The sequence below is a fragment of the Quercus robur genome, chromosome 1, assembly GCF_932294415.1.
Source record: "Quercus robur chromosome 1, dhQueRobu3.1, whole genome shotgun sequence".
In the NCBI taxonomy this organism is placed as follows: Eukaryota; Viridiplantae; Streptophyta; class Magnoliopsida; order Fagales; family Fagaceae; genus Quercus; species Quercus robur.
Window position 1 is genome coordinate 34,683,041 of NC_065534.1, and position 72,089 is coordinate 34,755,129.

General features: G+C 35.2%; 6 protein-coding genes across 8 annotated transcripts; 3 read left to right on the forward strand and 3 right to left on the reverse strand.

The window, feature by feature from the left end:
- The first annotated feature begins 4,768 nt into the window (after positions 1–4,768).
- LOC126703635 (uncharacterized) lies at positions 4,769–7,046 on the forward strand. The gene is made up of 3 exons (XM_050402700.1): positions 4,769–5,665; positions 5,896–6,438; positions 6,945–7,046. Exons 1-3 carry the CDS (start codon positions 4,769–4,771, stop codon positions 7,044–7,046), a joined length of 1,542 nt encoding a protein of 513 aa, XP_050258657.1.
- A 6,309-nt stretch (positions 7,047–13,355) lies between these two features.
- On the reverse strand, positions 13,356–18,578 carry LOC126732876 (probable serine/threonine-protein kinase PBL5). Its single transcript, XM_050435928.1, has 5 exons — positions 18,268–18,578; positions 17,271–17,539; positions 16,719–16,908; positions 16,173–16,564; positions 13,356–13,944 (listed from the first exon to the last, which is right to left on the reverse strand). The coding sequence occupies exons 1-5, from the start codon at positions 18,371–18,373 to the stop codon at positions 13,618–13,620; spliced, it is 1,284 nt and encodes a 427-aa protein (XP_050291885.1). The 5' UTR covers positions 18,374–18,578; the 3' UTR covers positions 13,356–13,617.
- Positions 18,579–25,095: 6,517 nt separating this feature from the next.
- Positions 25,096–25,826, forward strand: LOC126714129 (uncharacterized). Its single transcript, XM_050414136.1, has 2 exons — positions 25,096–25,352; positions 25,456–25,826. Exons 1-2 carry the CDS (start codon positions 25,203–25,205, stop codon positions 25,786–25,788), a joined length of 483 nt encoding a protein of 160 aa, XP_050270093.1. The 5' UTR covers positions 25,096–25,202; the 3' UTR covers positions 25,789–25,826.
- Positions 25,827–27,821: 1,995 nt separating this feature from the next.
- Positions 27,822–28,581, reverse strand: LOC126714138 (uncharacterized). Its single transcript, XM_050414148.1, has 2 exons — positions 28,202–28,581; positions 27,822–28,059 (listed from the first exon to the last, which is right to left on the reverse strand). The coding sequence occupies exons 1-2, from the start codon at positions 28,553–28,555 to the stop codon at positions 27,862–27,864; spliced, it is 552 nt and encodes a 183-aa protein (XP_050270105.1). The 5' UTR covers positions 28,556–28,581; the 3' UTR covers positions 27,822–27,861.
- Positions 28,582–46,134: 17,553 nt separating this feature from the next.
- Positions 46,135–54,835, reverse strand: LOC126732886 (two-component response regulator-like PRR37). 3 transcript variants are annotated; one of them, XM_050435948.1, is made up of 11 exons: positions 54,667–54,835; positions 53,034–53,492; positions 52,708–52,869; positions 52,444–52,577; positions 51,936–52,097; positions 49,000–49,183; positions 48,470–48,848; positions 48,350–48,377; positions 47,253–48,029; positions 46,688–46,761; positions 46,135–46,570 (listed from the first exon to the last, which is right to left on the reverse strand). In XM_050435948.1, the coding sequence occupies exons 2-11, from the start codon at positions 53,371–53,373 to the stop codon at positions 46,492–46,494; spliced, it is 2,319 nt and encodes a 772-aa protein (XP_050291905.1). In that variant the 5' UTR covers positions 53,374–53,492; positions 54,667–54,835; the 3' UTR covers positions 46,135–46,491. The 3 variants fall into 3 exon arrangements, with proteins under 3 accessions (XP_050291905.1, XP_050291896.1, XP_050291913.1); XM_050435939.1 differs by having other exon boundaries at positions 48,470–48,878; XM_050435956.1 differs by lacking the exon at positions 46,688–46,761 and having other exon boundaries at positions 48,470–48,878.
- Positions 54,836–66,348: 11,513 nt separating this feature from the next.
- On the forward strand, positions 66,349–67,572 carry LOC126703776 (uncharacterized). The gene is made up of 2 exons (XM_050402866.1): positions 66,349–67,198; positions 67,283–67,572. The coding sequence occupies exons 1-2, from the start codon at positions 66,349–66,351 to the stop codon at positions 67,570–67,572; spliced, it is 1,140 nt and encodes a 379-aa protein (XP_050258823.1).
- Positions 67,573–72,089: the final 4,517 nt, after the last annotated feature.

The window sequence follows — 72,089 nt, forward strand, 5'->3', positions numbered from 1 at the left end:
TGTTTAACCATTGCATCCATTTTATGACTGTGGACATGCACGCAGTATTGATTTATGTTTTCCATGGTAATACTAATGTTCATTACTTTGGAATTAAAAAATTCTCTCAATTGAAGCATATACCTCGGTGTGATCTCATTCTTAAGAAATCCTGCAACTTAATTTAATCATGCTAACCAATATATAAAAACAAATAGAATGATTTTGTACGGTCCAACATGAATTAAATCATATTACCTTAGTTAGCACAATTAAACTTATTTGATTCTCAAAAAAAAAAAAAAAACTTATCTAACTCTTGAGAGGAAAAAAAAACCTTAAACTTATTTCTTATATCTTATTCTGAGTTCAATTTGGCTATGATATGTTGCGCTTCAATTCATCATACTCCTTAATTATACATAAATATGATAGAAATAATATTTAGATAAATACAACAGGAAATCAACTAGGAATTTTTTTTTTTTGTACTTAAGAAAAAAATTATTAAATGCATACTAAAAATTCCACTATTATAATAATTCTTAAATAATATGTACTTAAATATTCACTGTTAGCTCTTTTAGATACGTAACCAATTTTTTTTCCCCTAAAGTGGGTATAATTTTCCTCTTAAATTATTCCTAAGAGGCCTATTTTTTTTTTAGTAACTAAAAAAGTCTTTTTTTTTAGGGGAGGGGGGTGGAAGTAACCTAAAAGGCAAGAGTTAAAACAATTAATTTCTACGTACAATTTCCCTTCTGGTATAATTGGGAGAAAAAGTCGTTCCCTACCTATATATTTCTTCTATCTAATTAAAAAAAAAAAAAAAAATTCTCGTTTATGAAGGAAAGTCTCAAATTTTTCATAAAATTATATGGTAGCCCAAAAGTCCCTTATTCAGACTTATTATTATGTTACCACATTGGATTTGATGAGCTTTTTTTATAAGAACATATATATATATATATATATATATATATATCATCATCATCATCATATTAACTATGCAATTTACCAGTTATAAATACATTTTTCAATTACCAAAACATACAAAGTCCCTTCCTCTTCCCTAATTTTCCCCTCTCTAAACACTTATGTATTGTATACATATTTTCCCCTACATAACTTTTATATTTATATATGTTCTCTTTTAATCTCTCTTAAAACCAATAAGCATAGTATTTGTGATGGAAATTTTTTTAATTATCACTACATGTTTGTTTTTGATATCTACTATCAAAGGTACCTCTCTCTCTCTCTCTCTCTCTCTCTCATATTTTGATTTCTCTATAATCTTGATCTTCTATTTGTTAAAATTTAGAAAATTTAGAAATTGTGTTTGACTTCATCTTGCTAGGTTCTTTTTCATGATCATTGGTTTATTTGTTGTGAGTTGGCCTAAAGCTAAAGACTTGGGAGATATCGAACAAGATACAGTTGCTACATGAAAATTATAGAAATTAAGAGTATTAATATATACAAAAACAAATATGGACATATATAAAAAATTATACCATGAATACGTTTGCTTTCCCCTACCCCTTTTATGTTATTTATTTATTGACTAAGGTCAACTACACATTTAACTTCCTTAGTTTTCACATTTTTCAAATTGTATGGAAATGAAAAATAGAAATCAGCATATGCTTTAGGGAGAAATTTTTTTGTAATAGCTGATTCTCATATATAAGTTTAGTGATTATGAAAACATAAATTGTTATAACTTTGTTTAATAGTTCTTATGTGATAAAGTGGAAACAAAGTTTGAATAAATTTCTCATTAACTTCTCAAAAAATGCAAAATAATGTTAGCTTTCATATGAAACATTCAAAATTCATTTTTATGTTCTAATAAAAATTATATATTTTCCATTTTTTAATTGTGTTATGTTTTGATGCATATCTCACTATATTATAATGCATTACAAATATTGTCATATATAATAATTGAAAGTAAAATGCAACATGTTTCCTTGCCAAAAAAAATATATTTATACAAAAAATCAAGATATAGACTTCATTACTTGCATAAAATTATTATATATATTACAATTTAATCACATTATTGTGTGATGAGTTTGGGACTATTACTTATAATTCTCAACTACTATTCTCATTCTTTACTTGGCAAAAAAGAATATAACGTCAAATTTTCCTGCGCATTGCACTGGTTTGCTACTAGTTTTTTTAATTTTTGAAACAAGTGAATTATTGGATACAAAAACCAAAAAGTCTAAAATCCGATTAAATTTTAAATCATATATGTAAGTACTCACAAATTAAAGGCCCAAACTCACTTAGATCAGTAGTACCTTGTCCTTCAAACCAAGCCCAAACAATAGAATTTGTGAAGAGAGTGAGAAAATAATTCAAGTGCAATTCTAAGCTAAGTTCAAGTCTAAGGCCGAAGGGCCCAGAGTAACAGATAGGCGTAAAGTAAATAACAATTGAGGATAATATCCTCCTCGGGTAGGTCTGAGGATCAATCTCTTGTATATATTTGGTTCAAGTTTGACACAAGATAATACCTTATTCTATTCCCTTTTTTATTGTTTCTTAGAGAAAATGTTCATCCCCTTTCTCAAATGGATCCCCTTCCTTTTATAGCCTTTTTCCATGCATCTTAACCCTCCACTTGGACATCTCCAAGCATTTCTCAGGATACTTGTTCCATCAAGACTTTGATGAAGGTGGTAGAAGGAGATGCTAACTGTGAAATTACTGTTCAAGAGTCATTTCCACATTAATGCAACTGATAAGGTTGGTGGGGGCATTAAATGCGAAGGTGGGTAGTATATCCTCCAGGAAGCTTCCTCCCATCATCCTTATTCAGGTTGCCATACCCTCTCCTCTCCTCAGGTCTTTAAGGGATATCAGTTGTCCTAATTCCCTTTCTCTCCTCGGGTAGGTGGAACTTTCGGAGCTTGCTAACCCCTCATTAACCTGGATTGTGAAGATTGTTCCTTTGTTGAGACTCCTCGGACCCAAATAACATATATATATATATATATATATATGTTGAGAAACTATTAAATATTTTAGAAATGTATGGTTTTAAAAATATGTAAGCTAATACCATGTATAATTTGAAAATCTTCTCAAAAAAATTTATAAATTGAACCATGTAATTGTGATTATTTTTAATTGTATCCGTGCATATGCACATGATTACACACTAGTCTATAGGTCTATTTGGATACCGCTTATTGTTGAAAATTGAAAATACTGTAGCAAAATATTTTTTAAATGTGTGAATAGTGCCGAGGGACCTAGTTTTAAAGAAAAATTTGCTGAAATCCGTATTTACGAGTCTCGTGAATAGTGCACGGGACCTACACAAAAAACGCAACCCATTCACAAATGTAAACGCGTTTTGTATCCAAACTAACACTATTTATATATATATATATATATATATATATTAATAGCCAAAACTCAGAGAAAATCCAATTAGAATTTAATTGGATTCTCAATTTTGCGCCACGTGACCCTTTTAATTTTTAATTTTGTGCCAAGTGAATTATTTAGTGTAAAAATTAAAGAGTTTAAATCCAATTAGATTTTAAGTTGAATTTCAATTGAAGTCCAATTTTGCGCCATGTGTCCATTTATTTATTTTTTTTAATTTTTGTGGCAAGTGAATTATTAGGTAAAAAACCGAAGAGTTCAAATTCAATTAAATTCTAAATTTTATATATATAATGAGAAGCAATTACATATTTTACAAATGTAAGCTAATATATATAACGTATAATTTAAACATCTTCTAAAAAAAATGTATAATTCAAATCGTGTAATAGTGATTGCTTTTAATTGTACTAATGTATATGCATAGAGTTACACACTAGTTAAACTAACGGTAATGTTCGTATCACATTACAAATCATATCTGTAATGCTTTGACCAAAAATACTAATATAGTGTTTGACTAGTTAAAAATCTAATGCTCAAGGTTAATTGTTTAAATAAAAAATTCAAGGATTACATTTGGATTTGACTGTCGCTGCATCTACATCTCAGACAAATGCACACAAGACATGAGCATCTCACACGACACACACATAAAGACGGAGTGACATCAAATAAGACACATGGTTAGCAAAAAGAATTGATTTTGAGACAGAGCAAGCAAAGAACACAAAATGAAAGAGAACTTGGATGATTGAAAACATCTTCATAAAGATTCACTACTTCTGTTAGAAAGAAATAAAATTATTGACCAGTGTTCAAAGCACCCCAACTTAAAACCCAAATCAAAAAAAGAAAGAAGAAAATGCTTGAACAAGATGTCTATTAACAAACGCAAAAATAAAAAACAATCAAAATATTTGTCAAAAAATATAAATTGGGTAGAGGGTTTAACGTTAAGCCCTTAACAAAAGGGAGAAAGTTATATATATCCGGTTATATAGCCCATAAATAGGCAAATTAACAAACAACAAATCTACATTTTCTATCCTATATTTGTATAATAATAAAAACTGCAAGGAATGTGTTGTACAAAATCATATTCCAAATAGCAACCAATTCAATGGTTCATAACTTCATATGAATGCAAAAAACTAATGGCCTCAGATTAATCGCAATCACAGTTCACAAATCACAAGGCTTCCACAGTTCCACCTAAGATGCAAACTTCAACCATGTCTTTATGTTATCCGCATTCAAACTTTTGTTCCATTCCTTAACATACTTTAAATACCATGCCCCTCTCACCATCTCTTAGATCCGAACAATTCTCAACCCAACCTTTCTCCTCTCCTTGGCCACACCTTGAACTGAAAACATGGGAAGCAAGGACATCAAAGTTGAAGACACTGACAAAAAGTTTCCACATTGGTACCAAATGAGACCACAAATAGGCTTGAGAAACACCCTCATTTGGTTCTTCCTCATCGTCTCCATGCTCTACGTTATCTACTCCACTAATTTCATCCTCACCAGTGAACAACATAAATGTCCCACCTCTTTAGGTTCCTCCATAGGACAACATCTTCAAACGATCACCAACGCATCTTCCACCAATGAAAAAGACTTAAAAGATGAAGTCGTGCAACCTCTACTTCCACAAAAATCCCAAAGATATGACACTGAACTCAAACACATTGTTTTTGGGATAGCAGCCTCATCAAATTTATGGGAAAAGAGAAAGGAATACATAAAAGTATGGTGGAAGCCTAAGGTAACTAGAGGGGTGGTTTGGTTAGATAAAAAAGTGACTACTAGAATAAATGAAGGGCTACCGGAGATTCAGATCTCTGGGGATACTTCAAAATATAAGTACACAAACCGGCAGGGACAGAGATCAGCATTGAGAATTTCAAGAGTGGTTTCTGAGACATTGAGGCTTGGGTTTAAAGATGTTAGATGGTTTGTGATGGGTGATGATGACACGGTTTTTATGGTGGATAATGTTGTGAGGATACTTTCCAAGTATGATCATAGGCAGTTCTATTATGTTGGGAGCTCATCAGAGAGTCATCTTCAGAATATATATTTCTCATATGCCATGGCCTATGGTGGGGGTGGATTTGCTATAAGCTATCCTCTGGCCAAGGAGTTGGCAAAGATGCAGGATCATTGCATTCAGCAGTACCCAGCTTTATATGGCAGTGATGACAGAATTCAGGCTTGCATGTCGGAGCTAGGAGTACCACTTACCAGGGAACCTGGCTTTCATCAGGTAATTAAGTCTCTTTTGAGTTTTGACAAAAGCAGTGACTTCAAAATAATAGCTTCATTCTTTAAGCATTTAAAAGAGAACAAGGGGATTTCAGATCCACTTTCCTAATAGGAAAATGTGCTAAAATAACAATGAATCATTGTTGCTTCAATTCATCAGTATATCGTTAAAAAAATGTCTAGTTTCTTTATTCTAGATTGTTTAACATTTGTATTTTTGTAATTATGCAGTATGATGTCTATGGAAACTTATTAGGCCTTTTAGGAGCCCATCCTGTCACTCCATTGGTGTCATTACACCACCTTGATGTGGTGGAACCAATATTTCCACGCATGACCCAACTCAAAGCCCTCCAACATCTCACACAATCCATCCAGCTTGATTCAGCTAGTATAATGCAACAATCAATCTGCTATGACAAAAAGCGATATTGGTCCATCTCCATCTCATGGGGTTATGCGGTTCAAATCTTAAGGGGAGTGATTTCTCCCAGAGAACTAGAGATGCCTACAAGAACCTTTCTCAATTGGTACAGAAAAGCTGATTATACAGCATATGCATTCAACACTAGGCCTGTGAGCAGGCATCCTTGTCAGAAGCCCTTCATTTATTACATGAGCACCTCTCGATATGATCGATCCAGGAAGCAAATAATTGGGATTTACTATCGTGATAAATCCCGGCCTCCTTACTGTCGGTGGAAAATGGAGTCACCAGAAAAAATTGATTCCATTGTAGTCATCAAAAGACCAGATCCTCTACGCTGGCAGAAGGTATTAGTGATTTCTTTTGCGTTCATTATCTAATGAAGCTTTTCAGTCTAACCTGTAGGATCTGTTAATTAATTCTGTTTGATGTTGATCTATCATGTTTTCAAAATATATATTATACATTAAAATTACATCAGAGGAAACAAGGAGCCACGGAAATACTTGGGTTTCCCATTTAGACAGTTACATGACACGAGAAATATGAAATTCTTTTCCATCAAATCCACCCATTGTAAGAATTTATTATAATAGGACATTTTCAAAGGGAGGGGGGGGGGGGCGGGGAAGATTCCTTCAGTAAGGCCAAGATAAGGGACAACATTTCAACGTTCCTTATTAGATGTGATTTTGATAATCTCTAAATTCTTCACTAGAATGAATTCTTGTCACATTTTATTCACAATTTTCTGATACATGTCAAATACATCATCCAAACAATATCTGAGTTTCTGAGTCCCTCTATTTTAAGTTGATGCTATTACTAACTGGATCACAAATGTCTTATGCAGTCACCAAGAAGAGATTGTTGTAGAGTTATGCCATCACAAAAGAGCTCAACAATGTACTTATGGGTAGACAATTGCCGTGAAGGCGAGATTAGTCAGTTTTAATAGCATCAAGGAACCTAAACTTGATCTCTCAGTGTTCTTATCTTCTTATTTGAAGATTTCTCAAAGGCAGATAAGCAATGGAATCAACGCTATGGGTGTTAATCGGATCAGAGCTCAGCAGAGATTGATTTGCAAGCTCAAATCCCACCATTAAATCCACATATGAAAAGAACTTTTAAATCAACATCATTGAACATGAAATGAGTTAGCTACAATTAGCCATTTCTTGTTTTTTTTTTTTTTCTTTTTCTTTTTCTTTTTCTCTTTTTATTTGTGTAATCTCGATACAGGAAAGTCAATGAGCAATGTTATATCCATATAATCCAGTCACAGAAAGCCTCTCCTAGTGAGAGAGGAAAACCATGCTGTGAAAATTTTCTTGTAATACTTCTTAACTCTTAGCTCAAGCAAACATAATGCTGAAAGCAGCATCTCCCAGAATGGTTCTTAGGTCAGTTGTGCTCACCAGATGTGCTTCCGTCTCATTATTGCTTGTCAAATTCAGAGGAACTGAGGTGATTGGTGATGTAGCCACTGCCAGGATGGTGACATCAATATGAGTATCATTCAGAGGCACTGGTGTCTCAATTTGATGTGTAGCTGTAATTAAGCCATCCACTTTCACCAACTTTACTGCTTCCAAGCAAAGAAAAAGAATGAAGTCTAATTAGGGATAACAATATGATATCTATTCTTGAAATCTTTATCGTAATGCTCCCAATGGATGCAGAGAACAGCAGAAAGAGGAAAGCTTTGATTTCCACAAAAATCAAAGCAAATTACTCAATTTTCCTCTCAAGAAAGCTTTAGAGAGCCATCTACCTCAAGCAAGAAACACATCTTAAAAAAAAAATCTACAATAAACTATCATTTCCACAATACAAAATTCACAAAGTGACTTAATGATATATGATAAAGAAAAAGAAAATGGCAATAAAGAATCAACCCCATGTACCCAAAACAATAAACAAATCTAAAAACATCCCTAAACAAGAAAAAGCAAAGAAACAAATCCAAATGAAAATTGGGTTCTTGAAATTTTTTTTGTTTTATATATATTCGTTTTTTAAACCTTACCATGATAGGAGAACCACCAGAGCAGAAAGAAGCAAAGCAGAACAATAACTGGAATGGCATGGAGGACCCACTTGCTCGCAGACCAGGGCAGAAAAATCTTCTTCTTCTTCTTGGTATCGAGATGAAGATCAGCCATGTCATCCATCTTTTTTGGTGGACACTGCTTCACTTGTACTGGCTGCTGCTGGCTCACGTTGATGACGCAGTGCTCATCACTTCCATGTGCTCTAGATGAGAATGAAGACGATCTCTGCTGCATTTGAGAGAGAGAGAGAGAGATAGAGAGAGGCAGAGCGATTGAGGTTTGAGAGGGTTGGCGTGGGATTGTGAATTTGAAGCTGAAGGGTCTCTGATTTTGTGAGCTTACTATGGCTTGGGTTTAGACGTTTTGTTAGTTATACTTTCTTAACGCATTTTGGGCGGGAAAGTTCTTGCACGTGACAAAGAAAGATCGTTCAAGCAGACTTATATATATATATATATATATATAGGGGTGCACTTAATTAGAAAAAGAATATTTTTAATATACTATTTTAGAAAAGTTTTTATATTACTTTTATGAGAAATATAAAAAATTATATATATATATATATAGAGAGAGAGAGAGAGGGCCAGTTAACGTGTGCACTTAACTAGAAAATTCTTTTTTAAAAAAAAGAATATTTTTAATAGACTATTTTAGAAAAGTTTTTATACTACTTTTATGAGAAATATAAAAAAAAAACTGTTAAAAAAATCTTTTATTGAGAAAAATAAAGAAGTGAGTTGCTTTTTTCTTTCCTATAAAAAGTTTTTAAAAATATTTTCTAAACTAATCCTTTCAATAATTAGTTATAATTAGAGGGTATGTATGGTTCGAGTTGGAGGGTTTTTTCAACCCAACCCATTATGGGAATTTTAAAAAGTTCAATTCAATCCAGTGACGGCTCCAGAAAATTATTTTAATTAGAGGGGGGTCAATTTTAACAACTTATTGGTCTTTGTAATTTTCTAATTATTGAAGTTTTTTAATATAGCATTAACTATTAAAAATAAATTTTTTTGGGCGGTGCCCGCGAGGCCAAGGGGGGGGGGGGGGGGGTGGTTCTATAGCAATAGACTATTAAGGATTCAACTCAATAATTCAATCAAAAATAATACGCCTTCACTCCTTACTGTATCATACCCCATTGTCATTTTCCTTGTATCAAAAAAAGAAAAAGAAAAAAGATTTGTGTACCTTTCTCAAAATATAAATATCACTGATTATATCTTTATTATTAAGCTATTATTTGCAAATTAAATTAATGAACTTAATGTAATTTTTTAAATAAAATTCATAATAATATAAAATAATTAAATTGGTTATTCAAAAAAAAAAAATCAAATCTGATATTTTCTGTAAATAAAAAAACATGTAGGGATATTTGTTAGTTATGAAACTTCAAGCTTCCTTTAAACCATATACTCCACTCCTTATTAAAAAAAAAAAAAAAGCTCTACTCCCACCACCTACCCAAATAATATCACATTTATTACTACTATTTTTTATTTCTAAATCTCATAAGTTATCTCACTTTTCAGTTTCCCTTCTCAAAGTTTCAAGTGTAGACGATGAAAAATAAAATTTCAGACTTAAGCTTCCTCTAGGGATTGTGAATTTTTGTTATCTTCTACTTCCTCTTCTTGTTTTTCTCCTCTTATGGTGTAGCTATGCATCTTTTAATTTATTGTTTGATCTTCCCATCCTTTTTTTATCAGTTTTTAGTCTTAAGGTGGTCAAAATTTTATTTTAGGGGTTTCAAAAAATATTTTTTTTAAAGATATTATATTTTTTTTTTTTTTTTCATTTTCTTCAGGTCAGGGGGTTCATTTGAACCCCTTGCCTTTAACGTGGCGCCGCCACTAATTCAATCCAACCCATCACAAGGGTCCAACCTAACCCATAAGGATCCGGTTGGAACCACGGGCCATTGGACATTTTTTTAATAATAATAATAATTATTATTATTATTATTAAATTGAGTATTAGTATCAATGTAACTCCATAAAGGCAAACATCACTAATGACTAAATAGCAATAGAGAAAGTGAAGGCTAGACGAGGACAAACCTACAAAGCAAAAAGAAAGAGAGAAAGTGACACAGCAAGTTTAGGAAGATGGACAAAAAAGTAAATAACAAAATTGTATAATATATTTTTAAATATATATTAAATATAGTTGGGTCGGGTCAGGTTTGGCGGATTTGTGAATTTTATAACCCGAACCCAACCAAATTACTATAAAAAAAATTCAAAACTCAACCCAACCCTTAGGTTGGATCAGGTCGGTTTTGGCGGGGTTGGTTGCACACCCCAAGTTACAGTAGGAGATGGTGGATTTGAACATTGGAAATCCACATTAGAACCCCAAGAGATGAAAATTGAGTTACAAAACCCTTGGTTCAGTCCAAGCGTGCTATGGGTAATAATCAATCTCTTCAAAATTAGAATGAGACAAATTACAAAAGGCCTGCTTAGTCATAATATTCATAAGATCTTATGTTCGAAATCTTTAGCCATCGTCAAGAGATTCCCCTCTGTAATTATTTATTGTATATGGGACAAGAGGCCCCTCTGTAATTATTTATTTTATATGGGACAAGGGGCTACAATAGTCAGGCTCTTGACCCTACATAAGCCAAGCATTATACACCGCCCAATCTTGAAATTCCGATTTTGATCTTGGTGTTGAGTCTCTGATGAGACCATCAGTTTTAAACTTTAAAGTGTAGCACAATGAAGATGTATAGGTCAAACCGTCAAAGTAGTTGCTGGGTAATGGTACATTACATGACATTGCAATGAGTCAAATATACCGAAAAATAAAAATAAAAAGACTTGGTGATATACTTCCATGGAATATATTGGAATTATCCTCATACTTCATCACCATCATATATGGATTTAAGTTGCAAATCCGTCTATGGAAGTTTTGTAACGAATATCCCACCAGACCTAACCCTATTTCTAAGAAGTAACATTCTTGGATCCGAGCAATTTGTTCTGCCTTGGATAAAACTGGGCTTGAGGTTAGTTCAGAAGCCCATAAGGTCAAAAAGGTTCCAATTTAACAAGCGAAATTACTTCTTGGACTGGTTTCGGATAAATATTATTGCCAGGCCATTGTCTGTCAATGAACAGTTAAACATCAACCTTTTTTTTTTTTTTTTTGGGCAAAAATACTATTTTGGTCCCTACATTTTAAGGTCACAATCAATTTAATCCCTACATTTTTGTAGCAGTCAATTTGATTTTTGTTATTTTCAACTTGTAGTCAATTTAGTCATTACCATTATCTCAGTAACGGAATATGCCTACATGGCAAATAGATTGTACACTTGGCACACTTAAGCTTACATGGCAAATAAACTAATATTAAACAAATTTATATCACATTTAAATAATGTCATGTCAGCATTTAACTTAGAAAAATAATCAAAAATTAATTTCTTAATTTTAAAGGAGAAAAGAAAAGAAAATTTGAACAAAAAAGAAAAATCATATTCCATAAAAAAAAATAAAAAATAAATCATAAACCCAAAAAAATAAAGAACAAAAGAACCTAAACCCAAAAGAAAAACATGAACCCAAAAAAATTAATTTCTTAAATTAAAATTAAAATTAGAATTGAAGATTTAAGGTTAGAAAGTATCAATTTTATTTGGTTTGCTGGTAACTCATAGATTTTTAGATTGACTTTGCAAATTGTTGTGATTCAAAAAATAAGAAGGAAAAAAGCAAAATTATCCGAAGAGGAAATTCGAAGAAACGGTAAAAATCAAAGAGAGCACAAATCAAATCGCTCAAGTGGGTCCACAAATGAAATGGTTGATAATTCAAAAAAAAAAATATATATATATATATATATATATTTATATATTTATATGCAATCCATGAAAGAAGTGAGATTTCAAGTAAAACCAAAGCAAGAATACCCAAATCAGAACAAAATACCCACCACATGTAGCAGAGTGATGCATCTTTGGCATAACTGAGTTTATTAATTTGCTTAACTTTGTGAACCTGTGCTTTCCCATCTCATAAATTAACAACAACAACAAAGGTAAGGTTTGACCAATCTGATGGACGAATTCAAAACATTGCATCAAATGGTTTTCTTCTTCATAGTTTATGGTTCAATTTGGCGAGCTAGCTTCCAAGGCAAAGGTTTTGTTTTGCTCTAAGTGGGTATGGGTGAATCAAAAGAGAGAGAGAGAGAGAAAGGAATAACACAGAACATGTTTCTTACAAAGATGATGTTGCGCTTGGATTGCTAGGTTATTTTTGTGTTTAGGAGAGTTGGTGATTGGTAAATATGATTTTTGTGTTTTGATGTTGGTATATTTGGTTGCTACAAAAATGCCAAAAAAGTTGTGAACATTTTTTCAAAAAATATTTCTTTCTTTAAAATTGAAAAATTAATTAATTATAATTATTTTTAAAATTTAAATGCTGATGTGGCTTTATGTAAATGTCAAATAAATTTGTTTAATATTATTTTACTTGCCACGTAAGCTTAAGTGTGCCAAGAGTAAAATCCGTTTGCCATGTAAGCAGATTCCATTAGTAAGGTAACAGAAAGAACTAAATTAATGGTAAGTTGAAAATAATAGGAACCAAATTAACTGCTACAAAAATATAGGAACTAAATTGATCGTGACCCTAACATTTGAGGACCAAAATAGTATTTTCGCCTTTTTTTTTTTTTTTTGAAACAATTTCACATCAACCTGCCCAAACTTGATTAAAAAAATGGTAAGGGTGAGCACACTTATCAAATTTAACACTGCAGAGTGCCAAATATAAGATGCACTTTGTTTTTTTGCTGAATCAAAAAAACTGTTTGCATTAACTAGAACAAAATACATTACACCAGTCCTCTCCCACTGCAACCTGAATCAAATATAAGATAAACTCGAATGCAGCCCTTGTCCACAATGTTATTGTATGACTGGAATCGAAAACTAGGGTAATTAACAAAAGTAGAGTTTGCAACCTTCGGTTCAAGTTACACATTCCATATGTTTTGGACAAACTAATACTCTTTGCAATCTTCTCAAGAATATGAAGCTAATTGCACTCTGTATGGTGAAGCATTCCTATATAACCACCTAGGCGTCTGTACATTACTTTTTAACATCACCAAGCATATAATGCTTAACAAGTAGTTAAATGTATGCACGAATAATTAGAACATAGCTGGAGAGAGAATCACAGCAAAGAGAAATCATTATTAATGAATTCTTCGGCTAAACTATAAAAATTGAAAGACAGTTCCTACAAAGAGACATCTTACGTACAAGAACTGAGCTCACATGTACATTGAAGAAGCAATGAAAGAAGGCAGAAATTCCCTGTATGTAAAGTTTTAAGGTTCAAGGAAGCGGCTGTTATCTTCTATGATGCAAAAATGGATAACTAGGCACAGTATATATGAACACTGCAAAAAGATATGAATCACTTTATTCTTAATTTAGTCCTCCACCTCAGTCTCTTTCTGTCCATTTACTGCAATCTGTCTTTTATCATCATCCCTTGATTCCCGTCTGACATGAGATGATGATGATGGGTTCCTCCGCGAGTTTTGTACTGGATGGATTTGGGGATCGTATTTCTGGGAGGCAAGGTAATTTAAAGCTGAAACCACATCGGCTATGACAGGTCGCATATTAGGCTGCTCCTGAACGCACATTGCAGAAATAGCAAGTGCTTGGTACAAACCTCTCATAGGATATTGACCTTGGAGCAGTGGATCAACCATTTGTGGGAAATATTTCCGGTCTTTGAATAAGGGCCGTGCCTAAAACAAATCCAATACACTGTATAAGCCTGATGAAGACAACATTTTGAATGACAGTTATCTTTATGCTCCAAAAAATAAGAAGTTTGGAAATTTAATACGATCTTGTTTTGACTCAAGAATACATACTTGGACTTGATAACATAGACATTTGAAGAGATCAATTTAAAATATTGGTAAGTATCCTCCATAATTGCAGTATTGCAACTAATGCAAGAGAAAGGTGGGTCACAGTTTGAGTTAAAGATTCATTTACTCATTCCTGTTTTGTTCACAGTTGATGTAATAGAAGCCAAAAATCAGTTGGCTGTGAGGTTTTAAAAAAAATAATTAATTTGGGGGTTTCCTCAAGATATTCTAGCATGATTCTTAAAATGAAAGTCAAACCTCCAAGGAGATATTACATCTTCAAAGTCTGAAAAAAAGAAAGAAAATAGGAGGTTAAAACAGAAAATTTGATCAGCTAGTTTCTACAAAATAAACAGGCCAACCGCAATTAAAACTTTTTAGAAAGCACTTTGGGACCAGCAGCAATAACATCACAATGCAAGTGAGCTGCTCAACAGAAGATCTAAAAAGCACAGACACGGACACAAGTATGGGTACAACATGGCGACACGACAATTTTTAAAAAATTAGGACACAACACAGCAGGTATACGCATATTAATTAATTATTAAATATTTTTTTATATTTTTAATTAGAGAAATACTATGTCCACAATATTTTCACAACAAATCCTAAGTAACAGGTAGTTACTAATTGTTATACTAGTTGTTATTAACTGGCAAAAAAGTAATTTTAGGGATGAGTTCAAATTTGAACCGCTTATCACCTAAAATTTGCAGTGAAAATGTTGTGGATATAACACTTCTCTTTTAAATATTGTTAAGCATTTATTTTTCATATAATGTTTTATATATATATATATATATATCAATTTAAGAGCAATAATGGATAATAAAATGAATTCATGACTAATAAATGCTGCTTAGAAATTAGAACACAAACCAAGAATAAGATCTGAAAGAGTAAATAAAGATGAGAAAAGTTAACGGATGCCCTAAGAGCATTGGTTTAGGAAATTTTTTTAAAAATTTTTATGGAAAAGAAAAAAGTAATTTATTATTTTGACATCCTTTTATATTTTCCATAAATGTGATATCAAATTTTTCCTAAAATTGTTCATTAGCAAATGCCCTAAGGGCCCCTATTAACCAAACCCATAAAAGATAGATAATTAGATAAGTGTTCAAGATTGAAACTAAAACGAAATAAGAGATAGGTGTCCCTCGTATATCCCAACTGTGTCCTGAAATTTTTCAAAAAAAAAAAAAAAACAAAGACAGTTGGGACATGCATGCAGCAGAAGTGTCCCGTGTCTGACACGGGTATGCACCCAAAATGAAGCGTTTGTGCTTCCTAGTGAAGATGTCTCTAATAATAGCTAAAGTTACAAACCAATAAAAAAAAATAAATAAATAATTATACTTTACTACCCTAAACTATACCCAATTATACTCTACACTCTAAAATTTTCAAATGCACATTTTACACCCTAAAATATGATCCCCAGCCTAAACTATGATATTTGTTACACCATAAACTTTGAATTTTCGTCCAAGTTAACAACAAATTTAAGGTCAGGGTGCAAAATGTAACAATGGTCATAGTTTAGGGTGCAAAACGTGCATTCAAAAAGTTTAGGGAGCAAAGGATAATATGGGGTATAGTTTAGGATGGTAACCCAAAAAAAAGTCAAAGGCTGCATTTAGCATTGGCTTAAAAAACCAGATTTTTTACTATTTAGCTTATTTTTGTTACTATTCAACTTATTTTGCTACTATTCATGAGTCTCATTTCACTTTTTGGTACCATTCATAGGTCCCATTGTACTATTTTAACTACCTTTTAACTTTATTTAATTTTCAGTTTCAGCTAAATAAATTGTTCCCAAATAGACTCTTAAGTGGTAAAACCCTCCCTATACTTCTATACCTCAAGTGCTGGCTCTTGGGAAGCCAACATGCAATAACTAAACATTCAAGAAAGATATATAGACACAGCAATGCCCCCTAAATCAGCAGTTCAAATTGACAGACTGATGCTCTACCTGAGAACTAATATTGCTTAGCAGAGTAAATCAACATGGGCAACAATCACAATAAAGCAATTTATCCAAATAATTAATATCAACAGGAAATAGTGGAGCAACAAAGTTATCTTACCCATGCAACCAGATTTTGCTCTTTAGAACTTTTGGTGTTATCGATTGCTTTCCTGCCCGTGATGATCTCCAAAAGAACAACCCCAAAGCTGTAAATATCTGATTTGAATGTCAGCTGGCCCGTCATTGCATAATCTGGTGCACAATACCCATACGTGCCCATAACCCTTGTGGAAACATGGGTCTTATCCCCACTGGGACCTACTTTGGCCAATCCAAAATCAGATAACTTCGGATGATACCCCTCACCAAGCAAAATGTTTGAGCACTTTAGATCACGATATATAACAGGGGGTTTCATTTTGTCATGCAAATACTCCAAGCCCCTTGCTGCACCAGCTGCTATTTTCATTCTTGTATTCCAATCAATTACTTTTCTGCCAGGTGGAAGATCTGCCAAGGAAAAGCCAAGGGTTAAAAAAAAAAAAAAATTTAAAAAAAACTCACACAGTCTTTGTGGAAATGAAACCAAAAGTTGGAATGTTAAAATGTTGTTGCCATAACGGAGATGGGAAGAGAAAGAGATCATGTTGAGAAAATACAGTACCATGCAAATGATTTTCCAAAGATCCTAATGGCATGTATTCGTAAACCAACAGCCTCTGATCTCCCTCAGCACAAAACCCAATCAATTTGACAAGATTAGTGTGGTCAGCAAGACTAAGAGTCAATACTTCAACAACAAATTCCCTAATTCCTTGATGTCCATTGCGGTCAAGTTGCTTGATAGCTACATCCTACACCAAAAAAAGTAACAAAATTCAGGTCTTACCATTAGCCTACAACATAGAATAAAACCACAATAATCACTAAATTCAAACTATGGGATCAGAACATACAAAACAGTATATTAAAGTTTAAGGAAACAGTAGAACAAAGCATCTAGCTGTCCAGAGCAGAGAAAATATATTTAACAGTATTTCTGACTTATTGCAAACATGTATTAAAGTTTATATGAAATTCTAGAACCTTGTTCAGTTGACTATATGAGCTAAATTATTATACTTTTTCTTAGTTGGGTTTCAGACTAGTTGACCATCAGAGTTTTGTTTATTTTGCGAAAAAGAACTAATAAGATCAGATTAATCCCCAAACCAACCTGATTGATTTTCTCCAAACGCCCTTTGTAAACTTTTCCAAAACCACCTTCACCCAGAAAGCAATCTGACCGGAAATTGCCAGTTGCAATTGCTAGTTCATCAAACGTAAATGTTTGCGCCCTCTTACCATTGGTTTGACCATCCTTTGAAACCTCCTCGTTCATATTCAAGCCCTTTACATCCAAAGCTAATTGGTCATGCTTAGAAACTACCTCCTTTTTCACCTCAGATTCCTTCACATTTACATCTGGATTGACTTTCACTGCATCTAAGACACATATACACACACAACATGAGCATCACACACAAACACAGAAAGACAGTGACATCAAATAAGACACACGTTCGGCAAAAGCCAAGAATTGATTTTGAGATATTCGGGAAAAACCACAGTCATCAAATTGAAAGATCAAAAAAAGCACACAAAATGACAAAACCCAACACTGAAGGAAAATTTTGGATTATGGGTTGTACTTTTCCAATCATGCAAGCAAACAAACGAAAAAAAAAAGTATTTGCATAATAACTACAAAAAGTTACATGAACCCAGAATCAAAACTTAGCCCCTAAAATTATACAATTTGAAAAGGCAGCTTAACTTCAAACCACAAAAAATTTAAAAATTCAAAAAAAAAAAAAAAAAAACACACACACACACACTAAATGCTAGAACAAGATGTCTATTAACAAACTCAATATTTAAAAAAAAAAAATCGAAATATTTATCAAATATATAAATTGGGAAAGCCCATTAAATTACACACAAAAAAATTATGGTAAAAAATTCGCATGGAAGATTATACAAAACAAATTTGGGCAAAGATTATCGATTTTGATTGATTTACAACAATACCCATATCCCAAAAATTAAAAATTTAGTAACACAAAAATGTAATTTTATTTTTCTTTCTTAAACAGACATCACCATAAACAAATAAAAAATGGGTCTTATCACAATGTTTTGGGAAATTTGATCAAAAGGGTGAGCAGAATTACCTGAAGCTGTTTGATCTTGTGTTTTATTGGTCTTACTGTCACTGCAATCGTGGTTCAAGTTTTCTGATTTTTTGCTTGATTTCCCTGTGCAACGAAAGCAACCCATAACAAAAGCTTAGCTCAACCCTCTTCTCTCTGTCTCTGTCTCTCTTTCTCTCTTTATATATATATATGTGCGTGTGTCTGAGTCTCAGCTATTTACAGTGACACCAGAGACCCCAAAACACAAACACAGTGTGCGAGAGACACATGGGAGCTGTTGCTGTTCTATATAATGCTGCGTTTTCTAGTTGTGTCTCGTTTGTGGTTTTTCATTTTTGCGTGTGTGGTTTTTTTATATAATTTTGGGTTTCTTTCCGGTGCGAACCAGATTTAGTATTCGTTATATTTATCAACCAATTAGAATCAGCCATCTGGCAATTTGGGTGGGTCTCAATCGGCTGCGGCGGAGTTTGCTTGCATTTTCGGTATCGGGGAATGTGCCACGTAAGACAAGACATTGTTGTTTGGTCAACCAGAATTTTTAACAGCTCTTATTTTATTGGTCTTACGTGTGAAAGGCGCATTCTGACGATGACGTGGCGAACATTGGTTCGTTTCACACTGTCTTTTTGGTGGGTGCTGGTTCGCAGCAGATCTATGTCGTTTCTGTCTAGAAAGTGTATTTAGTGTTTAAACCTTTTGTGTAGTATTATTACCTGTCGGTGACGATCTCGAATCACAGACGGCTACTTTTTATCACCGTCAGATTTTTCGAGAAGTTAAAAAAAAAAAAAAAACACGAAGAAGGTCAATGAATGACTCAAAAAACTGTATCTCGAGCAGCCCAGTGGGTCCCACAATCAATCTGATGGATCAGAATGGCTTTCATTCAATCATGTGGGACCCACTTTGCTTGATGTGCTACGCGTTTCTCAGTTAAGGATTACAGCAAATCCCAACGCCCAAGTCCGAACGGTGATCCACGCGTTTCAATTTAATGTGATTTGAAATCCCACAACCAATTAGATATCGACAATTGGAGCTCACAATTGAGGTTTCACCGCAGGTGATCAAAGCTCCACGGTGAATTTAAACCAACGCGCTTAGGTAGCGCTGGTTTGGTGTGGAAAATCTTATTTGCTTTTTTTTTTTTTTTTTTCCTTAGAGAGAGTCAAAATTTGGTCACAACATTTTGAATATACAAATTAAGTTGATAAGTTTTTTTTATTGGTTTTTGTTTGGATTCATTATTGACCACAGGTGTTTTTACCTGTTAACAATAATTTTTTGGGTATATTACATATTATACACTATATTTTAATTTGATCTCTAACCTTTCAATTATGTCAATTTAGTCTCTAATATTTTAATATCGTGTCAATTTAGTCCCTACCATTATCTTTTGGATAAAAATTTATGATGTGTCTAATGGTCGAAACAAAAAATTAGCTTACATTGATGAGACAATAAACTTAAATTTTATTTTGGTCGTTTGTCATGTCAACAATTTTCATCTAAGATATAACATCAGGAACTAAATTGACACAACATTGAAATGTTGGGAATCAAATTGACACAATTGAAAAGTTAGGAACTAAATTGAAATATGGTGTAAAACTTAAGGACCAAATATGTAGTTTACCTATAATTTTTTAATTTAGCAGTTCTGAAATTTTATTTGAAATTTCTTGTGTCTTTAGATTTATGGAAGTTTTTCACAAAAATTAAGATGATGAGTTGTTAACCATAAATAATAAGTTAATAGGAGTATTAATGATGGATTCAAATGTAACAACAGAACAATTCAACCATTGTAAAATTTGTTGTGAAAAATATAAGATATGATGACTTTTTTTTATTTATTTGATGGTTGATGAACTCGTTTTAACTTTTAATTGATGCATAAATATTTTTAAAACACGATTGTATCCTTTTTTCATTTTTCTTTTTGGTAAAAGAAGCACAATTATATCTTTAATAGATCCATATCAAAGTCAACTCAAACAAAAAAAAAAAAAAAAATCAAATAAAAGTAAAAATATTAATTAAGAGAAATTAGGTTTCAATCTTCCTTTCCTAATTTTATTAGGTAAACTACATATTTTGTCATTATCCTTTATACCATATTTCAATTTGATTATGTGGGTCCTCGAGGACCGAGGATGAAGTTGAAGGGTTGCAGCATTGGTGAAGAAATGCCCCGAGCCATAGGCCCGAGGAAGCGAGCTGCCCGAGGAAGGGAACGGATAAGTCAAAATACTCTATAGTGTTCTAAGTAAGAGCTGGAGCTTGAAAGGAAAAGAAGTCAGTGGACATTAGGGAAGCTTTTAGCCTGGCGTAGCCTGTTGCTTCCGCATTACATGGTGGACAACAGCTTTATCAGCTGCATTGATGAGGAAGTGACCTGAACAGTATAAGTCACAGCTAAGCAAATTCCTTCCACCACCTTCTTTAGATGTTAAAAGCAACAAATGTCATGAAAGGAGGGGGATTAGGTGAGAATGGATGGTTAAGATATGATAGGAGTAGAAGTATATAAGGAAGGGAGAGCAGCACTGAAAAAGGGATCGAGACAAAAAAGAAGAAAAGAAAAGAAAAAGTATTGAGAGAAGAGAGTGAACAGTATTACTTTTGTGTAGACTTAGCCTACTCGGGTGAGTTTGTGGAGAGCTGAATGTTCATCTATTTCTTAATATAAACCTTACCCTTCCCTGTGTTTGTCCTCGGGCAAGGCCCTTTGTTGTTGTTCGTTCCCTTCTCTTAGAAATTTTATTGATTTAGGTCAAAGTTGAACTACACAACCCACTATTCTAAGTGGGCTCGGGCTACTAAATTTTCTAGTCCTTACAGATCCCTAACCTTTTAATTGTATCAATTTAGTCCATAACATTTCAGTGTCGTATCAATTTAGTCTCTGCCGTTATATATTGGATGAAAATTGCTGACTTGACGATTGGCCAAAATAAAATTTTAGTTTATTCTCACATCAACGGAAGCTAACTTTTTATTTTGGTCATTAACACATCAACGAAAGCTAATTTTTTATTTTGGTCATTAAACATGTCATTAATTTTCATCCAAAAAATAACTGCATTGACTAAATTAACATGGTGCTAAAAGGTAATGGGCCAAATTGACACAATTAAAATGTTAGAGATCAAATTGAAATAGCGTGTATAAGATAGGGACCAAAAACGTAATTCACCCAATTTTACTTTTTTAGAGAAACCTTTCCTATTTAGTATGGCTATTGAATTATTAAAAATAAAATGCTTCATTTTCCAATTACCACTTTTTATTCTAAAAAAAATTTGTATTAGTATTGCTTTTTTAATCCATAAAAAAAAAAATGCTCATTTAAAAATACATTACTAAAAAATAAGCTATCAAACTAAGTCAAATAATTTAAGACAAAAGCTTAGCCGTTCACACGCAAATGGTTGCGTGAGGAGGACCTGGAATTATTTATTACAGGTTGCTTTTCGGGAGGGCTCAAAACCAATTAAAATTTTGTTGTTACGGTAAGTGTTTGAATTTTTCATAGAATTTTGTGAAACCCTCTTACAAAAGAGAAATACCATATACACAATATTTTCATAATAAATTTTAAGTGGCAAGTTGTTATGGGTTGTTATTAGTGGGCAAAAAAATAATTTCAGTAGTTGATTCAAATTGAAAACTTATATAAACCTACCAACTATGATTTGTTGTTAAAAAAGGGGGTGAAGTCGAGACAAATGAATTGGATATAACTAGCCGATGCTTGCGACACACGGATACGGTTTAAATTTATTTTAAAATATTTTATAAAAAAAAACTATATTTTTATATGAAAATATCTTTATGACCATGCATGATACTTATTCTTAATATTGTTACCTCTATATAGCTCTGGCCATGAATTATCTTACACCTATCTCAATTGCAAATTTAGTCTGGACAACCACATCTAGTTTTGCCTCATCCGAATTCAAATTACTCTCCCTTTGCAACTCAATGCAACAATAAGTGACCAGTTATCATCTCAAATCAAAACAAATTGTGTAAAGACAAATAATATTGAATCTGACATTTGCAATTCTACATTGAAATTAGTTCTTGAATGGTAGCTCTTAATAAGGTTGTTATATATGCTTGAATAGACAAATGTATTAAGACAAATAATTATATTACTCAATCCATTGAATCCAATTCTTGCAATTCTACATTGAACTTAGTTCTTATGTAGAAAAGAGATTGAAAAGTTATTCATTAAATATATCTAAAGCATTTAAAGTAATAAATGCATATTAAAGATTTGAGTTTTTTGGCTAATTTAAAACATCAGTCTATTGTTTGAAATTAACTAGTTAAAGGGGATTGTTCGGGGTTTGTAATTTAGTAGGAGGAAGTTTTTTTTTTTTTTTTTGAGAGATAGTTACAACATGCTGCTAACCTCGTAGCTCGAACAATTTCCCCCCTAAACCCCCAAGCACTTTGTACATGGGGAGGTGCTACACTACGTTCTAATACATAGTAAAAACTTATGTTCTCTCGTATAAGATCTTTGCTTTTGTATGTGTGTATATATTGATATTGATTATTTAAGATGCTAACAAGAATAAGAAGTGTTGGTTTGGAGGTTTAAAAATAATAAAATATGTCCACAAATCAAAATAATATAACACTAGCTCACAACAAATTGTATGGATTTTCTTATTATTTTAATGCATTTAAATGAATAATCATATATTATTTGCAAATCAAATTTGTAATATTAACTAACATTATATGGCTTGGTTGAGGTACCGATATCTCGCTTTATTTAAGGCATTTCACGCCACTACGGGAAAATATATAATATACATTTAAAATAGTGCAACAGGTTAACTAGAATATTGTCTTCATGATACAACAGCCCAGCCACATATGCTATAAGCTTCATGAGTTTGCACTATATAATAGAGCAAAAGCTCTACCAAAGAAGAACCTTCTTGTCCAAAAAATAATCTTTAAAAAAAACACACTATACAAGGCCTCTAGGTATACCTCTTAAGAGGGGTAAGACTCCTTTAAGCAAAGCAATTATAGTCTTACTTAGAGTACAAGCAAAGAAATCTTAATTCTACTTGTGATCAAAGTAATGTTAATCTAGGATTTATCCTACTATAAATACCAATCAATTAATTGTAAAACATGGAGTTAGCATCAAGGGCTTAATGCTATGGATATGGACCTCTAATGCATAATTATAAATCCTAGACCAGACATTAACCTGATCTATGCAAAGAATCATTGGATGATTGGTTCAACTAGTGGGTCATTGGTAGAATCACATGGTCAAATAAAAAAGAAATCATAAAATAATTATGTAAATTAATAAAAATGGGTTATCTTAATTTACTAATCAAAATTAATTATAAAAAACATGTAGTGTTTCACAAATATAAGTATATAACACTAGATAACATAAAATAAAAAGATTTAATGCAGCTATTTGCTAAATAAAATCCTATCACATTACTTACAATTTTAATAACAAAAGTATATCTTGTAAATATTACATATTTCACTAGCTACTCTAATTCCATAGGTACGACCTGATCTAAAATTTGAAGTTCAATATTTATTGAAAAGTCTAGCCTCAACTTCATTATAAAATTCTTTGCTTTTGTTACACTCTTCATTCAAAAAAATGGAATTTGCAATGACCTTATTAACGCAATTTCATTTAGAATTACAAAACTAGTAGGGTGAAAGCATCTAGGTTGCATAAATTGCAAAAAAAAAAAAAAAAAAAAAAAAAAAAAAACCATTGGCTTCACTGAGTTTTATCTGTTTAGTTGTATAAGCGATCCAAAATTCCAAATAAACAATTGGATTGACTTAGGTATTGGTTCACTAGATTACCGGTCTGGCCAGTTTGGTCAATCTAGGCTTAATAACTATGCTATAAAGCCAAGCCATAGTAATTTATCATGTTCTCTTTCTCTTTACATTTCTTTTTGGGATAATTACACATTACCCACCTGTGGTTTACCTCTAATTCTAAGTGTCTACTCGTAGTTTGAATTTTGACACTTTGCCCACCTGTGATTATCTCCGTCTATGTGCTGTGTGCCCACCTCTCCCTCACCGTTACTCTAACATAGGAAATAGATCAAAGTCACTCCCATCCAGATCAAAACACTCACTTTTCCAAAAACCACTCAGTCACTCTCATCCGCTTGCTCACCAAAAATCACTCAGTGTCACTCCCAAAAATCACTTAAAATCACTCACTCACTCACTCACTCCCATCGTTCATGCAAACCAAACCGAGATAGACAGCTTCTCCGTTCATCTGTGGCAGGAAGACTCACTCATGGGTATCGCGCTTCGCTTCACTTGACTGGGAGTTGAAAGCTTGAGGTCGTGCATGCAAACCGATTTGAGGAAGATCAAGATTATTGCTGTTCTGTTCAGCCGTTGCAGGTAGATTAGGATTTTGCGTTTTAATCTTTGAAATCTAGGGTTCTGAATTGGGTCTTAAAATGCCGGTGGATTTTAAAATGCCGGTGCCGGTGGTGGGTTTTAAAAACTCATTTTTGCCGGTGGTGGGTTTTAAAATGCCCGGTGATAATTGTATTTCTTTCTTCCTCACTTAATATGCACGGTCACTTTGTTAAAATTCCTGTGGGTTTTAAAATTGGGTAGTCTTTCTTCCAAATTCTTTCTTCCAAATTCGGTTAACATATCTGCATTTTCTGCATTTTCTCCAGCACGGTCACTATATCTGCATTTTCTTATTACTGGCTTAACAGTTATGAATATATATCTGCATTTTCTTATTACTTTAAAATAAAGGTCTGTGGCCCATCAACTTTTTTAACAATGTGGTTGTAGCATGAGTAGTTGTTACTAAATTTAGATGAGTTGATTCTTGCCACTCGTAACAGATTTGTTGGTCTATAAGCTTGTAACAAATTTTTGCTATGTCTTCATCAACTGGCAATGGCTCTACAACTAGTGGTTTCTACCATGCTGGAGATGGTCATTTATGTACCCTTGAGAATTGTGCCCTAAGAACAAGTCGAAAAGCTGGTAACTATGGAAGAAGATTTGTTGGTTGTAGTCAATTTAATGTAAGTAACAATTACATTGTTGTATTTGAATTGAGTTGAATTGAATTATTAGTTGTGATTAATTGTGAACTGTGAAATTAATTGTTATAATTGTAATGCTCAGGTTGGTCCCAAATGTGGCTTCTTTCAGTGGGTAGATAACGAAACTTGTAAGAGTGACCGTGAAAGGATAAGTATGCTTGAGAATGAATTGCAGCTTGCAAATCAGAGAGAAATGACAACTAAGGAAATGGAAGAAAGATGTAACCGGAGGGAAAGAGAAACTCATGAGCTTTATGTAGAAATTAGAGAGAAACTTAAGAGAGTTAGAGAGAGTGAGAGATTGTACAAGATGACATTAGTTTTGTCATGGTTATTTTTCATTTTTGTAATGTTGTTGTTGTGTTTTGCCTCAGTGAACAATAATGTAAGAGCGAGGAACCTTAATCTGCCATAATACTTGGTGGAATGTTGAAATGTTATTGGGTAATTGAAATGGAAAGTGTTGTTTTTGTGCAAATATTGTTTAGTATAATTTTTTTATTCCTTTTTACTTCATCCTGTGATTGATATACATTGGCACAAAGTGTTATGTGGAAATATTAATAACATAATAACTTGAATGGAACATGTTGGTTCAATATATACACCTGTGTCAATGCACACCTGCCTATAAATGGAACATGTTTTACACATATACATGATTTGTTGCACACCTGCCTATAAATGGAACATGTTTTACACAGACACATGATTTGTTGTGTGAATACATACACCTGTGTAAATCCACCAAAAGAACAAGACAAGAAAAACAGAGTCCACCAAAAGCACAAGACAAGCACAACACAACAAAATACTTTATCCTATTTCAATGCACATTAACATTAATAAAAGTGAAGAGTCATTGAACACATCCTGTGACTTCACAAAATAAAAGAAGAACAACCTATTCAGTGACTTTACAAAATAAAAGTGGAGACATTAACAAAGTTTTATGTCACATGCATACAAAATTGCCAACATTGTTTTTGGCACATCCTGTGACTTTACACATCTTCCAATTAAAACCCACCAACTAGTCCACTAGTGCTCAGACATACATATTTCCAACCGAAATTGCCAATATTGTTTTTGACACTTGACATATACATTAAACAAGTGAACTATAACAAAAAAGTTGTTGAAACTTTAACATCTTCCAAGTTTTCATTTACTACTTTAGGTGCCCTTGCCAGCTGCATTCTTGCCCTTGCCAGCTGCATTCTTGCCCTTTCCACCAACTGGTTGAAACTTTCTGCCTTTAAACCCCCTAGCAGATGTACTTGGCTGCATAACCAAAAATCCAACAGTTAGCAAGATTATCCAACAATTAGCAAGATGATCCAACAATAGCAAGTAAGAGAAAAAAAATAAACAAAATAGAACAAGCCAGAGGTGCCTGAGATGGTAAAGAATCCCATGTCTCTCTAGGGGTATGGAAGCTTGGTTGTGAGGATGAAGAGAACCAATTAGCCTTAGATCTAGTTGCAGGTTGAGTTGCAGCCTCAGATCTATTGTTTGGTGCAGGTTGAGATGCAGTTTGACCAAAAGCTCTATATGCACTCTGAGATCTAGCACTTGGTGGCTGAGATGCAGTTTGAAGTGTTGCAGTCTGCTTTGTTTTTGTAGATTTACTGCCTTGTGCCTACAAAGAGGGTAGTACAAGTTACACACATGAAATACTTGAGGAAATGAATATAGTTCAAAGCATGGAAATACTTACAGCTGCTAATTTAGCAAGTCTATCTCTTCTCTGCCATGTAGTTTCACCAGTGATGCCTGCCTTGCACCCTCTTGCATTATGTCCTTCTTTCTTGCACTTCCCACACTTGATTGTCTTGTTCATCCTAGAAACTCTATAAGGGTTCCTTGGCTCTTCAGGATCTCTTTTTCTTTACTTTGGTGGTCTGCCAGGTGGTTTATACACATGAGGAGCAACAGGAGCAGGTTGGTTAGTCTTAACCCACTCAGACTGGCCAGGCATTGGCTGTATTATCTCTTTGTATGTTTCAGCAAATGTCTCTTTTAAGTAACAAGGATGCACATAGTTCTCCACTTTCTCCAGGTTCTTAACAATAGCAAAGATCCCATGTTTGCAGGGAAGTCCTGTCAAATCCCAAATCCTATAGCTGCATGCTTTCTTAGCCAAGTCAACCACATGTCTCTCATGACCATTATCAACCTCATACATGAAGCTGCCTGCTGGAGTAGCATTGAAAGGTATAGATTCATGTTTTAACTTCTCTAATTTGTCTTGAATATTAAGACAAACTTTTCCAGTGTATTTTGCTATACCTCTCATCTTTTTGTATTGTTTGGTCATGAGCCTAACTCTAATCCACTCCAACATTGCTAAAATTGGCTTATCCCTAGCTTCTAAAATCATGGCATTAAAAGACTCACTCAAGTTATTAGCTAAACAATCACACAAAGTTCTACTACTAAAGTGAGACTTAGACCATTGTGCAGGGTTGATGTCAACAAGATACTCTCATGCCTTGACATCCAAATCCTTCATTTCCTGCATTCTTCTTTCAAACTCCCTCACTGTTATGGCTCCAGCACATCTCCACAGTGCATCCTTCAACTCCAAGCCCTTATGATCCACTTTGAAATTATTATAGATATGCTTCACACAATATCTATGCTCACAAGTTGGGAACAGCATCTCAATTGCAGGTATAAGGCCCTTATACAAGTTACAAAACAGAACAAGTAAATATGTTAGTACAATTGTTACAAAACAGCATCTTTGTTACAAAACAGCATCTCAATTATTATTGAACTTTAAAAATGTCTACTAAATATGTTAGTACAATCGTAGGTCATACCTTTTGTCTGTCACTGATGAAGACCAGATTAAGTTGCTGTGGATCCCCAATGTCATTTGAAAACTGCTGCAGAAACCATACCCATGAATCTTTGTTTTCTTGCTCAACAACAGCAAATGCAACTGGGAAAATATTGTCATTTGCATCTCTAGCTATGGCAGAAAGTATTTGCCCCCCAAATCTGCCTTTCAAGTGGCACCCATCTAAACCAATAATTGGTTTACAACCTCCCAAAAACCCAAGTTTTTGTGCATTATACCTAATATACATTCTCTTAAATTTCGGCTGTGCATTTTCATCTTCCATTTCAGTTTGCAAAATAACCCTACTTCCTTTATCAGTCAATCTTATCATCTCTGCATAATCCCTAAGTTTCCCATATTGCAACTGTTCATCCCCAGTAACCAACTCAATAGCTTTCCTTTTTGCCCTATACACTTGACTGTAACTTATGTCAACTTCAAGTGCTTGCTTCACATGATGTTGAACACCAGCCACTTTCCAATTGGGGTTTTTGTCAAACTCCTGCATAAACTTCTTTGCAACATAAGTTGAAGTCACTTGGCTATGTTTGAAGGATCTAGGGCAAGTGCACTCCGGATTGAATGTTTTTATTTGGAATGTCAACTCGTCAGGTAGTTGAGATGCATAACACCTCCATCCACATTCATTGATACAATAAACTGATATCTTCTTCTTCTCATTCAGCTTGAACTTGATATTTACTGGCTTCTTTATCGCATATTCCCTCAATGCCTCCCTAAATACTTTAGAGTTTGGAAACTTCATTCCTTTCCTTAACTCTGGCTTTCTCATGTCAGTTTGGACATTAAACTCAGGTTCTTTTGCAGCTGGTGCTGGCTGATCATCATCAGACCCTATTAGACTTTCCATGTCATCTTCAAGAGGTGGGTCAATCCATTCACCCTCTTCAAGAGGTGGGTCATTGTCAGCTGCAGTATTCCTATGTGGGGCTGCATACACATGTACATCCTCATGGGTAGATGGCCCATCATCTCCTTCAGAGGGCCTATGTGGGGCTGCATGTGTAGATGACCCATCATCTCCTTTAGAGGGCCTATGTGGGGCTGCACGTGTAGATGACCCATCATCTACATTTCCAAAAACATCATCATCAAAATCTGGCCCCTCAAACATTTCCTCTAACTAATCAATATCACCTCCTTCAGCATCCACATTACCTCCCTCATGCACCTCATGCACATCATCATCACTCTCACCCACCTCATGCACATCATCATCATCATCTGCTACTTCCTCATTACCAAATGGTTGTTCAACAGCAAGTGGCTCCTCACCACCCTCAACATATAGTGTTATCTTATCTGTAGGCCATGCAGCATGGATCTCACACATATAAACAACATCATCATCTTCATTTATAAGCCTTAACCCTTGCTCCAAATTACCTCCAAGAATAAGATAATGATATCTACTTGTACTAAGTGCCCCCACATCACAACAAATATCTTGTATTTCAAAATAACTAAGTCTATCTGGGTCAACATTATCAACAAAAGAAGTACTACCTCCTAAATATACCAAATCTGGGTTCCACACAAACTGGCCACCATGATGAATCTCAAAATTGAATACTAAGTCAGCCATCTGCATGTAAAACACAACAGAATAAATGAAGATGATAAAACTTATAAATGAAAGATGATCAAAGCCTTAAAGCATACATATAAAAATGAGGCATCTAGTTCTATTGTTAATAAAGACTCAATACCTATATGGATAAGAGTAGTAATAAGAGCAGCACCATTAGTTAACTGGTCGATTATTATCACAAACTTATTTCAAAACAGAATTGAGCAAACAAGAGAACTTAGAATGCAGTTGGACTTATTTTAAAAATGCATATATAACCATCCAGCTTATATCATAATTGACTGAATAATTATTTCAATAAAATCATGAGCATTATTCAACTTTTAAAGGGAATGGAGGGTTTTTAGTTCACTGGTCCATTAGTTCACTGGTCAAATTCATAATTAGTTCACTGGTCCATTAGACACTAACTATAACATGCTGTCCACAACAGACTCAACTAGTAACATTCTAATTAATATGAAAATCAGAACCAATGATCAATTTGGTAACAAAAGCAGTAAATCAAACTGATTTCAAATTGATAGAAGCAGTAACCAATGATCAAACTGATTTCAATTTGGTAACATTCCACAAAAACAATTAAACAATACAAATCACGGCAGAGAGAAAGCCTACAACAGAACAATCATGAGCATGATCGGGTGAGGGAGAGGCGGGTAATACTAAACAGAACAATCATCAAAGCCTACAACATACAAAAATGAGGAGCAACTGTAAAAACAAAATTGGGTTTCAGCTGGAAATTTCTCCGACTCTGTAAAAAAAAAAAAAAAAGGATTTTTAAAACCCACCACCGGCACTGGCATTTTAAAATCCACCGGCATTTTAAGACCCAATTTAGAACCCTAGATTTCAAAGATTAAAATGCAAAATCCTAATCTACCTGCAACGGCTGAACAGAACAGAGGCAATAATCTTGATCCTCCTCAAATCGGTTTGCATGCACGACCTCAAGCTTTCAAATCCCAGTCAAGTGAAGCGAAGCGCGATACCCAGGAGTGAGTCTTCCTGCCACCGCTGAACGGAGAAGCCGTCTTCGTCGGTTCGGTTTGCACGAACGATGGGAGTGAGTGAGTGAGTGAGTGATTTTGAGTGATTCTTGGGAGTGACACTCAGTGATTCTTGGTGAGCAAGAGTGAACGAATGGGAAATGGGAGTGACTTTTCAACTATTTCTTACGTTAACGGTGAAGGGGGAGTGAGTGAGTGATTTTGAGTGATTTTGAGTGATTTTTGGGAGTGACACTGAGTGATTTTTGGTGAGTAAGCGGGATGAGAGTGACTGAGTAGTTTTTGGAAAAGAGACTGTTTTGATCTGGATGGGAGTGACCTTTGATCTATTTCCTATGTTAGAGTAACAGTGAGGGAGAGGTGAGCACACGGCACATAGACGGAGATAATCACAGGTGGGTAAAGTGTCAAAATTCAAACCACAGGTAGACACTTAGAATTAGAGGTAAACCACAGGTGGGTAATGTGTAATTATCCATTTCTTTTTTCATATATTTTAATTTTATTATGGTATGAAAGTTATGCCTTGTTATTTTCTTACATTTATCTTTTTTTAATATTTAAATTTCAAATTATTAATTTATTACTTATTTCAGACCTACTAAAAGGAATACATGCCATTTTAAAACATCAAATTTGACACTGTCTTCTGAATTTGTTTACTAGTTGTCATATAAACTATAGTTTAGATAAAACACGAAAATTTTGATTTAGTCCCTTTTACTAATTATATAGCATAATTATTAATTAATTATCAATAATCTTAATTATGTGATCCATAATATTAGTATTTTTATTAATAACCATAAATCAATAACTCATCAAATCATAAAGCCAGATAATAAAAATAATAAATACATGATTCTGTGACAAAGTGAAAAACTGATAAATCTCTTCAAAGGAAAAATCTCCACGAAGTAACATACCCCAACTAAGACGACTATAAAAGAATGAGTTTTCCAGACTAGAAACAAAACTTTTATAACTAGACTCTACCACCCAGTGGATAACTAGTGTCATTTCAACAATTTAGAACCTCTCCTTCTAAAAAAAGAAAAAAAGAAAACAATTTAGAACCTCTGAACTTCTTCTTATATGAATCCCTTCACTAATTAGTAATTACACATCCACTTCAACAATTCAAAAACTCTGACACACTCCCAGACACCTCCCTGTAAATTTGATCAAAAGTGACTAGAAGAATGAACAATGTGGTTTCAAAACTTAAATCATAGGTTTGGTTGATGAACTAGCACAATTTCTTCATCAAAGTACAAGGACAGAAGGTACGTGTTTCCTATATGAAAAGCTTTGAGCTTTTTTTTTTTAATTGCTCTAGCTTTGGAAAAAAAAAATAATGCTACAATCACAAACTATTTTACAACATTTTTACAACCTATTGATATGACAAATTCTTATTAGTTATAATATGGGTCTACTACTAACATCACATTTATATTTACCAATAATTATTTGAAAATTACTAAAACCACATCAGCAATTTGTAAAAATGTTATAAAATAGTTTGTGTCTATAGTATTACTCTCGGAAAATCCTTGTATGCAATGCTTTAAATAGATGTTTACAAATAAGGTTAGATAGAGACACAAACCTAATCAAAATAAGATTCGAAAAAAAAAAAAAAAAAAAAAAAAAAAACTGTTTCTATGACCCTCATGACTAGAGTGAGGGTCAGGTGAGGAGGCTCTTGTGAGCATTAGCATTAGTGGTGCTAAAAATTTGGCATCACAAAAAGTTACTTTATCTATTTTACCATTTTATTTTGCAAAACACCCAACATCGGTGGTTTTGTTTTAGCTTTTAACATAATAAAATAATATAAATAACATAATAAAATAATATATCTACTACAATAAATAATTTGAGCTACAGTGGTGACACTATAATTTTTTTTTTTTTTTAACATATGAGTTACAGTGCACAAGTAAAAATAGTTGTACACTATTAACTCAGCAGCAAAAAAATTATGCCTATTGCTCCACTGACGTACTTGATTTTTGCCATATTTTTATGGTAAATTTAGCATTTTAACAAAATGTCTCCACCAATACTATTGCATGGATACTATGTTTTTGCTTGAGCTTAAATCTTCAATCTTGCTTAAGCAAACCCTAGTCACGCTTGAGCGAACTTCTTTAATTAGTAAGCTAGTCTTCAAGCTCCTTCAAGCATAAAATTTAACCCACTTTTACAGCAGATAAAATACATCAAGTATCTTAATTTTCTTACAATTAAATGTCATAAGATAAGTCAAACACCAAAATTTTAACCAAACATATAATACCAGTTTGGACAAGAACTGAATTAACCAGTTTGTGAATAGAGGTTTAGCAAAAAAAAAAATTTGTGAATAGATTATCACTAGAAAAGTTGTTCACCGGTATAACTCATTAATAATATGCCTTATCTAAAAGAAAGGGAAATAGATAAACATATAAAATAAATTATCTGACTTGAAGCCAGTTTCAACTTTCAAGCTAATGATCAGCAAGTCAAATTTGAACACCACATCCCCACTTTATCATATTCTATAAACAATAAGAAAACGTGGTGCCCATTGTACGACATTCATATTCTTTAGCCGTATCTAAGAGAATCACAAAAAAGGTATATGCCACATGAAGAATGTTAAAAGTAAATCAATCAATCAAAAAGAAAGAGAAAAATTAACCAATTTTAAGAAATATGCTTAAAAACTTTTTATGAGAAAAGGAAAAAATGTTTGGCTTTTTGATAGGCATTTACATTACTCATAAAAATGGTATTAAAATTTTTCAAAAATAAATTATTAACAAATATCTTAAAAATATCTGTTAACACTTAACAAGATCCACAAACGTGTCAATAAATATGATTGACGGGTTTAATTACCTCGTAACTGATTATTTAAATTGTATATTTTTATAAGCTTAATATAATACTAGCTTTTGACTACAAACTCGCACACGTGAGCACGTGCTCATATGCTAGTTTTGGTATAGTAATTTTTTTTTTTTTTTTGACAAGGTAACTTTAGTAATACTCATACCATTTTTGACCCAAAAGAATTTAAACAAATAGAAAAGGCACTAAAATTACGTAGCATTCTTTGGTGCACGGTCAGTGCTGGGCATTATTGTATAAATTTATAATGACACAATGACTCAGACTAGTGATCCACAAAGCTCCACTTGAAACACATCAGCCACAAAATCCAAACACTTGGATGGCTATGATCAAAGAGAAACAGGCTGTACAACAGTTTGGTACTAACTGTTTAAATAATAGTTTTCAGTTTTTTAGAAATTATGTGTGAGTAAAAAAGTGTATAGAAATACATGTAATGTTGTTTAAAAACTGAAAATGTTTAAATACATGTACCAAACAGGCCATGCAGAAATTACATCCCTTCCATATTAAACATTAGAGATCTTTGTGCTGAATTGGAAATTAAATTAAATTAAAATGGGGTATTGAAATAGACACTTAATTTGTAAAGGTTGGTAGTTGCTTAGCCATCTTTTTAACCCTTTTTTTTTTTTTTTCAAAATTGTAAAATATTTGCACAATGAATCGTGATGATTAGCTTGAAAATTTTTGTGTATTATATGAAGTATGCACGTGTTGTTGTTAGATTGAATCTTAGGTAATTTTGTATTAATTAGTCATGATTTTATTAACATCAAGTCTCAATGTCGTAAACAATACGCCTTCTCTGATATATACAACTAAATTAAGAAGTGCTTTTCATAAAGTTTAAAGCTGAGGTAATAAGGGACAATTTTGAAAGATTAATTAGCCAATAGTTTGATTGTAATGATTTCATATAATTTGTCTTTATTATACAAAGTTGCCGAGCTAGCCATACCTATGGGTACAACTGATGATTATCAAAAAAATAAAATAGGTACAACTGATCGATGATGCCAATGAAGCCGACTTTTTTATGATTGCGACGCTAATGGCTTGAAATAACTTGTTAAATTAAATGATAATATTGTTAAAATAGCATAGTAGTTATATCTTATATGTTGATGAACTTCTACACTTTAGAGTTTGGTCCAAGTTTATGGCCATTAAAAAAAAATTAGTTAATTTGTTTTGTGAAAAAAATAGAAATTTGAGAGAAAAAAAAAATGTAAGGATTGAATAAAGAAGGATAGAATTAATTAAACATTTTTCTATTATAATAAATGTTTGGTAGTAGCCCTTAAACATTTTTCTATTATAATAAGTGGAGTGGTCATCGCACACCCTTGATGCGATAGTGTGCGATGGTCACTTTACAAGTATTAGTATTTATTGAGTGTGGAGGGTAAAGGTCGGAGTTTCAAGTCTCTAAAAGGGAATTTCGCACATATACACACTTAGATTATGCTAGAATAAAATTTCTATTTTGTATATAAAAAAAAAAGTAATAGCCATAGAATCATATAAAAATGGAGAAAAATTAAACATAACATCTTATATTAATTAAATTCCTAATAATATGCGTGTGTTTTGAATTGTATTCAATAAATTAGATGAATAAGATTGTTAAAAGATGGCCAGAATAGAATACAATACAATTGTCTCTCTTTCTTTTTTTCTCCTTCACTTGCAGTAGTAATTGCACCACTTTTTATTATTATTTTTTTCATCTTCCACTGTCTCTCCTATATATTCATTATTCTCTCTTTTCCACCCAACCAAACCAAATGAATCAAATGATTTAGGGGATATTTGGTACATGTATTTTAAACAGATGTTTTCAGTTTTTAAACAACATTACACATTTTTTCACACATTTTTTCACCCACACGTATTTTCAAAAAAATTAAAAACTGTTATTTAAACATACATACTAAACAGGCCCTTAGTCTTTTCCTTTTTTCTTTTTTTTTTGGTTGAATCAGTGACTCAAATCACAGAAAGTACACCATTTTTTTATTTTCATTCTTTCCTACTTTAGAAAATTTGGAATTGTTGTATATATGCTTTCTTAATCTTGCCTAGAAGATTCTAGTGACTTACATACACGTACGTATACATACACTGTATAGTACTGTATATTCTACTCCACGGTATATACTATATGCTATATATATTATAGGGTCATGTTAACGAGTACCTTATCTATTTTAGGAAAATTTTGATATCACTTTTATGAGAAAATGAAAAAAGCTGTCAAAATATTAATTTTTTTTTTTTCTTTTCCCATAAAAACTTTTTTAACTGGATTGTTAATGAGTGCCCTTAGGGCACTCGTTAACATTTCCCTATAATATATCTCAAACTCTTACCACAATTAGTGACCTAGGACATCATTTACATTTCCCTATAATATATCTCAAACTCTTACCGCAATTAGCAATAGGTCGATGACTCTCAGTCATGCACTAACAATAAAAGCTACTAATATCACAGTGTAACAGTGAGTCAAATTATGAAAGAGTTGGTGGCGCAAGTTGAGGACCAGTCAGAATTACGTACAAAGAAATTAATCCACAGAATTCCCCACAAGGAACCCACTTCAAAAAACCCTATAACTTTTCCCTATATGTATTGCTCTAATAATCTTCAAAAAGCACATGTATATTTGGCTTTCACTGTTTGCTATATGTATATGTTAGGGGAAAACGCGGTTTTAATTTGATACATTCATAGCATGTCAGGAAACAGTTGGCCTCTGTTTTAAAGTCTTTTTCTACATATCATGAGCCACCATCCAAACTACCCCTTTTTTGCAAGAAGTTGACATTCATTTATGATGATATTCATATCACTTTCTCTTACTACTCGACTCTCGTACCAAATTCATGACCTAAAGCTATGCCTATCCATTCATTAACTTTGCAACTTATTGCTACTTACTATGATTCACTACACGTTAAATAGAGTTGTTCTAAAATCAAGATGGACTTAATAACTAGGCGTTCTTATTGGGAAAAAAAAGTTATTGGGACAAGAGAGAGAGAGGAAAAATGCACCACATATACACGCATACAAATTAAGGGTAAGCACCCCTAGGGAAGGTTTTTGACCTTTTTGAGCTAATTTTGTTGTCCTATGCGTAAGAGGAGCTAGCTAGCTCTACCCTTATTTTTAAGGATACTGTTGAAGAGTGTAAGTTAAAAGATTAATAATAAAAATTTTTTTTGGTAAACCAGAATTTCATTAAAACTAAGAATTATTACAAAGACCGGTTATATAACACCCCAAGTGTCAGCTAAAAGCTGATACAAAATACAAGGAAGTTTTTTTTTTTGGTTAAAAGGAAAATGCATTAACAAGAACTAAGGAGCCACAGTGGCCAGAGTAGCGGTAGTTAGTCTACCATAATACATGCCATTAGCATCTGTAGTTACATAGGATTCAATTTCTACAGATGGCGGAAAATCAAAAATTACAAAATCTTCTTGGAGAGAACACCCTCTTCTCGCCAAGACATCCGCACATCTATTCGCTTCTCTGAATGTGTGACTTACGCTGACCTGATGGAAGCTTCGTAGGAGGGATCTGCAGTCATTAAGCAAAGGAAGGAAAGAATTATTAACAACAGAATTGGACTGCACCAAATCCACAACTACTTTTGCATCAATTTCAACTTCAATATGTTGTAAACCCAGCTGAGAGGCAAGGATAAGGCCATCCCTTAACGCCCAAAATTCAGCAGTGATACTTGTGGCAAAACCAACGGACCTAGCGAAGCCTTTAACCCATTCCCCTGAAGAATTTCTAATTAACCCCCCAGCTCCAGCAGCCCCCGGATTGCCTAGAGAAGCCCCATCTGTATTGAGTTTCATCCAACCAATGGGAGGTTTAAGCCATTTGATTGGAATCATAATACTCTGTTTCTGGCTTCTAGTTTTCGCAACACAGAAAAAGAATTCCAAGGCCTGGTTAATGCATGATTTGTGTAAGTTCAGATTTAGGGGGATATTTTCAAAACAAACTTTATTCCGGTGTTTCCAGATGAACCAGAGAGCAAAAGGAAATAAGATGCTCCACGGTATAGAGGATTGATGAACCTCTTTGCTCTGACAGTTCAGGCGCAGCCAATCAGCCAATTCTGCATTGAATGAGGCCTTAACGGCGTGAGGTATCTGAACCTTACTCCAGCAAAATTTGGCAAACTCACAATCACGGAGCAAGTGTATTATGGTCTCACCTTGACAACCACATACCGGGCAGACATTACTACTACTGATGCCACGGTTTGCCAACACATCTCTCACTGGTACACTATTGTGCAAGCAAAGCCACAGGAAGTTAGTGATTTTGGGCAACAAGTCCATTCTCCAAATCCAATTCCCAGTAAAGGGTGAACCAGGGGCATCACTAGGCAGAGCAAGCTGATAAGCAGATTTTGTGGAAAAATCACCATCATTGGCAGCTTTCCAAATAATAGTATCCTCTCTTGTGCCGTAGATTTGAAATGGAACCGCTTTTATTTTGTCCTTAATAGATTGAGGAAGCTCAAATGAGATCAAGTTCCAATTCCAAGACTGATTTTGCTTCAGTTCTGAAACTGTAAGATCAGTCTCAGCAGCTGTTAAAGGACCTTCAATCAGCTCTCTTAGGGCCGCACCTTTGATCCAACTGTCTTGCCACACCCTAATCTTTTCTCCATTACCAATACTCCAGCCAATTCCCTTTGCAAAAACTGGGAATCCAGCCTTAATGGCGTTCCAGTTGGGCGACGAAGGCAGCTTATCTGGGTCTATAGATCGACCTCTTGAAGCAGCACAATATTTCCTTAGAATGACTTTCGCCCATAGGGCTTCTTTCTCCTGGTACATCCTCCAATTTAATTTTGCCAATAGAGCAATGTTCTTTGCTTTCGCCATCTGAATCCCCAGCCCCCCTTCTTCTTTAGACTTGATTATTTTATTCCAGCCAACTAGGTGAAGCTTCCTTTTTTCACAGGTTGATCCCCATAGGAAGTCCCGGTTCACTTTATCAAGCTTCTCACATAGATGGGTTGGGAGAGCTGACCCTTGCATCACGTAGCTCGGGATAGCTGACATAACGGCTTTAACTAGCACAGCTCGGCCAGCAAAGGATAAAAACTTCATCTTCCATCCAGCCAGCCTTTCCATTACTTTTTCAACCACAAAATTGAACTGGCCTCTTCCTGCACCTTTATTTTTAATTGGAAAGCCAAGATATTTCCCGAAAGCATTTGTGGATTGAAATCCCAACATGTCACATATCTCTTCCTTCTTTTCCGCATCTACATTAGCTGAGAAATAAATTCTGGATTTCTCCATACTCACCTTCTGACCAGATTCAGCACAGAAAGTTTGAAGGACATTAGAGATCGCTTCACAAGCCTCATCATTTATTTCAGTGAACAAAATAAGATCATCGGCGAAAATAAGGTGAGATATACCTACATTCCCGCGAGAGGCTTTGATTGGGGACCAACTGCCATCAATACACTTTTCCTCAATTAGGTAGCCAAGATATTCCATACAGAGTATGAACAAGTATGGGGAAAGGGGGTCGCCCTGCCTAATGCCACGGGATGGAGCAAAAGAATCAAGTTTACCCCCATTAACTAAAATAGAGATACTCGTGGAAGAGACACAGCTCATGATGAGCTTGATGATATTCTGAGGAAAGCGGAAGATCCGTAGGATTTTATAGATGAAACTCCATTCCAATCTGTCGTAGGCCTTTTCCAAATCAATTTTTATAGCCATACAACCAAATTTACCTTTCTTTCTATCCATTGCATAAATAAGCTCCTGAGCAATAAGCACATTGTCTAAGCCTCTTCTCCCAGGAACAAAGGCTGACTGGACTGGCGAAATGATTTCCTTTAGGAAAGGTCTGATACGCTCAACTAGGATTTTTGACACCACTTTATAGATCGAGTTACAAAGGCCAATAGGTCTGTACTGGGATATGGTTTCAGGATTCTTGCATTTCGGGATAAGGGTGATCAAAGTCTCATTAAGGTATCCCAGAATAATCCCTTGAGCAAAAATATTCTTAACTTCAGCATAAACAGAGTTCTTTACATCATGCCAAAAGTGCTGGAAAAATCCAGCGTGTAACCCATCAGCACCTGGAGCTTTAAAGGGTTTAAGAGCCCAAAGGCCTTTCCTTATTTCCTCATCCGAAACTTCCTTTCCAATTAGCTCCTGCTCCTCATTAGAGAAATAGAAGCGGGAATGATCCAGAGACCAAGCATTCATATTGGAAACTTCCATTTCCATAGTGTACAGTTTAATAAAACTTTGCTGAATGTGCTCCTTAATTTTCTCTTCCTCATGAAGCCATTCCTCTTCCCTGTTCTTAATGCACCTTATCTTGTTCCTGTGCCTCCTAACCACTGTGGAGACATGAAAATATGTAGTATTTCTATCCCCAAAAGTGGCTGCATTAAGCCTAGATTTAAGCGCCCAAAACTCCTCTTCCTGGAGAAGGATCAGGGAGTACTCCTCAATTAATTTCCTTTCTAACTGGAGCAGAGAGTCATTCGGATTATCAGCTAAGGCTTTTTGAGTCCTATTCAGCCTTGCTAGAACTCTTCTTTTCCTAGCAAAGAGATTACCAAACACTTCAGCATTCCACTTCCTAGCTTTATTGGTGAATCCAGAAATAGCCCCATTTAGACTTACCCCAACACTCCAGGCATCCTGGACTACTTTATGGAATTCCGGATGGAGTAACCACATAGTTTGGAAGTGAAAAGGCTTGCTCCCATGGTTAGTCCTAGAATTACAAAGTTCCACTAAGACTGGATGGTGATCAGAGAAAGTACGAGGTAAGTGGGTAACAGTTGCTTCTGGAAATAAGAGTCTCCACTCCGGATTAGCAAAACACCAATCAATCCTTTCAAGAATCAGATCCGATAAAGGTCTTTTGTTTGTCCATGTATACTTGGGGCCAGCAAACCCCAAGTCTATCACATTACATGCATCAATGCAATCTTTGAATTCCATGGCCCTATTTATATTCACCTGTCTACCCCCAAACTTTTCCTCTCCACACAAAACTTCATTAAAATCCCCCAAAAGAAGCCAGGGGAGTTTATGGAGCTTAGCAACTATAGAAAGGTTTGACCACAGTAACCTTCTCTCAGCTAGTCTAGGGCTGGCATAAATTGCAGAAATTAGCCAAGTAAGGTTAGAAGAACATACCTTAACAGTAGCATGTATTTCCTGCTCCGTGGAAGCTAGCAATGTCACCTCCGCATCATCTTTCTTCCATAAAATCCATAGACCGCCAGCATACCCTATAGTATCAGTAGTTATGAACCCATCAAATGGAAGACCCTCAATGATCCTCTCTGCCCTTTCACCTCCAATTCTAGTCTCAGAAATAACCATTATAGAAGGCTGATGATTAACGACCATCTCAAAAATTCTCCTTTTGAAATCGGGATTTAAGGCCCCTCTGCAATTCCACATCAGAATATTCATCTTGACGAATTGTCTCAGGGGAGTTTCCGATGAGCTAGGATTCATCATAGCTGCATCTACCATGCTCCAACCCAGACACCTCAACAGGTCTTTGGACGTAGTCCATTCCGGTTTCCATATCATCATGTATCGAAGGATGCCTAGAATCTCCTCCTTGCAACAGATGAGAAGGTCGCACTTCTACACGGGTGCTAGAACTTGGATCAGCTTCAAGGACGGCTGGTTCCCCATGTGAGCTGAAGCCATCCCCCTGGAGTCTACAATCTTCCTCTCCTGAATTATCCAACCTGATTCGTCGTAATGGGGCACCACTGATGGCCTTAGATATTTGCTCAATCTCTCTGCTTCCTCCCAAGACAGCAGAGGAGTATCCGTGATGAACTTCCACCACGGGTTGGGAGTGAGACCCCACGCCGGATGGTCCAAGTCTAGGAGCCCTGTTCTGGAGCTGGTCGGTGTTAGAGGAAAAATCTGCTTCCAGGCGTTCTTCAGTGCTTCTTCGTGCCACCCCATCGACATCGTTGGAGATGCCCTTATCTGCTCTATTATCATGTCTGGAATCCCCACTACCATGTTCCTGTACCATATCGCCCAGCTCGGCCACTGCACTTGGATTGCACCTTGGAAGCTTGCTTCCATTAGTTCTGGATTTGGGACTTTCAGTTGGGGAAACTGATTGACCTTGGGTGTTTTTTGTTCCAGAGCTAGAGAGCTGCCGCTTCAGAGTTCTAGAGCTCTTCACACCTAAACCTTTAGTGTTTCGAGACCTTGAAGACTGACCAACCCTCTCTCTAGTCTTTTCAAATTGTGTTGGTCTTTCCTGAACCTTACTGAGCTGTTTTGAATCCGTGGTGTCCTGGCATTGTGCCATGTCACAATCCTCTACAGGTTTGTCTTTCCCATGAGAACGTTGGGTTATCTCAGCACGTGCCTCTCCATGCTGAGATCCATCCACGTCTATTCTCTGGGATTTGCTTTGGACGTCATCATCCATTTCATTTAAATAATCCTGGCTTACCAAACTGCCCTTGTACTTTTCCTGGTTAGTTTCGGACTTCAGTGGGGACTTGTTCCGTCCATTTCGAATTGAACCCCTCCTCCTCGTGACAAGCATCCACAGTCCAAAGTTAGAATCCAACTGGGCTTCTTGGCCTTCATCCCTGTTGGGAGTGAATTCCACTTCATCTACCATTTTTGTCACTGGTTTAACTTTGTAACAACAACTTTCTTGCTTGTGTCCAATCCGTCCACAGCTAAAACACAAAGAGGAGATGCCTTCGTACAAGACTTGTTGGTTAATTCGTCCAACCCTTACCCATTTAATGAGAGGCTTCTCCAGATCAACTTGAATGCATAGCCTTGCATAACTACCTCGTGCACCCGTAGCTGTGTAGGAATCAATATGGAGGACGGGTCCAATAGCTCTACCAATCTCTTTCAACACTTCTAAATCATAGAACTCAATGGGGAGTTCAGGGAGACGTACCCAAACTGCCACTGAGGACAACAAATACAAGGAAGTTTGGATTGTGAATTCATTCCTTAGCCAAAATGCCCGCGTAATGGGCCAGGTTAAAGTTTAATTATGAGCTCTAATACACTATTTTCAAAGAAAAAATACAATTGTTAATAATTCATTGGTTAGCACGCATAAATTTATTGCAATTGTGTTTGTTTTTTGATATATGCATATAGTTTGACTTTTTTATAATGCCCAATATTTTTTAATTGACCATTTTAAAAAAGTTTTGATAAAATTTTTATAAAATATATAAAAGTTGTCAAAAAAAAAAAATCAGTAACATTTTTCTTTTCTCATAAAAAGTTTCTAAAAATATTTACTAAATTAATATTCTTAGAGAAATGCTATGTCCACAATATATTTTCACAACACTTTCACAACAAATCTTAAATGGCAAGTTGTTATTGGTTATTATGTGTAGGTAAAAAAATAATTTAATTTATGAATTCAAATTAGAATCAATAACAATTTATCACTTATGATTTGTTGTGAAAGTGTTATAAAAATATTGTGGATGTAGCATTACTTCTCATACTCTTAGGGTATCCATTAACTTCTTTTTTTTCCTTTGAAAAATTTATAAAAATAATAGTACTATTTAACAAAGCATTAAATACACTTTAATCACTATTTTGGGGCATTGGTTAACAAAATCCCAATTTTAATCGGATTTTGTTTTCTAAAAATATTTTTCTTTTCTCATAAAAAGTTTCTAAAAATGTTTGCTAAATTAATAATCTTAGAGAAATGCTATGTCCACAATATTTTCACAACACTTTTACAACAAATCCTAAATGGCAGATCATTATTGGTTATTATGCATAAGTAAAAAAGTAATTTAAATAATTCAAATTAGAACCAATAACAATTTACCACTTATGATTTGTTATAAAAGTGTTATAAAAATATTGTTAACGTAGCATTACTTCTTATACTCTTAGGATATCCGTTATTTATTATTATTTTTTTTTTTGAAAAATGTATAAAAATGACAGTATTATTTAATAAAGCATTAAATACACTTTAATCACTATTTTGGGGCATTGGTTAACAAAATCCCAATTTTAATGGGAAGCAAATGAATTGTAACCTCACTCGTTACTTTCTATAAATTGATGTAATGTTACGTAAATAATATAATACTAATTAAATGGATGCTTAAATTATTTTCTTGTGATAACATCTTTGGCATCATCTCTCTTTCTAAAATGGATTTCAAAAGGTTAGCTTGAAGGGAGTGGGGGAAGTGTGTACAACTGTACACGCTTACCATCAATCATGCAAAGAATGGGCTCTATGCCTCTATAGACCATAAACTCAAAGTAGAAACTGTACATACCATAATGAAGAACATGGTTGAGGTTTCCTTTTCACCAATAATGACTTTCGTGCAAGCTGTGACTGTAATCTAATTTATAGGGGAGGTCGGTGTACAATGTTGGAGCTTGAGGAGGGACCATCTTCTTGAAACTTTGAAATGCTTCAAGTTTTTCTTGAGGATAATTTTTTATTTGACCCCATATTATAAACAATTTTTTATCTTTTATGATCCTAATTCTACCTTGAAATTTTGCAGGGCTAAAAGCAAGCCCCATGCTTATGTATAATGGCATGCTTGTGAATGAAGCTACATGAATTTGTTCAAAGTTAAGGTCAGGTGGATAGGTATTAACTTACTTGTAAAATCCAAGTTTAAGACCCCCAACGTGTGTTAACCTTGCGGAATTAACAAATTTAATGATTAAATACACCAATTTAAAAAGTATCCAACAAATAAATATAAATAACCATAGCTCTGCAATATACCAAATCAAGTGAAGCAATAAAGATAATTATACACAAATCTGGTTATTATTAGAAATATGTAATGATTGTTGTAATCCCTTTAGTTAGGTAGTTAGATAGTTTGTTAGTTAGTTGAGATTATAATGAGTTAGTTAGGATTTGAGCACATATAGCTTATTTTTTGCTAAGTATTTAAAACATGACTTAATTCATATTACACATGTTGAATTAATTTAGCCAATTATCTTGTGCCATGTGGGCCAATGGGATTAGAGATAGTCTCTTATAAATATATAATCATAATTCAACATTAGATATAGAAAATCCACTTAATAAAGAACAGTTACAAACAATCAACAACTCACAAAACCTTTATAGCCTCCATGCAAGCTCAATAGTCCTAGCAACTCTAGAATCCGTAGATAGTGATTCCCTCCATGAACTCGCTTGCAAAAGTAAGAATCTCTAGCACTTTAAGGAACCTCCATGGAGCTTTGATTGCAATATTTCAGTACTAATAGGTTCTAGATGACCATGATTAAAAACATAGGGAAGCAAAATCAAGCCAAGATCAAGAGCCAAATGAAAATCAAGAGATGAGGATAGGGAACCATGGAAGCTCAAGGCAAAGCTCTCTCTCATACGTGTTTAGCACAGAAAAGAAAGGCCGAACGAAAAAATAATGGGAGCTCAAACATTGCTATGTTTGTTCAACCAAAATATCTCCCTGTATTTGGTTTGAGCCAAGAACAAAATGGCAAGTAGCACAAAACCCCAAGCTCTCTATTAATCTTTTAACGTTATAATGGAAAGGACATCAAATTAACAACCTAATAAGAAAACTTCGTTATAGTATTTGCTTAATCATCATAAATCAATATCACAATCTCCACTAACAAGGGTATTTGCCTTGTTGAACCGTTGCAAGTGCTGTATGAATTCCAAAATCCCACATCTTTCGGGTAAATTTCAACACATTGCCATTTTACAAAAACGTCCTAGATGTTGTTCCATTATCTATTTATCGTCTGATATTCAACAAAATTTCATGTTATATCATCACATATAAAGAGGATCAATACACCAAAGTTGGATTAATAGCCATAACTAAGGAGTTTTATTCAGAGAGAGAGAGAGAGAGAGAGAGAGAAAGAGTCGAGGTAAGCATAAAAAGGTGTTTCGGGTTCTTAATACATTAGGATAATTATTGAAGCTGGGAACATAAATATATAAATATATTAACTTATACGCTAGGGTTAGTGATATTTCAAGTAATAGTCTAAGTCATGCATATCCGAGTGAAATAGCTGTTCATGTCTCCCATCACCTGGCCTTTCTAGCATCCCATTATTTTTTGAATTAATTGGCGAGTAATTCCATTTGTTCTAGCATCCTCCATACTATAATAATAGAAGTAACTGATAATTTTCAAGAAGCTTAGGAGCACAACCTTTTTCACAACTATTGACATGGTATGTTGTGATTAGTGAATGATAAAAATGATGTCATTAATAGATCCATGTGAAAGTGATGTTAATCCAATCATAACCAACCATATCAACAGTAGTGAAAATATTGTGACCCATTACTCTGAAGTTTTGAAAAACAAACCAAAAATGGAAAGACAGCACACCACATGACACCTATATTTCTTAGAGAGGTTAACCCATTCAAGGGTAACCACTTTGTGGACACTGGACACATCAAATTTTACAACCACAACATAAAGTCTGAAGCAGGTTCTTAAAGTTTTATAATTAAATGTTTATTTTCACACAAATATAGTACACCATTACCCACAAATCCTCAAGTGCAAATCCAACACCCCTCCTCTACTTTCACAGCTAGCGCTAGTCTCATGTACATAAACGTAGAAGCATTCTCCGGAACAAGGGTTAGCAATCTGCACTCTAGCTCGTGTTATTGTGCACTGTCACAAGAATTATCCCCAGACATCGGGTCATTGCTCTGACAGTCTTCTCCTACTTTAGTGTCAGACCTGAAAGTAGAAACAAAATTAGAAATATTGTTTCATCCCAGTACTTTAACAATGAAAATTAGAAAAAGTACAAATGATAATGAATTCTAATTTGCATCCCAATATATGGTATCATACAATATCTGTCGAACAAATTGTCCCCGTATACGAGGCCGTTGTTCTGCCAGTTTTTTCCTGCTATGGTATCGAACCTGGAAAATAGGACACAAGGAAGACTAAGTTTTGTCTATTCTGGAATGAACTAGACTTAAATAAGGATAGCAATTATATAGAATGGAGAACCAAAATCCACATATTCTTCAAACACCTCATAGGATAAAAGTATGAAAATGGATTAATAGACCACTAGGTACGAAGGACCCAACATGTCAGGAGTTCTATATTTTATTCACCTGGGTATTATGAAAATGATTTTTTGTTATTCATATCCAGTAATCTTATTTAGAATTACAGGTGGACCTAGAGGATATAATTCAGTGTGATTAGGCACATGTAATACATCAGTCATGTTATCTATTATTATTGTTTTCAGCTCAGCCAGAATCATATATTATTCCAATCAACAAGCTCCATACGCTAAAAGTAGGAAAATCTTTTTTGCTCTGACAAGTTAACAGTAGGAAATAGTTAGTAGCTGTGTTTTGCTCCCTAGCAAAACACATGCAAGGAAAAATGAGTTCACCTTTTTTTCAAAGCATCTCTCCTTCCTTTTCTGACGAAATTTGTTTAAGGCAGCCTCTCTATGTGCAACCCGCCCTTCATCTGCTCCACTTCCACTGTTTTTCCTGCTAATGCCACCAGCTCCACTGTTTCCAGCTGCCCCATTGTCACTTTCCACATTCGTTACTCCAGGATTCAAGGCAGTGCTGCTTCCATTCTGTCCATTGCTCCCATAATTACTTCCAGAGGCACTTCCATTCACACTATAGTTTCCAGTATTACTTTCAACCAGTCCTAACACATTTGATGATCCACATTGCTGAGCAGTTGCAGCCATGTTCTTCAGGGAGTGATCGTCATGGTCTGGTTGCAGTTGTTGCTGCTGCATGTTGTGGACATGATGATGATAATGATGGTGGTGGTGATGGTGGTGCTGAACTTGGACCTGCTGTTGAGAACCTCTCGTTTGGGCTTTAACCGTGTTTGCTCCCAAATCTGCTGCCTTCCCAGGTGTTACTTGCTGAGATGAACAAACAAAACCATTCTCCACAGGTTGGAATGCAGAAGAATGAAAAGATTTGAATGCCGATATGGATTCTGGCTTCTCGTTTAACACTTCAGTCTTTGGAATAGTACATTTATTGGTGGAGGCCACATCATTGTTGTTGCTACTCTCATTAGACTGCTGATTTGGAAGAGTGCCACTCGAATGAGAAGAAAAATTGTGCCTTGTTTCTGTATTCAGTGTGACTGAGCTATTATCAAGTGGAGAACAGCTTCCTACATTCCCAGTGTGAGCCTGATTAAAAGTGGAAACAACATTAGACATGCCCAGAAATGGAGTTTTGGCTCTTTTTCCCCAGTCTTTTTATCAGCAGCTGCTTGCCAATCACTGTGAGCCACATTATGATACAGAGGATACTCTTATCATTTCACTGAAAAGATAGGGGAATTTCTGTAAAACACCAGTTTCCTTTTATTCTTATATTAGCTGCACACCCATCCAAATCACAATGTGGTGCACAATAATTGGGAGCAGACTGCAATTGCACTGATTAAAGAAAAGGTTATATCCAACAATAGAAGGCACTTGCTGGCTAAGTTTCTACAAAATTTTACCCTATTAGCAGAAGAGGCGGTGTTGTATCTGCACAGGGAAGAAGGAAAGAAAGAGTAAGATATTTGTTCAAATATGATGTATTAACAGCACTAACATTATTTCTGCAAGCTCCCTCTTACTTTGAGAATGCTGACAGGTCCGAATGTCTTAGAACATTGCGATCATCATGTGCAACATTTCCAACATCTTCTCTCAGCCTCTTCAGAGTTAGTTCAAGGGACGGCAGTTCTCTAGAATCACAATTTGCTTCAATTTTTGAGATATCAGAGAGGCTATTTGGAGTGGTAAAGTCTCTGCTTTCGGCCTGTTGTTTAGTAAAATTGACAGTTACACCAGCTACATCGGGAGATTGATTTCTTGGTTTGCTGGTTACATTCTCACTGCTGTGCTCCAGCTGACTACTATCAAATGGCTTCCTATCTACTTCAGGCAAGTTATTCTGCCTTCTGCTTGTCAGATGGATAGAAAACATCTCATGTTGACATTCACCGGGCAAATCTGGATTTTTACATACACCTATTTTCAGATCTTTACCCAATACAATATTTTCAAAAAAAATAAGACGCAGATAGCAGTATTAAAATAGTGAAAACTCCAAACCAAAAATAATGTCAGCAAGGGTGAAAAGATGGATATCATTAAGGCATACCAAGTTTCTGGTCCTGCTCTGGGTACTCTTTTGGCTCAGTAATATGCACCCACCTGTTGCTAGATTTTTCAGGCTTTGTATGAATCACCTGGGCACAGGTGCTATCAGGAGCATCAGCCATTTGATCTGGAGGTGATATTGGTTGGGGGCTTTCAACATCAGCTGCCCTTTTGGTCCATGAACTCTGCAAAAAAAGATCATTAGTATGCTTAACTTTTGTCAGCGTTGGTGTTCAGAAACCTTTGTTTCTCATATGCTAATCTCAATCTTCTTAAGAATTTGCTATTGAGTGTTATAGTGTTGGAAAAGATAATAGAAGCTCATACAACACATTTCCTATCACACCAAGAAGCAAGACTAATGCCAAGATGTATGACAATCAAACAATGCCAAAATTAGAGTTAGAAATGATGTTGAAGATTATCAATTGCATAGTTGTCTTCAATAAATTTGTCATGGCAACTGGCACAAACCAAGTCTTTAAGGAATTTTATCCTGTAAGCTGTAACAATTCTTATTCTACTGCTTCCCACTGATATTGATGAGGTATGGTAGGTCGGACAAGGAGACATTATGTTGTATCTGTGCCCTGATTGCATTGTGAAGGCAACTACTGAGAGAAGGTTCTAAACAAGGCATTGTATATTCCATGAAGATCCAGAAGAAGAGGTCTACACTCCACTTTCGAGCAATGGCAGTCCCAAAGTGCAAGAAGCATAAGATTTTCAACTGTTATTCTAAATGTCTCTACATTTTTTTTTTTTTTTTTTTTTTTTGATAAGTAAAAGATATATTGATAAAAAAGGGGACACCCTAGTGCACAGGGAGTGGACAAGGGAAAAGAAATCAAATACAAAAATTACAAGAGTCTAGGAAATCAATAAAAGAGGGGAAAGATTTATCTTGCAAAGCAAACAACCAATCCCTTAAAGTTCTAAAAAAGAGAAGCTTGAGGTCAGGAATAGATTTCTCAGTATCTTCAAAACATCTACTATTCCTCTCCCTCCAAAGACACCACAATAAGCAATGAGGAATGATGGACCAAATATAACCATTTCGATGACGACCAAAGCTGCCTTGCCAACACCATAACAGCCCCAGAACAGAGTGCGGCATAACCCAAGAAACTCCAAAAAGGCCCAAAACCATAGACCATAGATCCGAAGCAAAAGGACAATGAAGAAATAAATGGTCAACCGATTCACCATTTCTCTTACACATGTAGCACCAATCCAGAATCCACACCTTCCTTTTACGTAAATTATCGATCGTCAAGCATTTCCCTAAAGCAGCAGTCCAAACAAAGAAAGCTACTCTAGAGGGAATCTTTTGCTTCCAAATACTTTTCCAAGGAAACCCAATGGAAGCGGAGCCAGCTAAAATTCTATAATAACCACTAACCAAGAAACCCTTAACTTTGTTAGGAATCCAACACATTTTATCCTCACCTCGCCCCCTTATATGCGAACCATAAATAGATGCCATGAAGTCGGACATAGACTCTAGATCCCGAGCATGCACACTCCTAATGAATCTCACATCCCAAAAGAGGACACCATGAGCGAACATCATAAGCTCAGCCACACTAGCATCCTTATTCCTACAAAATCTGAACAAATCTGGAAATCTAACAGCAAGAGAAGTCTCTCCACACCACCGGTCTTGCCAAAACTTCACTCTAGATCCATCACCAATATCATACAGAATATGGTGAGAGAAAGAAGGCCATCCCTGACTGATATTTTTCCATAAACCAACACCATAAGGGCCAAACACAGCTCTGGAAAACCAGCCCCCCCACATACAACCATACTTTGTCTCTATCACTTGCCTCCAAAGGGCATCTTCCTCAACCCCAAATCGCCAAAGCCACTTTCCAAGTAAAGCTTCATTGAAAAGTCTAATCTTCCTTATCCCTAAGCCACCCGCAGAAATAGGAGAACAAACAGTAGCCCATTTAACCAAATGGATTTTAGGATCATCTCCAAGACTGCCCCACAAGAAATTCCGCTGGAGCTTCTCAATACGGTTAGCCACACTAGCAGGAATGGGAAATAAAGAAAGAAAATAAGTGGGAAGATTAGATAGGGTGCTTTTGATAAGGGTGACTCTACCTCCCTTGGATAAGTATAAACGTTTCCAACCCGCCAATCTCCTCTCCATTTTCTCTAGAATAGGATTCCATATAGACTTATCCTTGAATTTAGCTCCCAAAGGAAGACCTAGATATTTCATAGGGAGAGAACCCTGCTTGCAGCCAAGAACAACCAAGAAAAGGTCAAAATCATTGACTACCCCAACCGGAACCAATTCTGACTTGCCCAGGTTGATCTTAAGGCCAGACACCGCCTCAAACCAAATAAGAATCATGCGAAGGATCAAAATCTGGTCTAAATCAGCCTTACAGAAAATAAGCGTGTCATCTGCAAAGAGGAGATGAGACACCGCCATGGGTCTTCCCTCCAAGTTACCAACACTAAAGAGGAGATGAGACACTAAATGTCTCTACATTATTGCTTTAGAAAGGCATTTATTATATTTTTAGGGTTCAGGGCACTTTTTTTTTTTTTTTTGAGAATCAGGGTTCAGGGCACTTAGACATTCCTCTCAAGGGCATACCATATCCATACCTTGTAGTAATGCAATACCCCTTCAAAATTATTTATTTTCTTTTATTTTGAGAATAACACCCTTCAAAATTAAAAACTCATAATCAGGGAGGCTTGTTATAATTTGCTGATATCATTATACGATTTTGCTTCAATGGTCTCTGCTATAAGAAATTCTCAAAACAAGGAAAATAAACTACCTAAAATGGAATAAGATTTCAACATTATGCACCATTGTACCATTATGCTTTCATAAGTAAAAGGAGTTGAAATTCAAAAGTAATATGTCAAAGAAGATATAATTTAGAATAATCTATAAATCATCACCTGAGTTCCACTTCCATTGTCACTCCCATCCCGAATACTTTGACCATTACTTCCATTATCACGCTCATCACTGCTGCCAGTATTGTTGTCAGACTCATCATTACTTTTTGATTTTGCAGATTTTCTAGTCTGTGTCCCACTTTCACTCCCACTGCCACTGGACTGAGAAATGGTGATAAAAAATAAATAAATAAATAAATAAAAAACCAGGTTGAGTAAGGAATTTCAACACTAATTGCCCTAGAGTGAATGGCATGGTAATAATTGATTAAACCTATCATCCAAAATCGACTATAAAACCAACTATGCCATCAATCTAGATACATATTGATAATTTAATACTAGAAAATTGGTGCATTAGTACTGTCAAGGAAGAGACTAATGTAGTAAGCTCTAAGCAACCATGTCCACTAAACTATCTAAGTACACACTGGTATAGCCCTGAGGTAAATGCCCACATAAATCCACAACAAACAACTATGACTGTGAAGCAGAAGTAGCAACTCACACTGTGGCATCTCCTCCAAACATGCTGCCAGAGGTTTTTAAGTTCATTCTTCCGAATAGGTTTCACTAAAAAATCAACTGCACCCTTTGATAGACACTTAAAGACTATCCCCATGGAATCATGAGATGACATCACTGCACACATATCTCATCAGGTGTGATAACCAAAAGCAGCAAATCAACACTATTTATAACAAAACAAGCCTTACATTTTCATCAGTAAAAAAGATAGAAATGGCTAGAAATGCTAATAAATAACACTTACTGATCACGGGAATATTCTTGAGAGATTTGTGTCTCATGATCTTACATAAAAGACCTATTCCAGATAATAAAGGCATGACTACCTCTGTTAGGATAACATCGATATGATTAGTTGGATTTTCTAAGATTTTCCATGCTTGAAGACCATTAGCAACAGCAGTAACTGCAAAAGACCAGATTAACAATAAAGAAGTGCAAAGGAAAAACCAGTGTTAGGATTTAAAGACAACTTCAAAGGGCTTTTATCGGAAGTCAGAGGAAAAATAAGTTCTCCATCAACAGGCAATACAAAGACCTTTTCAGCACCATGGAAAAGATTTTACTAACCTTCGTAACTGCAATTCCGTAGCAGAGCACTGACAACCTGGCGAGTAGAATCATCATATTCCACCAGAAGAACCTTCAAAGATCTAATAGGAAGAAACCTCTCCCAACATACCACAGGCCCTTGAGGTTGAGGTTGAGGTTGCAGTATCTGCAACCCATTGTGGACCTGAATCGGCCCTCTAGGCCCATTGCTTACATCTTCAGTTACCTCATTAATTCTTGACTCATCCTCCTCTGATGATCCCAAACCTTGCCCTTCACCCACTACTCCAGTACTCACTTGCTTTTGCTCAAAACACATATGGTTATTTTGTTCCACCAACCCTCTACCATCAAGCATTATCGCTATTCACAGGAACGGCCCCAATCAAACAGATTCAAGTAGACTAGTGATGACGAATGCATACCCTCATATGCTGAACCACGAAACTCATACATATCGACTTTGAAAATCAACCTCTGCAAACCAAAAAAAAAAATCCTTTAAATTCAATCTAAAACCTGAAATAAGATTCATAACATGTTCCATCATAGAATATCCATGAAAAAGTGTAAAGATTTAGAATCACACTCTTGCATCATAAATCTAATGAAAAATCAACATAACTCACTAAACCCACTAGCACCCTCTTTCATTAGATCAGAACTCCTAGAACTATACCCCACACTTTATAATCCCCAGAAAAGAAATTAATGATACAACCAAAGCAAGGCCAATCAATCTATCACAAAAATCTTAGGTTTGCTTTATCCAAAATTTACACACAAATCTACAAGAAGATTTTAAATAACACAGTACTGATTTCCAACAGTTAACAGCTAAAAATAACAAAATCAAAAAAAGGGATATTCAACCACTGAAAACCACAACCCCTTGACCCAATCTGAGCCACAAAAAAAAACCTTTATATGAAATCATCATCTATAGCATATCCAAGAAAATTTTAAGCCAACCTAATTCAAATCACTCTGCCACCACCAAATGCAAAATCCCCTCGAAAACTTATTAAACACCTAAAATTAATCTTACCCTGTACAGAAATTAAGCCCAATAGATAATAATAATAAATAGTAAATACACATAGATATGTTGAAGCAACCCAAGAGAACATTTGCACTGAAAAACTAAACAGATAAAATCCACACACAGATGTTTAACTCTGATTACCAAAAATTAAAACTAGGAGCAACAATCATCCTATTTTATACTCCCAACAAAACAGAGAAAAGTGTAACCCCAAAAAAATCTCAAAATCAAATCTTGTGTGCTTCCACTTTCCAAAAAAAAGCTTATCTACATTAAAAGTCTACTCCTTATCAACTCCAAAGTTCAGAGCCAAAAATCCCCAAATTTCTACTAGTTTCCTATATTTTCTCAGCTCCCAAACAGAGCATTATATAATATTAAAAAAAAAAAAATCTTATAACTCAAACCCCAAAAATAATATAAATATAAATAAATAAATAAAGCAAAACTTATTAAGTTAGTCAGAAACATGTTATCGTATAAATCACAACTTCAGAGCTTTTATAATGAGGACCAAACCGCCATTGCTAAGCTTGACTTAGCAGATTTAAAAAATATATATTAAAAAAAAAAAAAAAAAAAAAAAAAAACAGATCAGAGCCTCACCAATCTGGCTTCAAAAGCCAGTTAACGCATGATTTTCGAAACGAACGAAATAAAAAAACGAAAGTTTCGAAACGCTTTAGGGCTTTAAGAAAAATATTTGTCGGAGAAGAAAGAAAAAAGCTTGACTGGTTAAGAAAAAAGTTTTAGAGAGAGAAAGAGAAAGAAGGGGGGGTTTGGAGAGAAGATATTATTGTGTGGGTGGAGACGTGGCAGAAATGGAGGCTGGGAGGGGCTCCAAACGACACGTGGGAGGGGTCGAGGGCCATCCGACGTGGACAGAATCAGGACCATCCAGCTCGGATGTACAAAATCAAAAGCTCCATCGCTGCTCGAGAGAGAGAGAGTGCGCGCGCGAATCCGATACGATCTTTTCCTGATCCGGGGCTCACCACGTGGCGCTCATGTATCGGTAAATGGAAAATTTTAAATTTTAGAGGAGTGAGAGACGGTGTCGTTGTCTTTTCCTCTTTTGTAAGGAAACCAACGTGGATTCATCATTTATGACTGAAATAGACATTCACGAATCGCCCATTCACTTTTTGTTTCTATGTTTTTGCAATTTTTTTCATCATTTAAGTTTGGTAATAAAATCTTTTTTATCCATTTCTGGATCTTTATCACTATCGCCAGAACTGACATCGTTGAAGGCCACTATAAATAAGATGGGTTTGGCAAGTTGGCCACACTAGATTTTTAAGGTTTTTTTTTTTTTTTTTTAATAAAAAAAATTACAATAATAAAGTATGTTTGGTAACCGTTTTTATTTTCTATTTTGAAAATTTTGTTTTTGGAAATATAAAAAAAATTTCTTGTATTTTCAAAATAAAAAAAAATGTTTGATTAGTTGAAATTAAAAAAATAGTTTTTTTTTGAAGAAAAAATAGAAAACAACAAAATATGTTGTTACTAGGATTTAAACTCTAATACTAACTCATTAAATGAGACAAGTTCATTAAATTAAATAATTTGTTCGTTGACTTTTAAAAATTAGAAACTGAAAATAGTATTTTGCATGTTTTCAGTTTTCTTCATAAATTGAGTTTTGAGAACAGTTTTTGTTTTCTGTCAATTTTGGATTACCAAACAAGTTTTTTAGTCTCAAAAATAGAAAATTGTTTTTGAAAACAGAAAATAATGAGAAAAAATAATTACCAAACATACCCTTAAAATTTTATGGGCATTAATTTTTAGAAAATCAAGGAATTGGTAGGATTAAGGCACGAATTAATTTTGCCAACTGGAGAAAATTTGGCTCGCCGTAAGATCACTGATGACAATAGATGCGGTTTGTGTAAGCAGGGAGCTGAATCGGTACTGCATTGTTTATGGGAATGTGGGGTTGCGCAAGACGTTTGGGCAAGTAGTAATATTGGAATGTAGAAATGGGCGACAAGTCAAGTTGATATGGTACAGCTGCTTGAAGAATTGATGGACAGAATTTCAGGGGAGGAACTAGAACTGTTTTTGGTTCAGTGTTGGGTTATATGGAACCAACGAAATGCTATTTTGCATGGGGGAAAGTTGCAGGACCCACAGAGACTGAATAGGAGAGCAGAAGACTTTTTGAAAGAGTTTAGAGAAGCCCAGAACCGTTTGTCAGTCCAGGCATCTGGTGGAGTGGTGCAGCCTCGGGCTTCATGGAGTCCGCCATTGGGTTTGCTTTATAAGCTCAATTTTGATGCAGCAGTGTTTGAAGGAATTAACGCCTCAGGTTTTGGAGCAATAGTGTGCAATGACAAAGGGGAAGTAATGGCAGCTATCTCGGCAAGGGGACCTCCAATGGTGGACAGCGAAGAAGCTGAAGTGCTGGCGTGCAGACGTGCTGTTGAGTTTGTGGTGGAAGCTGGGTTTAGGGAGCTAATAATAGAAGGGGACAACGCCACTGTGATGAAGACCATTATGTCATCAGATATCAATTTGTCTAGGCTAGGACATATTTATAAGGACATAGGCTGTATGGTCTTGACTCTACAAACCTGTTCTTTTAGTTGTGTTAAACGAACGGCTAACTCTGCTGCGCATGCTTTAGCAAAATATGCAAGACAGGTAGATGATGAGGTTGTTTGGTTGGAAGAATCTCCACCACCCATTCTGGAAGCTTTGTATTTGGATAATGGTTATTTCATGAATGAATGATTATGGTTTTCACTTCAAAAAAAAAAAAAAGGCACGAATTAATTATTAACTTTAAGATGAGTATTTCATATTTGTTCCCACTTGATTGAATGTGCTAAATAAAGAAAAACCAGTAAATTTCGGTATATAATGTGCAAACAAAAATATGTAAAATCTGTCGGAACATTGTCAAAAATAACTGAACATGAATCATGATATATACATTTTTGTAATATCACTTATGTTCGGACAAGCTCACTAAAACGTTATCATGGTTGTTTCTAGACGTCAAGACAAAAAGGATTCCTTTCCCTTTTCTGTTTATTTTTGGCAAATGCAAAGAATACACTTTTTGCAACTTTTTTTGCTTAAAAAAACAACCCTTCTCACTCGAGCGAGAATGTCCCGTTTAAGTAAGTTCTTCAAAAATTGAGATAAAGTTCATTTCAAAAAGTTTACCTATATCTCGCTTGTCCTTTGCTCAAGCAAGGCTAGACATAGATTTTACATGTATTTCTCTTGTCCCTCACTTGAACAAATGTTTATCTTGCTCAAGTCAGATTCTTAAACTTAGTTTTATCTACTTTTCATCATTCTTCTACTTCTTATGTAGGATTCTCTCATATCTATAATTTACATGTATATATCTATATAAAATAATCCCTTGTAAGTTGTAATATCCATATTCAATATATGTTGCCACTTTGTCATAAATAAAAAAATAAATTAAAATAAGTGTTTCTCAACTTAAATCCACCCTCGGTGTAGTTATCTCAAGCCTCTATTTAATGATGACCAAAATTTAAACCAAAACTCTTTAATTCAAAGCCAGGCAAAACTAATCAAAAAAATTCCTCTTTATCATGGAGCATGCATCATTGCATTCTCCATTTATACTTGTGACTTACATTTTAAGGATAATAATGTCCTCTGTTTTGAGGTATTTAATCAAAAAAATTCCTCTTTAATCTTTATCATGGAGCATGCATCATTGCATTCTCCATTTATACTTGTGACTTACATTTTAAGGGTAATAATGTCCTCTGTTTTGAGGTATTTAATCAAAAAAAAAAAAAAAAAAAAGCCAGGCAAAACACACATGAAAGCATCCTTTACACCATAAATTCACATCTTGTTAGTACTAATGCATTGTAATGGTTGAGCTACTTCCTAGATTAATGAGTATTTATAAGAGAAACCCTAACTCTTGTTCAAAAGCGGCACCACTTTTACGCACACAAGTCCTTCTTATGTTCCTATTACACAAACATCTAACTATATTTAGAACTTTATTAGAGTATAAAACTCATTCTCCACAACATAATTGTTATCACCAATCCATCATGAATGAAACTTAAATATTTTAGTGCTTAACTAGCCATGTGTGGGGCACGATAGTTTGTGGGCTCGGCCCGCTCGCTTATGGGGAGTCCACAGGCCCCAAACTGAAGGAGGCCAGGGCCCAAGCTCAAAAAAGTAAGCCCAGAGTGGCCCGAAGATACATCCGAGGACAGTTTAGTCCTCGGCAGACCCAAAGCCTCATTGATGAAAGTGGCATACAAGCAAACTTAAAAGATCAGAAAATATCTCGGGGAAATAGTCCTTAATACCCTTCATTGATATGACATTGCACCTGACAGAACCGGATTCTTAGGCTTTATTGACCATCTCCAACCATTTCGGGATTAGACTGACGGGACAAATATCTGTCCTGGAAAAGTCGACCCTACACGTGGACGAAGGACAACGAACGTAAGCTAGTATAAAAGAAAACGTAAGGTAACGAAGAAGGGGATCCCCCATCTCACTTCCTGGGGAAAAACTCCAGGGATGAGAATAACCGGACAATATAAGTACTCCACCACAAAAAACCCACCGCCGGGTAAACGGGGAAAGGCATTAGTGCTGCTCGGACATGATCCGAGGAGTCCAATCCTTCGAGATACAAAGTTGTAGGGCTTGGATGTCCAGGCTGAAGCCTTTTCTTATCTGAATTTCCTTAAAATCCGGTTTGGACCAACGCCCTGTGACCAAACGCTAGCCTTTCAAGCCCACTCTCTACAAATTTTATTGTGAGGGATCCTTCACGCGCGAGCCCAACGTCATTGTTGGGCCGCTTGAGAATCATGTCCCTACACCATGTATCAACAATTTGTTGTTACCCTTTAAAACTATTTAGATAGGATCTATTTGAGGTTGAATTCCTACTTTTGGTAATTCTATTAGAAGGATTTTAGCCTTATTCCAAATTTCCAGTAACTAGATGTTATCCTTACCAATTATCGAGACAAGCCTTAGTAAAAAAAAGTCTATTAATTACTTGTAGACTTTACATAGATAATGGATTAATCCCATCCCACCAACTATTACTTGTCTTACAATTTTTTTTTTTTTTTTTTTTTGTATTTATATGTCTACATTTCACTATATACTTTACACATGGTGGCTCTAGGGGCGGCGCCGCCAAGTACTAATGAGGGTGGTCACAGCACCACCCTGAAATTTATTTATTTTTAAATATACTTTAAAAAATTTTTAGTTTTAAATTAATATGGGTCTTTTGACCACCCTAGGAAAAAAAAAAATACACTTGACCACCCTAAAAAAAAAAGAACTTAAACACCCTTAATAAAAATTGAGGCCATTAAAAATAAAATTCAACCTCTCCAAAATTTTGGTCCGTTGAATGTTGAGCAAAAAAATTGCAAGAAATCCAATGTTCACAATATTTTCGCAATATTGTTATAACAAATCCTAAATAGCAAGTTGTTACCAGTGGCGTCTCCAGGATTTTCTTTTAGGGGGGTCAATAATGTCTTGAGCTAGGATTTTGTTGTGGGGGAGTAAAAAATAAAATTATTATTATTATTATTATTATTATTTGTATATACAATTATCATGTTACATACAATAATCTAACATAGTATTCTAAATAGTATACAATACAACTATATTGTAAAATAGTCTAAAAAAATTATTAATAATTTAAAGATCGGTAAGAAAACAACGATAGAATGTACATAAATAAATAACTAATCATAATATTTGTCAAATTAATAATAATTTATTATAATTGTATATAATATCAATCAAATAAAAATATATGATAAAGAAGAACAGTAACACACCTAATAGTAGGTCTAAGAGTACATGTTAAACTAAGGAAAATAAATAATAACTTATATAAGATTTTGCTTTTGAAGTGTATGGATTTTTAGCCACACATGTGGTCATTCTCTTGGAATTGGAGCAAGCACTAAAAAACTTTTTGAACTCGAAAAACTATAGAACACTTATCAAACTACTTGATTAGATAGAAAGAAAATATAGAAGAGAGAGAGAGAGTGAGAAAAGAATCAAATATGTAAATACAGATCAGTTGGTTGTACAAGTGATGTAATTTTTTGTTGATGAAGAAGAAAAGTGCAAGAAAAAACAGTTTCATTCTACCATCAACATTAAAGTAAGCCAAAGTCCAGAGAGAAGGTTTATTTATTTTTTAACAAAGGGGCAATTTTAAGAGTAGTGCTATTGACAAAACATTTGCACAATAAAATCTAGATGACAAGTTGTTAAAGGTATGTAAAAAAGTGATATCAGTTATGGGTTTAGATAAAAAATCAATTACAACTTGTCACTTGATCTTTATTATAAAAATATTGTGAAAATAACACTAATATGATCATATTTCAAGTTTATTTCAATTGAGTTTAAACAAAATTTAGAGTCAGGATGTTCAAAATTTTATTTTAAGGGTAAAAAAAAAAATTATATATAATATTTTTTGGGGGGGTGGGTGGGGGAAGCTAGGGGGTTCATTTGAACCCCCTGGGCTGGCTATAGAGCCGCCCCTGATTGTTACTGGTAAACAAAAAACATAATTTCAGTGGTAAGTTTAAATTAGAACTAGTAAAAACTTACCACTTATGCTTTGTTGTAAAAGTGTTGCAAAATAGTTATGAACATAGTATTTCTCAAAAATTACCCAAACAAACAAATTAGCCAAAAAGCCCAAATCAAACATTTAATTGTGATTTTTTAAATTATGTTTTCAAATGATATATTTCAATATTGCATCATAATATAAAAAAAAATGCACACATTTTAAATAGCTAGTCTATTAGTGCTTGCTTTAGTCTTTACCTGAATTTGTTAGATTTATGTGATATATTTTTTCAAAAAGATAATACATTTTGTTCATATTAGTACTTATTTTGGAAATATGTTAGTAATTGAATGAGAGATTAGTAGCTTAATAGTTACTTGGTTGTATACATTGAAAAAGATATAGTTGATAACATTGATAGTGAAACTATCATATTACACAATAATTTCAAAATATGAAAACTTATGAAAGGAAATTTTAAAACTTTATGTATTTGGGTATGTTTTTATTTTGTAACGTTAATATATTCTTGTTTTATTATTATTAATTTTTTTTAATTTAATTGTTTTTAATGACTACCCTAAAAAGAATTTACGGAGCCGCCATTGGGTGGCTCCATTATTGCAGTACTAGAAAATGGCCCATAATAATCGGGGCCACAACTCTATTACAATATCTCAACCATTTTTCTTCATTGCTTGTTGCTACCAATGCTAACAATTTAATTTCATGGTGGAGTAAGAAACACACATTATTTCTTTAATGCTACAAAAACAACATCTCATCAAGAGTGAATATCTACCCAAACATGAACTTTTAACACTTAAACTAAAAATTAACACTTGAATAGTATTTCTTTAAATTTCCAATAATTCTTCCAATTTCTTTCTAGTGGTTAACATTTGAATTATAAATATCACAAAGGTCTATATATTGCGAAGACAATGTTGTTTAGCTCTAACTAGAGATTTCGAATTGAAGCAGTATAAGCTAATTATTTGATAGATAGCTCCATCACAAGTGTAGCTTGGTGTATAAACTAATTCTCTTAGACAACTAATCGTGAATTTGATAGATAGCTCCATCACGAGTGTAGCTTGGTGTATAAACTAATTCTCTTAGACAACTAATCGTGAATTTGATAGATAGCTCCATCACGAGTGTAGCTTGGTGGAATTATCGTGGCTCATCATGTCCAACTATTTGCTATTATGGCGATTCAATTTATTTGGAATTTGACAAATGTAGAATGTAGATAGCAGTTATAGACTCTCCATTTTGTAGCCTTCATTTATCCTCGTTTCAAGGGTAAAATTGTCATTTTATAATGTAAGGTCAAAATTATAATTATAATTATTAAATTTCCAAACATTTCAATTTTCATGATATGATGTCAAAATCATAATTTTTTCCCTTGTGTGTAAAAGTACAATCATTTGGAACATTCAGCATAAATTAGATCTTTCATGTTTAATTCAAGCTACATCATAAGGATAATTTGATTTGCCCAAATTTAGGAAGCATGAAAAGGATGAAAATGAAAATAATTATTCATTACTTTATCTTATTTGCAGGGTGCTAAGGGTCCGTTTGGATTGAACTTATTGTTGCTGAAATTGAAAACTGAAAACTGAAAATTGAAAACACTGTAGCAAAATAATTTTTAAATGTGTGAATAGTACCGTGAGACCCATTTTTAATATTTTTTAGTGCGTGAACAGTACTGCTACAGTGATGAACAGTGACAGAACAGTGATTTTTGTCCCCTGCACAGTGAACCCATGTGAGGTTACTGTTCACGCGCAGGGAAAAAAAAAGAAAAAAAAAACTGGAAAACGTAAAACTGGAAAACGTAGACGCAGGATTCTGTTGAATCCAAACGCTCACTAAATTGAATTTTTTTTTATTATACCCTTGAAGAAGTTTTTGCGCATATTAATTGTATAAGAAGGGCTTGACCTCTAAACTATGGATTTATTTAGATACAAACTTAAGGAGAAAAAGATTCGAAAATCAATCTTTAGTTTTTATCGTCTCTATTCTTACTTTTTAGGCAAAATGCATTTTTCGTCCCTATGGCTGCATTTGTTTCGGGTGTAAAAAGAATTCGGAAAAAATTTCCACCACCAGGGGTGTTTGGTTTGACCAGAAAACTAAGTCAAACGGAAAATCATTTCCATTGACTATAAAATATGAAGGCCTGAAATGTTAAATAGATTACACATCTATTTTACCTTCAAACCATTTTCAAAAAAAAAAAAAAAAAAGAATTGAACCAAGAGAGAGTGAGAGAGAGCCGCCCACCGTCAGAGAGAGAAAGGCCGGTCACTTGAACTTGGAATCAACTTCACCGCCGTCTAGGCTGTGCCTCTCACCGTTGATCTACCCTGTTTCTCTCTTCCTCCCTCTTCTTCCCTCTACCACCCATGTCACCAATCTACCCTTTTTCTCTCTACCCATGTCGAGCAAACCGCCGCAAGATGAGCAACCTACCATGACCCAATTGCTTCCATCGCACGATCTTGCCTCCACCGCCTCTAGATCGAACCCAGTCGCCTCTCTCTCTTCCTTCTTCTCTTAATTTGACCGGATTTGATGAATTTTTTTGTTTGGTTTTGTTTCTTTTGTGTTTATCTATTGAGAAATGATATTATATATTTGTTTGGAAGCTGAGAAAATGTGAGCATCAAGTAAAAAATGTGTTTTCTATAGTATTTTCAAAAATACAACCAAACACTAAAAAATATTTTTCAAAGTATTTTTTAAAATGCCACCAAACACCTAAAAATATTTTCTTTTCCAAAAAATATTTTCACCTGAAAATATTTTACACTTGGAAAACATTTTACAAGAACCAAACACAGCCTATATTTTCACCAATTTCCATTTTGGTCTCTACTTTTTCATTTTTCCACTTTAGTCCCTAAAATCGAAAATGCGCTCTTATTTTGGTCTCTATCGTCATCTCACTAACGGAAATAGCTTATGTGGCACACGAAGTACACAACTAGCACGTTAGATGTTGATGTAGCTAATAAAGTAATGGTAAGACTTAGGTACAATACTTAGGTGAGAAACGGCTCACGCAATGCGTGACGTTTGAAATGGAGCGACCCAAACACCGTGTGCTCTCCAGGGAAGAAGAGGCGGAGATTTCACGTAGCAAAAAAAAGGTTAAGGACGTCCACCACGCCGGGTTCAACGATGGCACCAGCGAAGATGGTTCATCCCGTGGGCACCAAACAGCATGGGGGTCTCCTAAGAAGTCCTTTAAGGACAAGCTAGTGGGAGAAATTCCAGGAGCCTTTGCCAAGGCTTTTGATTTCACTGACCTTATGGAGGATGAAGCCGAATTAGATGATGAAATGTTGGACTTACGTGAAGGTCTAGCAATGGTGAAACTGTCCAAGGAAACCAAATTGAGGATTAGGAGTCCTTGGGCTTTAACGTTGATTATAAAACCTTTTGGTAAGGCAGTTGGTTTCATGTTTCTCCAAAACAAACTCAACCTGCTATGGAAACCAACTGGGAGGATTGATTTGGTGGGTCTAGGCCACAGTTTCTATTCAGTCCGTTCTCACTAAAAGAAGATTTAAATGCTGTCTTAGATAAAGGTCTGTGGTTCATTGGTGGACATTTTCTCTCCATCAGGCCATGGGAACCACTATTCAAACCAGCCACAGCCAACATTAACTCCATAGCTGTATGGGTTCGTCTTCATCAACTTCCTATGGAGCTATATGAAATAGAGGTGCTCAAACAAATTGGTGACTCTATTGGTAACGTCCTACGAATAGATTCTCATACTGCCACGGAAGCGAGAGGGGAGTACGCGAGGTTATGTATACAGATAGACATTAACAAACCACTCATCAATACGGTCCTCATCAGCAGATTTGAGCAACCGGTGACTTATGAAGGTATTCATGAACTATGCTTTTCATGTGGCAGGGTAGGCCATAGGAAGGAGGTATGCCCGTACACTATTCGAAATCCAAAGGCACCGGGGAAAGTAGTTAACGATGAGCATGAAAATCAATCCACAAACTCACACGCAACGCATGCTACGGATAGTACAAATCTAGGGAGTGGTATGTCAAATGGTAGTGGAATGGATACAGACAACGATTTGTACGGTCCGTGGATGATTGTGACATGTAGAAAGACAGGACAAAGGAAGCTAAGGAATGCCACGGCAATGGAGGGCCTTACTGTTCCTGGGATGAAAACGGCAAACCATGAGGCTGGACAAAGGCTGGATTTTAATTCATCTAAAGTGGGCTGGGCCAAAGAGGCCAACTTGTTTAGGAGAAGTAATTCCAAGCCCGATGTGAAGATTAATCAAGGTGGGCCATCTTGCGTGGGCTTCACAGCAAACCATCTTGAAGCTTCTGAGACTTTCAGGAGGGATTCCAACACGTACACAAGTCCATCAGTAAGGGGTAAAAAAGGACTTGCAAGAAATAGGGTGTCCTCATCTAACTCAATCAGAGCCATGGATCCTAAAGTCAATTTTATTCTTGAAGCTTCTCAGTCTTGGTCTTGGAAAAGCGCCGATAGCTCCTGGAAAAATTCCAATGCTCCATTCAAGTTCGTAGCTTCTTTTCAGTCCGAAGTGGGTCATCTTTCTAGGGGGAAGGAAAGTGAAGATACCGGAGGTGTGGATCGCAGTTGTGTGAAGGTTGACTCCGCAAGTCTTTCATGCTCCAGTGCTGCGCGAGATGAGTCCAGAGGAGATTCTATCCATAATGGTGAAAAGGCATGCAACCAAGCTTCTTTAAGTGCCCAAACCGTCACTGGAGTTCAGTGTTTACTCAACAGCAAGAAAGTTGAAGATGGGATTCCTGAAGCTCTGTCTAATGCTCTGTCTGGGGAAGGGGAGGAAAAAGGAAGTGCTAGTGAGGATGGGATGGTTTTTGAGATTGGTGGTGAAGCTGATGCCCCTTGTTAATGAGTGCCTCAACCTAAGCCATCAATTAATAATGAATATTATCGTCTGGAATAGTAGGGGCGTGCTCAAGCCCAATTTTCAACAATATGTGAGGGATTTGGTTAGAGATCATAATCCTGCTATTATGGTGATTATGGAAACTCGACTTGGGGGAGAAAGAGCTAGGGAGATAACAGATAGACTCCCTTTTGATGGTGCAATTCACACAGAGACAATTGGTTATACTGGAGGGTTATGGCTCTTATGGAATTCAGAGTTGGTGGAGGTCGAGCATCTTGCCAACACAGAACAAGAAATTCATGTGGAAGTTAAGGTATTCTCCTTTAACCTTTCTTGGTTATTTACTGCAATTTATGCCAGTCCTAGAAGTGCAGAAAGATGTGTTTTCTGGAATAATTTGTCTAATGTTGCGGATATGCATAATAAGCCGTGGGTGATAGCTGGGGACTTTAATGAACCACTTATTGATAAAGATAAATTTGGGGGTAGACCAGTGAGCATTAATAGGTCCCTTCTTTTCAAATAGTGCCTTGACAAATGCAATATGGTGGATTTGGGTTTTAATGGCCCAAGATTTACTTGGACCAATAAAAGGGATGCTAACTCTTTCATTCAGGAGAGGATAGATCGATATTTTATGAGCCCGAGCTGGTGCCTCCTTTATCCCGAAGCTAGAATCTCCCATCTCACAAGGTGCCATTTTGATCACTATCTGGTACTGCTTGAAACAATGCCTAGAAGGATGATCCATCTCAATAGGCCGTTTAGATTTCAAAGTTTTTGGCTTTCTGATCCTTCTTTTCCGACGGTGGTTAGTCACGCTTGGAAGAATTCGGGAAAGTTATCGGAGAATATTGAAAATTTTGTGAAGGAGGCCAGCTCATGGAATAAGCACCACTTCAGAAATATATTTGAAAAAAAGAAGAAAATTAAGGCTAGACTGAATGGGATTCAAAGGGCTCTGGCAATTAACCCCTCTCCATCTCTGATTCATTTGGAATCCCAACTCCTTAAGGATTTGGATGTTGTGTGCGGCCAAGAAACTGAACTTTGGGCTCTAAAAGCTAGAATTAATTGGCTGGTTTTGGGAGATCGAAATACTTCTTTCTATCACATTTTGGCCTTGACTAGAAGGAAGCAGAATTTAATTACTTCAGTTAAAAATGGAGCGAGTGATTGGATTATGGAAGAGAGAGAAGTAATGAATTTTTTCAAAGAGGGTTTCTATAAGCTTTATACCACAGCTCAGGAGTCGGCATCTGGGAATATTAGCTACAACTCTCATTGGCAAGCCAAGATTTCGGAGGAAGAGAATGCTAGCATCAGCCATTTGGTGACTGAAGAAGAAATCTCTGCTGCCTTATGGTCCTTAAAGGCTTTTAAAGCCCCGAGACTGAATGGGTTGCATGCAGGGTTCTTTCACAGGTTTTGGATCACTGTTGGTGACTCGGTTAGAGAAGAGGTGAAGAAGGCTTTTAGGGAAAGGAAAATCCCAAAGTATCTCAACAATACTAGTATTGTGCTAATTCCAAAGATGCAAGGTCCCGAGTCCATTGGAAACTACCGTCCTATCAGCCTATGTAATTCGGTTTATAAGATCATCTCTAAAGTGTTGGTTGGTAGAATCTGACCTCTCTTGGATAAGATTATATCTCCTTACCAAGCTGCATTTGTGCCCGATAGAAAGGGGGTGGACAATGCAATTATTGTTCAAGAAATTATTCATACAATTGGTAAAACCAGAGGTAAAGTGGGGCATATGGCACTCAAAATCGACCTAAAGAAGGCTTATGATAAGCTGGAATGGAGCTTTATTAGATGCATGCTGCAAAGATTTAACTTCCCGGACATTCTCATAGAGATTATCATGAGTTGCATCACTACGGCTACTACTTCCATCCTCTTCAATGGCGGAAGCCTTGAGCCTTTTGAACCAACGAGAGGGATAAGATAAGGAGATCCCCTATCACCCTATATTTTCATCATGTGTATGGATTTTCTAAGCCAATTGATCCAAGAGAAGTGTGAAGCGAGGCTATGGAAGCAGGTTAAAGCCTCTACAAATGGACCCTTCTTTTCTCACCTTTTCTTTGCTGATGATTTGGTTCTCTTTGCCAAGGCCACTCCTAAAAACTGTGAGGTAGTTAAAGAGGTGCCTGACATGTTTTGTAAGGCTTCAGGTCAGACTATTAGTGATGCCAAGTCAAGAGTCTTCTTCTCCTCGAATATTGATCAAGATAGTAAGGAAGCGTTGCTCCACCCTTGGGTTTCAGGCGACGAACTGCTTGGGGAAGTATATTGGATTTCCCATAAAGCACCGTGGGAGATCCAATCAGGATTTTAATTTCATCTTGGATAAAGTTAAGAAGAAGCTGGCTGGTTGGAAGGCGAACCTTTTGTCTTTGGCAGGAAGGGCAGTGCTCATTGCAGGCTTCTTCTTCGACCATACCAGCTTATGTTATGCAGTGCAATATGCTTCCTAGTAAGGTTTTGGAGGGAATTGACAGAGTTAATAGGAACTTTCTTTGGGGCTCATCTGAAGATAGGAAATAAATGCATTGGGTGGGTTGGAGGAAGGTAACAAGACCAAAAGAGCATGGGGGGTTGGGACTACAAACGGCCAAAGGTAGGAACACGGCTTTGCTTGCGAAGCTGAAGTGGAGATTTCATAGTGAAAAAAAGGCTCCATGGGCAAGGGTCTTAAAGCTGAAATATTGTAATCATCAACGAGTTAATTCGAGGAATGAGAACCAGCTGTCTAGCTCAAGAATTTGGAAGGGCTTGAAAAAAGGAGAGGATACTTTTAGGAAGGGTGTTAGATAGATCCCAGGGTCTAATAGTAATCTTGATTTTTGGCATGATAATTGGTCAGCTCTCAGCGCCCTTAGACAAGCCATCCAAGGCCCTTTGACCCGGAAATTTTTGCACCTCAAGATTAAAGATGTTGGACATCCGGGGGGTTGAGATTGGTCAAACATCCATATGGAATTGCCAAACAACATTAAAAGGGTCATCCAAGCTACACCAATCCCTCTTGTTTCTAGATTTGAAGATAAATTGGCTTGGTATCTGTCCCCTAAAGGTGATTTTGACATGAAATCAGCGTACCTTTTAACGTTAGATCCTGATATTGAAGCTCCCTTCAGGGGGAAATGGATTTGGAAGCTTAAAATTTTGCCTAGAATCCAAACCTTTGTTTGGAAGTGTATGCACAAAAACATTGGTGTGAGGGAATGCCTCTCGGCAAGAGGGCTGAATTTGGATACTGTTTGTCCTACTTGTCAGGTTGGCTCTGAATTGATTTTACATGCTTTGCGTGACTGCCCCTTGGTCAGGAATATTTGGCTCCAACTTGGTGTTCCGCCTGCAGATCCTTCCTTTTTTACAGAAAGTTTAGAAGATTGGCTCACCTCTAATTGTAGGTCTGATTCCAAATCTGATGAAGGGCAGCCCCAATGGCATCAAGTATTTCTATTCGCTATTTGGTTGATCTGGAAAAATAGAAATCAATTTGTTTTCAAAGGAAGATCTCAATATCTTAATCTTACTAAAGATATAAAGGCCCGAGCATTGGAATATATGCATTGTGCGTGTAGCTTTACAGCTACCAAAAAATGAGTTTTGAGAAGGTTCTGGTGGGAGAAGCCCGATACTGGATGGATGAAGCTTAATACAGACGGAGCATCAAGTGGGAGTCTCGGTTTGGCTGGAGGAGGAGGTGTAATTAGAGATGAGGAAGGGAATTGAGTCGTTGGTTACGCTAGAAAAATTGGGTCAGCAAACAGCTTTCTTGCTGAGCTATGGGCTCTTCGAGATGGCCTCTTCTTATGCTTACAAGCTCACATACAAGCTGTGATCATTGAAATGGATGCCAAAGGCATTGTAGATGCTTTCTCTCATCAGAAAAACACTAATCCTATTATTTCCTCCCTTATGGATGACTGCCGGCAGCTGGTTTCTCAAATCCTGCAATCTAGATTTAGACATGTCTATAGGGAAGTCAATAGATGCGCCAACTGTATGGCTAAATTAGGCACTTATATGGGTGCTGATTTTACTGTGTTCTCTAGTCCACCTGTGGACGTTATTCCTTTCTTTGAGGCTGATAGTCATGGTCTTTTTGTAAGCAGGCGTTGCCCTGATTTTTTGCTTTTTGTTTAGTTTAATGTCATTCTCCTTTTTACCAAAAAAAAAAAAAAAATACTTAGGTGATATTCCTTAGGTTCCCATTTTAAGATTCTGTCATATGACTTTTTTCTTATGGGATAGAAGTATATTTTTTAGTTAAGTAGCCACATGGCTGAATCTGAAGAGGGAAATTTAAGATACAACATCTAAGGTACTGTACCTAAGTTTTGTCCATAAAATAATAATAAAAAAATTCCATGTTAGCTTTTGATTATAAAAAATAAAAAACCAAAATGCACTTGAATTAAGATCTAAATACATCTTAAACATGAAAACACAAAGAACACAAACGCAAACCCAAACTTGAAACCTCCAACACCATTTTCTTCACAACCAAACACAACAATCAACTACTTTTCTGAAAGAAACCTAGATTTGAAATTGGAATTTGCAAAAAATTGAATAAAAAAATAAGCTTGCATTTTTTTTTTCCTTTCAATTTCTTGGCTGTTAAACACCTAAAATCACTATGTCTCTCTCCCTTATCTCACCATCATCATCTAAGCTCCCACAACCAAACTTCATTAGAGCCCCCAACTCCATCGTGAATAGCCATCGAAGTAGCTTCCCCAACCTCTATCTCTCTCTCTCTCTCGTTCAAACTAGTTGAACACATATCCAAACCCCAAAACCCAAGTCAAAATACCTATAGGAAAAACAAACCAAAACCCTCAATTTCTCAAACCCAAGCAAAATCATCAAATCCTAAAACCCAAAAGTACCAAATCAAACCAAAATACAACAAACCCAAACAAAATAAGCAGGGAGCTTTAGCCATAAACAAAAAATAGAGCAAAAATAAAGGAGAGAAAATAAACTACAAACCCAAGAATCCAACCAACCAAACCGATCTCCAATAGCAAGGTTAGAAGCTGGACCTTGCAGCCTTGAATCAATCTCCAACAACAGCCTTATCCCGATCTCTTCATCTTCTTTCTCTCAAGTTTTAGGAGGAAGCTCTTTGAGCTCGTTCACGGAGGGTACAAAAAGAGAGAAGGTGAGATGGGAGAAAGAGATTGCATGTATAGGAGAAAGAGATTTTAACTCTTTTGGTTATCCATTGAGACCAAATTGTTGTAGGGATTGAGGGAGATGGCTAGATTGCAGGCTCAATACTTGACCAAGCTAATCAAGACTAGGCTCAAGTTGATAAAGAAGAAAGCTAAGCAAATTGAAGTGAACTAAGAGAGTCAGAGTTAGAATGAGGAGCTATTGGATTTTAAGAGCTCAAACACTTATTAGTTCTTGGGTTTTGTTGTTTTATTGTATAGTTTGACTAAAATGAAAAGATAACTATGTATTAGTTTGAATATTGATAATCCAAAAAACTAATTAATCCGGTTTGTGTGTTCTTCTGTTTGAATTTTGTGGTTTTGTGTTCTTGTGTGTTCATGTTCAAGATGTATCCAAGTCTTAATTCAAGTTTGTTTTGGTTTTTAACTATGTTTTTTAAAAATTGATAAATAAATTCATTTCTTAAATTAGATGCTGATGTGGAATTTTTTATTCTTATTTTATTAGTCACATCAACGTCTAATGTTCCAGATGTGCACACTATGTGTCTCGTAAGTTACTTTCGTTAGTGAGATGACTATAAAGACCAAAATAAGAATGATTTTTCAATTTTGGTTTGGGGACTAAAAGAGGAAAAATGACAAATTAGGGACCAAAATAAAAATTGAGTGAACATATAGGGACAAAAAATGCATTTTTGCCTATTTTTATTTTGCCATTATTGCTTGCTTATTCTCACTCATTAATTGGTTATTCTACTCCTCTGCCTTGTTCTACTTCTAGGAAAACAAGTTGGTAAAGTTTTTAGATTTTATGTAAAGGAATCCATTCTCAATGGGTCATGGACACTACAACTATCATGGCCATTGACTTGGAGGGGTAAGTGAATATGACTTTAACTTTTTTTCCTTTATTTACCTATTTTTTACAACAATGATAACTATATGACACCAACCATTTGATATAGGAAAGTTGACTCACATGGCAATGTTCTTTGTTATTATGTTGATTTAACTTTTTTTGCTTAGATTATCAATGATTGGTTTCTGTTCTCACTTATGTAATTGGATTAGTTATGTCTTTTTGTCCCTTTTTTATTTTGTTTTTTATATATAATTTAATAGTGTTTTTTTAGAAGAAATATAATTTAATAATTGAAGGAGAAGTTTTTAAACGTTAGATTTTTTTTTTTTTAAACACAAAAAAGTGTTAATCAGTTGAGTTACAAGACTCTTAATATATCTTTTTCTACTTTTGTTTCTTTCTTTC

Bases quoted from the DNA above. Each gene is read 5' to 3' on its own strand.
- LOC126703635 (XM_050402700.1), top strand. From the start codon at position 4,769: ATGGGAAGCAAGGACATCAAAGTTGAAGACACTGACAAAAAGTTTCCA. The intron at 5,666-5,895 runs GTAATTAAGTCT...GTAATTATGCAG, and splicing joins GGGAACCTGGCTTTCATCAG to TATGATGTCTATGGAAACTT. The intron at 6,439-6,944 runs GTATTAGTGATT...TGTCTTATGCAG, and splicing joins ATCCTCTACGCTGGCAGAAG to TCACCAAGAAGAGATTGTTG.
- LOC126732876 (XM_050435928.1), bottom strand. From the start codon at position 18,373: ATGGGTTGCTTTCGTTGCACAGGGAAATCAAGCAAAAAATCAGAAAAC. The intron at 17,540-18,267 runs GTAATTCTGCTC...TATGTGTCTTAG, and splicing joins ACAAGATCAAACAGCTTCAG to ATGCAGTGAAAGTCAATCCA. The intron at 16,909-17,270 runs GTTGGTTTGGGG...TTTTTGGTGTAG, and splicing joins GTTTGGAGAAAATCAATCAG to GATGTAGCTATCAAGCAACT.
- LOC126714129 (XM_050414136.1), top strand. From the start codon at position 25,203: ATGTCTTCATCAACTGGCAATGGCTCTACAACTAGTGGTTTCTACCAT. The intron at 25,353-25,455 runs GTAAGTAACAAT...TGTAATGCTCAG, and splicing joins TTGGTTGTAGTCAATTTAAT to GTTGGTCCCAAATGTGGCTT.
- LOC126714138 (XM_050414148.1), bottom strand. From the start codon at position 28,555: ATGATAAGATTGACTGATAAAGGAAGTAGGGTTATTTTGCAAACTGAA. The intron at 28,060-28,201 runs GTATGACCTACG...AACTTGTATAAG, and splicing joins TCATCAGTGACAGACAAAAG to GGCCTTATACCTGCAATTGA.
- LOC126732886 (XM_050435939.1), bottom strand. From the start codon at position 53,373: ATGCTTGATGGTAGAGGGTTGGTGGAACAAAATAACCATATGTGTTTT. The intron at 48,378-48,469 runs GTAAGAGGGAGC...TTCCCTGTGCAG, and splicing joins GACCTGTCAGCATTCTCAAA to ATACAACACCGCCTCTTCTG. The intron at 46,571-46,687 runs GTATGATACCAT...TTCTACTTTCAG, and splicing joins CAATTTGTTCGACAGATATT to GTCTGACACTAAAGTAGGAG.
- LOC126703776 (XM_050402866.1), top strand. From the start codon at position 66,349: ATGCCTAGAAGGATGATCCATCTCAATAGGCCGTTTAGATTTCAAAGT. The intron at 67,199-67,282 runs GTAATTCGGTTT...CTCCTTACCAAG, and splicing joins CTACCGTCCTATCAGCCTAT to CTGCATTTGTGCCCGATAGA.